At 34.4% G+C, this 72,089-nt stretch overlaps 1 pseudogene; it reads left to right on the top strand.

Moving 5' to 3' along the window:
• Positions 1–42,814: 42,814 nt before the first annotated feature.
• LOC116423575 lies at positions 42,815–43,606 on the top strand (annotated as a pseudogene).
• Positions 43,607–72,089: the final 28,483 nt, after the last annotated feature.

The following is a 72,089-nucleotide window of genomic DNA, read 5'->3' as shown; positions in this document are numbered from 1 at the left end:
CAATGGAAAAGATAATAATTATAGGATTCTTCTGAGTAGAAATCAAGTGAGATTATATGTATAAAATGATTTTCATATATATATAATTCATAAATTTATAAATTTCTCTTCTGATTTTTATACAAATGAAGAAACTGATAATTGCTGTAACAATGTAGCAAGAAACATAACCATAAGGCCTGGATTTGTCAGAGAAATATTTCTTTGATCTGGTCTTTGGAGAATGAATGGCATTTGGCTAGGTCACGAAAAGATTAAAAAAAACACTTTTAGATCAAAAGAATAACAACACAGAATAAGAAAACTTGGTATGATCATAGAACAACAATGGAATAGTTTAATTAGAATATATATTATGTATACAAATATTCACATATGTATTTATACATATATATGTATATGTGTGTGTACGTATGTGTATAAATACCTACAAACCTCTGAGCTGTCATCTCACTGGTATAAGGGAAGCTGTTCCTTACATCAGTCCCCATTTTATAGATGAGAAAACTGAGGCTCGAATAGATTGACTGACTTTGCAAGATTAGACACAGTTATTAAGTGAGAGGACTAGATTTTCAACATGGGTATCACTTGATTTAAAGTCCAGTCTTTAAAAAAATTTCAGTATTCACTCATGAGAAATGTTTTCTCCAAGGGAAGACAATTTGAAATTACTATAAATAATTGGTTCAGGATTTCACTCGCCACAAAAGACATAAGCATCCAGAAGGAAATAAATTCATGAGGTTTAGAATGGTTACGCTACAATTTCATTCCATCTATTAACCAAAATGTCTGCTGTAAAGGACTTCATTATGGGAAAACCACTGCACACCCCTTTGATCTTTTTCTCACTAATGAATGCTTATGGAATTCCAATTGAGAGCAAAAAGTAGGCATCACAGGAGACTGGCTGCCAACTTGATTTAAAGATATTTTCAATGTCCTCCTGTCTGCTGTACACCTCCCAAATTCATTTGCATGGATTTCAGAAGGACTTCTTTTGGTAATTGAAATAGTACTCAGTAAGGACTATGCCATGACCAAAATAAAATAAAATGAAATAAAAAATGGAAGGATTGCACTGGGAAGAATAACATTAGAAAGGCATAAAATGTAGGCTTTACTAATACAATGACCTAATATGTTCCTGTTTCAGGTCTTCCTATTATTTAAACAGCTGAACTGGCAGCTTTAAGACCCTTTAAAACTTAATAGTGGAATTTCAGTGAGACTTTTAAGTCCATATGTGTTTTAATGGATATTTTAATTACCACATTATGTACTTGTTCCTATATATTTCTAGTGCTATAAGTTTATAACTTTCTACATAATTACAATTCCTTATGTTTAATTTTTGTGCAATTAGGATATCACAGTATCTCAGTTCTCCTATTTTTCAGGATGTCTGCTATGTTTTTAATGGTACACCCTACAATATTTTCATAGCTTTCTGAGCTCACATTAAGAGTCTCATGAAACTATGCTCCATCTCGCCAAATCAATTTTAATAAAACGGTCATTTCCCTGTTCTCCCCTCTTCCTCCTCCTAGACTCCTTATAAAATTATCTTGAAGGAAAAAACTTCCAGTTTAGGGATCACTTACACTTACTATTGGGCTGATCAAATAATATTTATTCAGAATGTACTACATGCAATGCTAGATATATAATTAACTTTAATAGTAACTGACATTTATATAATGCTTCAAGGTTTACAAAGTACTTTACAGACATTATCTCATTTGATCCTCATGTCATACCCACCTCACAGTGGGTACCAGAGGTATTGTTACCCCTAATTTATGGATGTGGAGACTTAAATTCAGAAAGATAAATGGCATGACCATGGTCACATAGCTAGTTAGTATTACAAGTGGAACATGAACCCATCTCTTGCTCAAGTCCAGAATTCGATCCAATTTAATCACACTGCCTGTCAGTCTATGTGAATGTGGGAATACTTATGTCTCTGTGTTGGATAACAAAATAGTTAAGTTATCTTAACAGTTGATTCAGAAAAGAACACATGAGCATTCTACTAAAGATGTATCAAAAATCTGCTAGGGGGAAAACATGTATACAAAGGGACTTGATTATGACACATGTGAACAAAGTTAAAACAGGCATTAGAATTCATCCTTATTTTCACTGAGAAAGAACAAATTGGTCTGATTTGGGAGCCAGAGATAATCATATGTTAGAAAATCTAAAGTAATGACAATATCTCAAATAGAATATTGACAAATAAGTAACATTCTCTTTAAGATCTTGTGAGAGACTTAAAGATGTAAATTATATCATGTGCCATTAAAAAAAAGTTTTTCTCCCTCCTAAATGGAATCCTTTTGGGAAATATAAACCTCTTAAAAAACAAACTTCTCACAGAAACAAAACCCAATCTTCTCATACAATTATTTGGTGCCTGGTATTGTAGAGTCATGCATCATATCAACATAAATTCTTAATTTAAAATGGGTATCACTCAGAGAGAAGTGGATAGGAATGTGGTAGGTTTGAGCATTTTGTCCAATAATAAACATCTTTTCATTCTTCCAACAATTTATACCTCCAATGTATTTTTTTGGTCCTATTACTGGTCTCCTGGATGTTTATGGAGCAAGACACTCCATTTCTTGGTTCCTGAGCATTTTCTCTGGATATTTCCCATACTTGGAATGTTCTTCCACTTCACGTCTGCCTTGTGGCTACCCTGGCTTCCTTCAAGTTCTAACTGAAGTACCACCTTCTATAGGAAGCTTTTGCTAATAATCCTTTTAGTTGTGATGCCCTTCCTCTTTTAATTAGTTTGAATTTATCCTGCAGTGATCTTATTTGTCCATGGTTGTACACATTTTGTCTCCCTCATTAGATCATGGGTTTCTTGAGGAGAGCAACTGTCTTTTGTCTTTCTTTGTAAATTAGTACAATTCCTGGTACTTTGGTAGTGCTAAATAAATAGATGTTGATTAAGTGACTGATTAAAACTATGAAGAAGAAAATATGTTCTTAAAGGAATATATGATAGAAAAAGAAAAAATAATCTGAATAACAACTGCTTTTCTTCTCCTTCTTGCAGGACCCAGTAAAAGCAAGGAAATCTGGTTCACCAACTTGTCTCATCTATTATATTCCTTTTAAGGTAAGATACATTTTCAAATCTTGGTTGCTGTATTTTTCTAATATCCCAAACACACTGAGAACCTTACTTACATCTCCAGAAAACTGAAGTGATTATATAATACCCAGATGTAGCAGTCTTCATTCTTATTTGGAAAAAGGAAAGTTAATGCCACATTATCTTCAGATACATTCTGCAAGAATCTCCAAAGTGCTGCCAGGACTTTTACTCTTTCCAAGTGCTTTTTTCCCTTTGATTTACTTTGCATAAAGATAACTTTTTCTCTTTCACTTTTGTGCTTGTGGTGTGGTCAGGGAACAATTATATTTATAATTTTATTTCCCCAAAGCTGTTCTATTATCTGTTAGAAAGAATAGTTTATTCCTTATTGTAGTCACTTCATACTTAAAAAATTGTAACAAGAACTTGAGTTTGTTTAAATGAAAAGAAGCATCATGCTATCAAAGAATAAAATTGTTCTTTTCTATCTTTATCTTAAAATATAAATCTTGAGTTCAAATCCTGTTTTTAATACTTACTGCTTTTGTGATCTCAGGCAAGTTTATTCTCCTTTCTGTGTTGTCTTCCTGATTGCTGTTTATTCACTACCAGCCTGACCTTGGCATTTCAGATATGAGGCTGGAGATCCAGAATGTGACTACTCTCTCTCTCTCTCCCCCCTTCTCTCTCTCTCTCTCTCTCTCTCTCTCTCTCTCTCTCTTTCTCTCTCTCTCTCTCTTTTCTCTCTTTGTCTCTCTCTCTCTGTCTTTATTTGTCTCTTTCTCTCTAAGTATCCGTTTCTCTCTGTGTCTCTCTGTGTGTTTCTCTATGTCTCTGTCTCTGTCTTTCTCTCTGTGTCTCTGTCTGTCGGTCTCTCCATGGATATAAATTGACAAGATAAATGGGAGTTGTGGTCATGGAGGTAAAGCAAAATCTCTCAAAATGTTCTTTAGTGAACCTGATTTTATTCAATTTCATAAATTTTTATTAATTATATAGTATACCTAGGGCATTATGACATATATGCATGTTATATATGTGTGCACATACACATATATAATTTATACACATGTGCATATATAACATGTATACATGACATACTTATAGCATTCTAATACCATTTATAAAGTACCTTGGTATTTGCAAAGTGCTTTAAACTATTATCTCATTTGATACTCACAACAGCCCTGGAGATGGATACTGTTATTATACTAAGACATGTAGGAGTTAAATGACTTGCTCAAGGTCACATGGCTAGAAAGTGCCTGGTGAATGAATTTTAACTCAGGTTTCTCTGACCATAGGTGCAGAGCTCTAAATATTGTTCCACTTAGCTGCCTCAGGACAATTTGAAGAAAGTTAGAACATGAACTAGGTATAGAGTGAGAATTGGGGAAAAAATCAGGAAAGACTTGCTATAAGACAGAGGTTCTTAATGTAAACTTGTTTAATTTTTAAATAATTTGATAATATATTTCATCATAAAAGGTTTCTGTGGTAATCCTGTATTTTTTAGGAATTAGGAATTAAAAGAAAATTCTGAGAAGAAGGCTTCTTCTCCCCTGCCAAATGAGGCCACCACATAACTGAAGAGTAAAATATCTGGTTCGGGGGAGTGGGGCACCTCATCTGAGATTTGAAGGGAGCCAAGGATTTTTAGTTCAGTTAGAGCAACCAGTCATACATACAAAAACAAGAGCATTATTACTATGAATGTAATAGCAAAAAGGGTGCATTTATGTGTTATAAGTAGACATAAAGTATTACTTTCACAATGATACTGTTGGGTATATAGGTGAGTAAAATATGAGATAAAAATGGGTTTTCTTTTTTACCTTCCCTCCTTTTTTCTTCATGCCATCTATCCTGTTCCAATAACCAACTGACATGAATCCAGTGAAAGTAATTTTAAATTGGCTTTAAAATAGCTTTGTTGACTGTGACTTTCAGAAAGGTGGGGTTAGTGATGGATTGAGGAAGGTGGGACTTGGCTATATTGTTCTCAGATGCTGCTTAGAGATGTCTCTGGTAGACAGAGTACAGTCAACCTTAATCATTCACCAAGTACTCTTTCTCTTTTCTCATTGGGTAGGTCCAAATTGATGCCCCTTCTCCTTTTTAATCTGCACTGGCTGAAGAACAAATAAAGCAGCTCTTTGGCATATAGCCATTTTCTTCCCATTGGGAGAGTACATTCGGATCATAGAATAATCCCTAAACTACAAGAACTAGAGAAGATACTCAGCCACTTAGAGTACCTAATCACATTACTTTCCTTCTCTTTCATCTTGTCCAAATAAGTTGGGGAAACAGACTAAATGCAGCAGGGAGAATGTATTTTCCAGAACAACAACAACAACAAAAAGTATGAGTTCAGTGGATATAAAAATTAGCATCTTCTAGGAAAATTAACATGTGGATGCTTTTTTTTTTTAACTTGAGCTCAGAAATTCTGTGACACAATAACCTCATGGCAGGCTATTAGAATGTCTCTTGTGCACTGACAAAGGAAATAAGGTGTGTTAAAAATTAAAATGTAAAATTATGCAATGAATATTTAAACAATGAGGCTGGCAGGTTGGATGCTTCTTTTTAAATGTCTCCTTCTGCAGGGGCTGCCGAAGCCTCTATGTCAGCCCAGGCTTGAATGGAGCATAAAAACTCCAATGCATTCAATCAAGTGAGGTGTCACATTTATAGCAAACATATTAAGTATCATAAATGGTGCTTTCATATTCTATTGATTTTCACTGTGCTGGGTGAATACATGGGTTAGTTCATATATACAGAGGTCCTCTACAGTTTAGAAAAAAATGACATTTTTATTTAAAGAATAAATCTCCTAATGTCCAAGGGTCTATTGGTGCTGCTCAATTACACGGTATCAGCAGTATTTGGAAATTATGACTGGGAGGTGATGGGCTGTGTTTCAGTCTTCTCAGTGCTCAAATCAATACATAATTTTGTAACTCACTTTAGCAGGTACAAGTATCTAGATTCATTGAATGGTAGGCTTAGAGTTAGGAAGGACCATAAAGGTCATCTAACTAAGGCCTCCCATTTTATAGATAAGGAAACTGAAACTTATATATATTAAGTAACTTGAATAAGATGATATAGATAATAGGAAGGCAGAAATTCTGGTCTTTTGGCTCCAAATCCAATACTGTTTTCATTGCATCAGGATCAATTAACCATTAAATATTTACTAAGCATTTACTACATGTGAGGATCATAGTACTTGGGTCACAAAAAGAGTTCTGGTTTCACACAGAAAAAGCAAAAATGATATTTGTTTTCCAAAACCTTATATTTAAATTGGGAAAATAGCATGTGTAAAACAATATGAACACATGCATGTGAGATAAAATAGATGGAAGGAAGTCTCAGAGTTGGAGGCAGTATCTCCTGTGGTAACCAAAAAAGTCCTCTTTGAGGAATTATTGATTGAGCCGAGTTAGAAATTTCTAAGAATCAAGGATAAGAAGGCAGAACATTCTAGACATAGGTTTCAACCAGAAAAAAGGCACAAAAAGGGAGGTGGAGTATTATGTGTAAGAAACAGTCATGGTGGGAGATCATAGACATCCCCCATTGTCTGACCTCTTGTCAAAAAAAAAAAAGGAATTTTTTAAAACAAAAGTTAGATGTTTCAGGTAAAGGATTAAATATTTAATCTCCAACTTCCTTTATTCCCCCCCCCCCCTTTTTTTTAAGGACATAGAAGTTGACATAATCTGGATGATCTCACACAGAGAAGTATTTTTATTGTCTTATTCTGGAATCTCTTTCTTATTGTTGACTCTTAGATTACCAGCTTCTTTCAAAGTACAGTCCAAATTCTGCATTCCTATTCTTCCCTGAATTCCCCAATTACTAATACTTTGTATTTGTCACATCCACACAAACTTGTGTATCTCTATTTGTGCATATAAGTATTATACATATATACATAAACTTATATGTGTGCATATAAATATACATTATTTATATCTGATGCTCATCAATTGAGTGAGCTTGAGCAATTTATTACCTCCCTTTATCTCAATTTCCCCAATGTAAAATGAGAAGAATTCTGAAATCCTTCTGAGCTCTAGAGCTGTGATTCCATGGTCTTGTGATCTTAGAGCCCATGATTCCGTTATCTCATAGGAACATGTTGTTTTCCCAATGGAATGTAAACTCTCTAAGATCAGAAGGTTTTTTTTTTTTTTTGCCTTTTCTTTCTATCTTCAGGATCTAATATAGGGCCTAGAAAATAGGAGCCTCTCCAGTTCCAATGGTCTTTTTTTTGGAGAGAGCCATCTGTACCCCGAGAGAGGATTGTAGGGACTGAGTGTGAATCATAATGTAGTATTTTCACTTTTTTTTTGTTATTTATTTGCTTTTTGTTTTATTTCTCATTTCCCCCTTTTTGATCTGATTTTTCTTATACAGTATGATAATTTTACACATGGAATTTACACAATGGAATTGTGTATAGAAGAACTGCCCATGTTACATATGTTGGATTATTTGCCACCTAGGTAATGGGGATGGGGAGAAGGGAGGGAGAAAACAATTTGGAACACAAGATTTTGCAAGGCTGAATGTTGAAATCTATGCATATGTTTTGACAATAAAAAGTTTTAATAAAAAAGAAAAAAAGGAAATAGGAAGCCTTTATTAAATACTTGTTAATTGATCAGTTTCTCAATTACTTGACACATCTTACCTCATACTTTATATCTGTTACCATATCAATAATAATAACTAATATTCTTCTCTAAAATGTAATATTCTCTTGTTTGGGTTTTCTTGGGGTTTCTGGAGGCAGCCTTCGTTTCAGTTCAAAGTAATCACCCCAAATGCAGCCAGGTGTTAAAGTCCAAATCCTTTATTGTCTCTTTCCTGGGAGAGCCTTTCAGTATGGCCTTGGTTCCCAGAGCTTGAGCTCCCACCTGCTACTCTGGCTTTTGAATCTCCCTGACTGAATCCTGGCTGAGGCTCCAAGAGCTTTTAGTGGGCTTGTGTCTAAATCTAAAGGTTTGTGCTTCAGTTTCCAGCTAGCACAAAGGTGGAAGATGGAATGAATCTGTCTCCTGCTCTGAGACCTTCTAGTGGGCTTGTCCTTTAGTGGGCTTGTCCTTATATATGCTCTCTTAAATGTGTGAATCTTGTGGAATTAAAGTAAGTACTAAGTACATGTAAATTAGAGAATCATTATCTCCTCACTTCCACTGATTTAGCTTCTTGTAAGATTCCTAACAAATAACTAGCATTAATGTAGGGCATTAAGATCTACAAAGTGCTTTACACTTAGAAATGTTACCTCTTTTGAGCCTCCCAACACATTCCTAAGTTTCTTATTCTTTGATCAAGTAACATTGACCTGTTTGTTCTTCATCAAAGAACATTCTATTGTCCTCTATTTTCACTAACTTTTCCCCACATTTAGAATACTTTCTCTCTTCATCCTCATTTCTTAGTTTCCTTAGCTTCTTTGATAGCCCAGATGAAATTTCCTTTTACAGGAGGTCTTTTCTACTTTCTTTTAATTTCCAGTACCTTCTCTCCACTATTTCCAATTTATTTTGTTTTTAGTTTGTTTGTACATAGCTGTTTGCATGTTGCTTCTCCCATTAGAATAAACTCCTCAAGACCAGGGTTTAGTCTTTTGTTTTTATTTTTATTCCAAGATATTAGCACTATGTGTCCAGCACATGCTAAGTACTTAAAAAATGTATGTTGAATCGCAATAAATCTGCAAAGTTAATGCTGTTATTATCCCCATATTACAGGTAAAGAAACTGAGGTCATGAGAAATTAAATGCCTTGCTCCTGGTTATTTGACTGGTAAGGATATGAGACAGGATTCAAAATTCCCTTCTTCTTGACTCTAAATCCCGCTTTTCTATCCTGACACCTAATTCCTATAGCTAAAGCACTCTGAAACCTTTGCTGTAATAATGTTGGAAGGGCATACTTTCTGTTCCCCCAAATACATAATTTTCTTGTATTATTTGAGGTTATTTTCTTTGTTCTAAAATATATCTGATTTGGTGAAGAAGGACACCTCCCTCCAAAAAAGATTCTGAACATTTTGGGTAGAAAAAAAGAAAACAAAAGGATTAAAAGACTAAAGAAGAGGCTAAAATGTGTAAGCCTTTGATAATGCCTTCAAATGGTATTCCTTCCTCCCCTTCTTCCTCTAGCTTGGGAAGCCTTGATAGTGCAAAGGCCTGTTATCTGTTCTTTCTTATTCTCTTCCTCAGAATTTTGACCCACCAGGTGCTCCAAACATTCCCTGACCGCCCTGATAAGGACAGATGCATTAGTAGCTTTAATGTTGTTTTTGCTGGGCTAAGGGTTGGGGAGAAGGAGGCCCGGGGCACGCTGCACATGTCATACATTCATTCCATCAAGAGAAAACTTTCTTTCTGACCTACCAAACAAATGAATCAGAAGAAACATCAAGGATCAAGATCAAACCCTGATACACTAAGTGCATGTGTTTCCTTTTCCTCTCTCTGGTAAGAGAGAGGAAATCTTTCCTTCTACTGATGTTTCATAGCCCATTCCTTCCCTTAATTAAAGAAGAAGGAGAATTTATAGCAAAAGAAGTAGTCTCTGGAGCCCCACCTTCTATTTTCTGATTCCCCTTCTCCAAAATGAGCTTTGTTTCTGATTTTGATTTTTTTAATTGAGCAGTTTAAATTTATTTAGGTCTCATCCAAAACAAGGGCTATTAAAAAAATTCAAACTTCAAATAATATAAAACACACACATACACAATCACCTGCTAACTAGCTCCAAATTTTGTAAAGACAATAACAATAAAATATCTGAAAAGTGCATTATTTTTGTGAAGATCTATTTAGGAAAAAAAGTATTTTTTTTGGTTGTTCTTTGACATGGAAATCTATTTCCATTCTCTCCCCTTACTGATACAAGAGAGACAATACAGACAATTGTAAAATGGGGATAATAACAGCATTTACTTTGCAGATTTATTGTGATGCAATGTATATATTTATTAAGCACTTGGTATGTGCTAGGCACAGAGTGCTAATATCTTAGAATATAAACAAAAACAAAAGGCATCATTACAGAGTTAATCTAAATTGGTTTACATAGTCCCATTAAGGCTCAAAGCTAAGGGTTTGATATTGTATGGGTCAGTTAGCTTTCCATTGTTCTATCTGTAGACTACTACATTTATTTGTTTTCTCAATCAGATCTGTGATTTAATGATAGAAGGAAAGTTTAGTTAGTCTCTACTCAAGCTGCTCAGTAGCTGCTCAGTAATTCAAAGTCTTAAAGAATGCCTCAAGCACTAAGAGATTAAGGTTTTGTTCATAGCCATACTTCAATAGGTATAAGAAACAGTGAATCTGTTCTGACTGCCTGGTCAGTTCTCTAGCCATTAGACCACACTGCCTCAGTTGCTTATGCAAACACATTATTGGGCACCTTGAAATTCAGTTCAATGTGTTAGCATTGAAAGGTATCAAGAAGCATCTATTTTTTAATACCCTAACTCTGGAATGAGTCCAAGGGATGAATCAATTAAGCTTCTTGGTTTAGTTATAAACTTCCTAGTTTAGGCTATTTTTTTTTTTTTTTTTTTTTTTTTTTTAGGATGTGAGGAAGTATCCTAAACAAGGATCTGGACAAGTCAAAAAAACTTTTCAGTATGATTTCAATTCAGTTAAATTCATTGAATTCAACAGTCTATTGTATTCAAACAAACAAAATGCCTAGAATATCAATAATTAACATTTATATAATTATGTTTAAGGAACTACACAAAGTACTTTACAAATATTATCTCATTTTATTCTCACAATAACCCTAGGGTATTGATTCTATTATTTCTATTTTACATTTGACCAAAATGAGACAAATGGAAATGATTTGCCCAAGATTCTGTGGCTACTAAATATTTGAGGCTACATTTGAACTCAACAGGTTTCAGATTCTAGATCCAGAATGCTATCAACTGCCCCTCACCTATTATGTATTGCAGTGGGGATGAAATTTTCATGTGTAAGTCAAATAAAAGATGTGGTCCTTTTATAAAAGTGCCACTTTCCTATCTATAAAATGATAGGGTTAGATTTAACAAGTTTTAAACTCCCTTCAATTAGGAGTTTCTTGAGAGAAAGGATTCTTTTCCATTTTTGTTGGTTTTTTATCAACAGTGTCTGGCACATAGACTAAGCTTGGTGAGTATTTGCTGAATTGTGGAATTGGATTCTATGACTAATATATCGTATTCAAAGATTGGTCAACACATAGGATTGTGGCATCCCTTTCCTACAACTTGAACTTGGTCTAGAAAAAGAACCTCTTCTCTTATGGCTCTGTAGTGCTCTCTCTTCTAATATAATTATTCTCTGTGAACAGGTTTCTCAGGGAGCTTCTGGAGGCAGCCTTAGTTTCAGTTCAATTCAATAACCACCTCAAATGCAGCCAACTGTTAAAGTCCAGTCCTTTATTGTCTCTTCCAAAATAGCCCAGTTAGCTTTTCTTGGTTCCAAGAGTTATTGCTAGTCCTTTGCCTCTGCCAGCTTCAGCCTCCAGATCTCTCTTAATCCTGTCTCTCAATCTCCCCAACTGACTCCTGGCTCTTTCAATCTCTCAAAAGTCTCTAGTGCATGTCCTTTTATATGCTCTTTTAGAGGTGTGAACTCAAAGGTTGACTCCTCCTCTGACAGAATGGGATTGTGGGGGCTGTGACTTGTGAATCTCCTCCACTGAACTTGTGAATCTCATACTGAATCCTGACTTGTGAATCTCGAATGCTGATATGTGAACTCTTAAAGGTGTGAAAGGTGTGAACTCTGAACTAGAGAACTGCTAAGCACAATGCTAAAATTAGACAATAGACTTAGCACTTTGTAAGAATCCTAACACTGGCTCCACCCAATTAGTTGTGTAACAATATGCTAATTGTTGGCTTGAGTCTGGTTCTTACTTTATCTAACTCAGGATTCAGTCTTAATTGTTCTAACAAAAGAAATTTTGTGGTAGGATTTACTTCTCTACTAAAGAAACCTCAAAGGGGTGTGGCAGATGTTGAGTCATTATTTAGTTGCATCTGATTCTTTGTGATCCTCTTTTGGGTTTTTTATGGCAGAAATATACCAGAAGTTTGCTATTTCTTTCTCCAGCTTATTTTACAGATAATGAACTGAGTCAAACAGGGTTAAGTGTCTTGCCCAGGATCACACAACCAGTAAGTGTTTGAGGCTGGACTTGAATTCAGGAAGGAAGGAATTCTTGACTTCAAGCCTGGCACTTTATCCCACTGTGCCCCCTATCTGCCCCTTAACAGTTTGTATTCATGACCAAATTATCATTGTTCTCATCTATATTTTTATGAACTAATTTTAGTGTTGATATATTCAGAGTCTTGGAGTTGTGTGAACATAGTTCTTGACTTAAAATTAGATAGAATTGAATCCTACTTCAAATACTTATTATTAGCTCTGAACTCTGGGCAAGTCAATAGATCACTTTTAACCTCAGTTTTATCATCTGTAAAAAGGCAACAAAATGGTGCATCCCTCAGAGTTAAGAGCATTAAGTGAGATAATATATAAAATGCTTTGCAAATTGTAGACTATGTAACTGTTAGCTATTTTCCTACTTCCCAAAGTATTTAGCTCTAGAAACAACCTTGTTGTTTGTTCTTTGTTTTTAACAAAGGTGATATCTTGATTTAGAGTCAAGTCTAACCCCAGACCCATTGAATTTTACAGATAATGAAAGAATAGCTTGGTTTCTCATCTATAAAATGGGGGTAATAATACTTCTGATTATATTCACCTTCTTTACCCTTTTCATAATTAAACAGAATTCAATCATATAATTCTTTAATCTTAGTTTTTCAACATCAGAACCTTATGCTCATTTTTGTCATGGTTTTACTAAGGTAACTCTTCTGGCTGGGATGTGTTAGCACTCTTTCTTGACATAATAGCAACTGACTACTGCCTGGGGTCTGTGAAGAAAGAAACAAAAGGCTTTTCTCCTGCCCACCCTCCCTATCCCATCTGGATCTACTCTCTGAACCCCCACCCAATCTGTCTCAGAGTCCCCTCAGAATATCACAAATCATGAGCAGGAAATATGTGTAAGGTTTGCTCATGGTCTCCAGGTCTTTTGCTCACGAATTACTCTAACTTACTTTTGTGATACCCTTCTCACTGAAATACACATTTTTACTTCAGATTTTTTATTCCATTGATCATCACAGCCTTTGATCTTCATTTTAATTAGATTTCAAGATTAAATGACATACATTTAATCAGAGAAGATTATAGATTTAAGATAGGAAGGAACCTGAGAAGCTAATTAGTAGAAATCCCTCATTTCACTGATGAGGACAATGAAACTCAAAGAAGGGAGTCATTTGTCAAAAACCATAGAGGCAGTGTAGAAGGATTTGAATCCATCTCCTTGAACTCTAATCCATTCTCATCTCCATGCTTGCTTCTATCACTTACTTAATGGAATTCTCCCTGCTCTTTTTCTCCTCTCCACTCCTTGGACTCCTAAGACATAATCCTCTTATATTGATTGATCAGATATATAGATATTTCCTAAAATGTTTTTTCATTCTTTATGAATATTTGAGAATGATAAGTAATCTACCAATTCAAATGTTATAGAGAAGTGAATCAGATTGATAAAGAGCCTTTGGTTTAAACCATGTGAGAGTGGAATGAAGGAACTGGTGATTGTTAGCCTGGAAAATAGAAGGCTTAGGGAGACATGGTATATATCTTTGAGTATTTCATATGATCATGGATGTAGTTATGGAAAAAGGACTCAGAAGCCTTCTACTACATTTCTCATTTTACAAATGGGGAAACAGAGGCCAGCGAGACACCCAAGATCACAGAGATAGTCAGCTTCTAAGAGGAGATTTGAATCCAGGCTTTTTGACTTCAGAGACTACATTCTTTCTTCAGAATAACATTTTGAAGGGCTGTAGTAATAGGGATTGTATTTCTTTTGCTTGGACTCAAAGGGCAGAGCTAGGACCAGTGAATTGCTAGCAGTGGCAAAAAAGGCAAATTTCAAGTATTTAAAAAAAATAAAAACAACAATTATAACACATCTCAATCTGGAATGGGGCACCTCAGGAGATAGCAGGTTCCATTTCATTGGGCATTGTTTAAGATTGGATGTCAGTTAGGAGGTGTGGGGTCATTGCTATATCCCAGAGTCAGAAAGATTTGAGTTCAAATCTTCAGGTGCTTACTATCTATGTGATGCTGGGTGAGTCATATAAACCTGTTTGCCTTGGGCTTGATAATTTCTAAGGTTTCTTTCATCCCTCAAATGTATTCTCTTTGTGATATGGAAAAGATCCATGTTGAGGTAGAGTTGGTTTTAGATGGCCTGAAAATTCCTTTTCAGCTCTGAGATTCTCTGACTGTAGAGATTTATTTTTTACTATCCTTTTAATAGGGTGGCTAGATGGCACAAGGAATAGGATGCCAGATCTGGAGTCAGGAAGATTCAAATTTATGGTTGTAAATCTAGCCTTGGACACAGTAGCTGTGTGACCCTGGGCAAGTCACTTAACCTTGTTTTCCTCAGTTTCCTCATCTGTAAAATGAGCTGGAGATGGAGATACTCTAGTATCTTTGCTGAGATAACCCCAAAATGGTGTCATGAAGATTTGGTTATGATTGAACTACAGTATTGAGATAGGATGAGGACCATAAATTAGGTTTCACAGATGCCTTGTGTGTGTGTGTATTTGTGATGCTCTATTCAGGTTTATTTTTCTGTATTTACTGATACAAAGATTACCCTATTTACAGTATATATACTGCAATTCTTGCAATTTCCATTGATCTTTTTTTTACACCTTCACCTTTACCTGCATAATTTATATGAAGAATAATTGGAATATCACTTGTACACTGAGGGTGAATGCCATTTACCTAAGGATGTGTAGTCAAATTGGTAGGATGAATTATAGGTCTAGGGTCCAGGGGCTTTCATGTGGAGGTTTTGATAAATCACTTAACCCCTAATGGCAATTGGTGAATTGAATTTATTGATTAAGGTATTTAAGTGCATACTGAGGGCAAACATTATGAAATGACTAATGTCCTGTCTCTTTTTAAAACCTTTCAAACAGTGTTAAGGGATTAAATAAAATTTTCAATATGGGAACTTTAAAGGTGGATTTAACATATGTGTTAGGTAGATTCTATCAAGAGATTGAAAAATATTATGCTAAAACCAGTCAATCACACAAATTTAAATTACATATTGTTCTGGGTGCTGGGAGGAGAAAGTGAGGCTTGCTACTTTGCATAGTTCTGCCTCAGTGAAATCCAATTCATGCCAAAGTCAAGACATCATCCTCATGATGTCTTTGGTCAAATCAAAAACAAAGGACAAATAAGCATTGTAATAGCAAGGTGCTGAGGATATGTACAAAGACAAAAATCTCTTTATCCCAGGGAACTTATATTCTATACTGGTTTTCAATGTATTTGCAGACTAATTAAATACAAAATATATAAGGACAGAACAGTTCAGTTATATGGCTCAGTAGATTGAGACGTGGGCCTGAAGTCAGTAATACTTGAGTTTAAATCTGGCCTCGAACACTTATTAGCTGCGTGACCTTCGGTAATCTATTTAGAGAAAGAACTGGCAAAGCACTCAAGTATCTTTGCCAAGAAAACCTCATGGACACATGGCCCATGGGGTCATCAAGAGTCAGATATGACTAAACAACAACAAAAACATAAGGACAGGAAATGGACTTGTGAGTCCCTTGAAACCCTAAAGATTAGAAAGATGTGAAATTTCTTCTACGAGTACTATTTTCCATTTTCTCTGCAACTTAATCAGTTATTTAAAAGATGCCTAAAGCACTGAGAAGTTAAGGGTCATGTTTTCCAGGCTCATACAGACAGTACATGTCAGAGGAGGGATCTAGATCTCAGCTATCTTGATTCTGAAGTCAGCTCTTTATCAGGTACATCAGACTCTGCATAAATAGAGGAGGTTATATCACATTAATTGCACCACAATGTTGCACTGAGGGAAAGTATTATAGAAGCTCTCCAATGCAGGGCTTCTTAAACCTTTTTCACTAATGACACCTTTTTACCTGAGAAATTTTTACATGACCCGGGGAAAGAGATATATAAAATAGGTATATAAATCAAACACTTATTGATCATAAATCATAATTCCATGACTCTACATTCAGTTTTGTGACCCCATATTGGGTCATAACCCACAGTTTAAGAAGCTTTGATGAGAAAATTGAAGCCTAAAGAGTTTAAGAGACTGGACCCAACTCACATAGATCCTGGCAAAGCCAGAATTCAAACCCATCTCTTCTGATTCCCAGTCAAGTACTCTTTCATGGGAATCTTTCTCATTCATCATTATAGATAAGCAAATTGAGGCTTTGAGATATGATATAATGTACCCAAGGTCAAATGGGTAATCATTAGCAAAATCATGATCGTACTTCAAGTTGTACAACTTTTGGTGTTCTTTCCATTGTAAGATATTGCTTATTGTAGACCCTAAATCCTTACAGGCACTCTCCTCTCACTGCACCCAAAAAGCTTTTCTTAATTCCTTCCCTTGGCTACCAGGTTGCCCCATAATTCATGAGGACAAAGCCCACCTTAGGCATTTAAAAAAAAATCTTTTGCTCTCCTGTTTCTTTTCAGTCCTGGAACTCTTTCTGCTAATGGAACAAATTACCATTCTGATGCTGATGACTTAGTGCACGAGTCCTGAGAAGTTATTGTAGGCAATACAAGTTGTCCTTGACCAAGTTTAGATATTTATCAAGTGACAGAAGGGCTCCAGGAATGAGCTGTCAACTAAGTCTTAGTGACCTTCTTGCAGTTGGTTTTTTTTTTAATTTTATTAAATTTTATTTTTTCTCAATAGCATTTTATTTTTTTCAAATACATGTAAAGATAGTTTCCAAAAAAAAAAAAAACTATCTTTTTTGTAAGACTTTGTGTTCCAAATTTTTCTCCTTCTCTCACTTTCCTCCTCCCCCAAGACAGCAAGCAATTTGAAATAGATTAAATATGTGCAATTCTTTTAAACATATTTTTGAATTTGCCATGTTGTATAAGAAAAAACAAATCAAAAGGGGAAAAACATGAGAAAGAAAAAACAAGCAAGCAAACAAACAAACAAAAACAAAAACAAAAAGTGAAAATACATTGATTTGAACTACATTCAGTCTCCATAGTTTTCTCTTTGGATGCAGACGACATTTTTCTATCCTAGGTCTACTGGAATCGTCTTGAATTAATACATTGCTAAGAAGAGCCAGGTCCATCACAGTGACTCATCATTTGTACTTTTGCTGATACCATATACCATGTTCTCCTAGTTCTGTTTACTTCACTCAACATAGATGTTGCTGATCTTAAAAACATAGACTCAGTTGGATTTCAATTATTTTTTTCTCTAACTCATGAGTTGATGTAATTTATGTGATTATTTCAACATGGGACTTAGAAGTGGTGTGAGAGAAGGGGGAAAATTAGTATCATGAGGACCTGGAGTTTTAATTCTTGATGCATGCTTACTGTGTGATAAGTTATTTAACTTCTTACTGACCCTAGGAAATTATCTAAGACTGGATTACAGAGTGGTGATGCTGATCAGTATTAATATTGGGGATTTCTTCACTAGTGAGTTGGTTATACCAATGAAATCAAAGCTCTAATTAGTGAAAAAGGAAAACAAAAAACAAAAGTTAAAAAACCCTCCAATTTTAAAAAAGAAACTTTTGAAAGATGAAAAATGTGAAGGATACAAAAGCATATGAAGACATGTCTATATATAAAGGAAATTTTTAAAGGAGTGATTGAAAAGAGGCCATAGGGTCCTATTATTTTGAAAATTATACCACAAAGGGGAAGGTATTGGCTTTGTAAAAGTAAAAATTGTATGCAGGAGCAACCTAGTTAGGTCCTCCAGAATTTTTCCTATCTTTTTAATGAGATGTTAATCCCTAGACAGTATGAACTCAGATTATTTGAACATTTCTTGGCTTTGTATTTTCTTTCCTCTTTTACCCTGCATTAAGGATGATGGATTCACAGCCAGTTCATATACCTCAACTACACTCTTGGACTTGGCCTTTGAAAAGAAAAGCAAAAACAGATGGGAAGAACCAGAGCTGAGATGAACAGAATGACACATGCAGACTTCAGTTCCTTGGAAGGAAACTTGTATAGACCTGATGTCAGGGGGAAAAAAGTACTAACAATTAAATCTGTCCCTAAGTAGAATGGTCTGCCTCTACAGATGGTGGGCTCCCACTCCTTGGCGGTATTTATATAAAAACTAGATGACTATTTCTTGATTATATCATAGTGGGATTCCTTTTCTGGAAGATTTCATTAAATTGTTGTGGATTTGATCATTCTTTCTCTCTGAATATGCATACATGCATGTATTTACACATAAGCTTATGTGTATGTTGGTACAGGGATTAAAATCAAACAACCTCTATCATTTAATTTCATTGTCCTTTAATTTTCTTTTAAATTTTTCTTTTTGCATAGAGTAGTTACTTCCCCTTCCTTCCTAGAACTCTCCTTTGTAATAAAGAGGAGCAAAACAAACCAATTCATTAAGTTAACGCCCCTCCTCCTGCCCCCATGACTCCCTGACTTTTTAAATAAAGGAAGGATGTTTCATCACATCATTTATCCTTAGAACATGTCTAACATCCAATATTTTCAATGCAAAATAATAGCTGTCTGGGGGACCACTCAGAGGGCACTTGCGTATTCATTCTGTCCTTTGTCAGGATAGGACTAGGAACTACTCGACTATACGCCCAAAATGCCATGTGTCTGGTCTGCTTCCTGGAGGTTGTCCTGAAGCAACTTCTGTAAGAAATGCAAGCAAAGCCAAGAGTTATGAGATCCTTCAGATATAGACTTGTATCTAATACTCCCCCAGCTTCTGTTTTCAGTTGCTACTAATCTCTAATAGATTGAGGGGGTGACTGCGGGTTAAATATAACTATCTCTATAAAGAGTTCACCTGAAGAATTGAAAATACTGCCGGTACGCTATTCTCCTGTGTCCTTGGCTATTGGGCACTAATTTCAGTAAAACTTCATATCCAGTGAAAACATCCCAAGGGAAATCACTTCTGGTCATTGGAAAAGTGCCCCTGGCTAGCCAGGGATCACCTGTATAGAAAGGCACTCCATCAAGGCTCTCCCAGAAGTGACCCCTATTTGATAGAATTGAACAGATGTTTCTTTGATGTGTTCTGAATAGGCAGGGGAAAACAAGAAGAGAGTATTATTTACTGTATCCTTTCTCCCCCATACATATAGATGCATCTCCAGGCACAAACTTAATGTCATTTGCTTCAGAAATCTTGGAAGGTACTAACATTACATTTTTTTATCAAGAGTAAATATTTGTAGTAAATATGACATGGAATAAAAAGTTTCACTACAAAATTGCTAACAATGTTTTCATTCAGAAATTAAAAAATGAAAAATTAAATAAGACATGCAACATTGGGAAGCAGAGGAGATCCTGAGGATTTTTCTCTCTGACCCTTAAAATCCTTAGTAGAACTTAAAAGTTCAATGCAAGCATCATCTTCTACTTCAGAGCTTTGAAATATACAGCCTATAGGCTGCAGGGCTCCTGAGTAGGCCCCTGAATAGGAAGTGTAATTGGGAAATATTGAACAAAATAAGTAAAAAATATAAGAAAATGTAGATAATTTTAATATGTGGTTTTCTAGGTCAAATTGCAGCCTGTGGCAATCCTTATAAACAGTTTTCTTGCTCTGTATTTATTTTATTCTGATCACATTGTTCTATATAACCCAGCTCCTGAGAACTTTCCCAGCTACTAACCCAAATTATTTATTTAAATATTGTTACATTATTATTATTAAATAAATATTAATTAAATTACATTTTAAATATTAAAAGATTTACCTTATGTGAATGCCCATGCACATATATGAATATGTATATATATATATATTACATTTATATATATAACACACATACACATAGATATATATGTATACACATATAGATATATGCATACATATATGCATTTTCTAAGTTACATTTCTTCCTCAGAATTCCAGGCAAGTTACATTTTTCTCTAGAGTTCCAGGGTATCCTAAGGAGATTGGAAAGGCTTTCTTTTTTTTTAATTTTTTTTTATATTTATTTTTTATTTTATTTTTTTTGGTTTTTATTTAATAGCTTTTTATTTACAGGATATATGCATGGGTAACTTTACAGCATTAACAATTGCCAAACCTCTTGTTCCAATTTTTTACCTCTTACCCCCCACCCCCTCCCCTAGATGGCAGGATGACCAGTAGATGTTAAATATATTAAAATATAAATTAGATACACAATAAATATACATGACTAAAACGTTATTTTGCTGTACAAAAAGAATCAGACTCTGAAATATTGTACAATTAGCTTGTGAAGGAAATCAAAAATGCAGGTGGGCATAAATATAAGGGATTAGAATTCAATGTAATGGTTTTAGTCATCTCCCAGAGTTCTTTTTCTGGACATAGCTGGTTCAGTTCATTACTGCTCCATTAGAAATGATTTGGTTGATCTCGTTGCTGAGGATGGCCAGGTCCATCAGAACTGGTCATCATATAGTATTGTTGTTGAAGTATATAATGATCTCCTGGTCCTGCTCATTTCACTCAGCATCAGTTCGTGTAAGTCTCTCCAGGCCTTTCTGAAATCATCCTGTTGGTCATTTCTTAACAGAACAGTAATATTCCATAATATTCATATACCACAATTTATTCAGCCATTCTCCAACTGATGGGCATCCATTCAGTTTCCAGTTTTTAGCCACTACAAAAAGGGCTGCCACAAACATTCGTGCACATACAGGTCCCTTTCCCTTCTTTATGATCTCTTTGGGATATAAGCCCAATAGTAATACTGCTGGATCAAAGGGTATGCACAGTTTGATAACTTTTTGAGCATAGTTCCAAACTACTCTCCAAAATGGTTGGATTCGTTCACAACTCCACCAACAATGCATCAGTGTCCCAGTTTTCCTGCATCCCCTCCAACAATCATCATTATTTTTTCCTGTCATCTTAGCCAATCTGCTTTCTTTTCCCCTTCCTGTCACTGGCTAAAACCTGAATAGGTTGTATTCCCTTCATTTGTTAGGGGCTTACTGCCCTAGTTCCATTCAACCACTTAACATTGAATAACTTTCATAAGGAATATTTATACAAATTAAAAATATATATATATATATATAAATAAAAATTTTTTAAAAATTAAAGGGACTATATATTAAAAACAAAATACAAACATTTTCTTCCATGTCCAATACCTTAGGAGCCATCCCTATGCCCCCTAGTCTCTCAGGGGAGCCGGATCATCTCAGCCCAATTTCTTATATAGTATGACTCCTACTAAGTTCAGGTTCACAGGGAGCATTACTATTGGATGAGTCCCAGCCTAATATTAGCATCTTGAAGATTACTATTGAATGATACTCTTTCCTTCTTAAGGGAAGCTGTACTGAAAGAACATTGAAGTCTTTTAATATTTAAATGTTTAAATATTATTTAGCATTTATTAAGCTCTTACTATGTTGCATGCATTATGTCATTCACTTAACAAATATCATCTCATTTGACTCTAACATCAACCCTGTGAGGAAGGTGTTATTATTATTCTCTTTTTACACTTGAGGAAAACTGAGGCAGACAGAGATTGAGTGACTCCAATAGAATCTATCCCCTGTGCCAAGATGATGAGGAAGGTGCCATATGAATAATCTGCTGGCTGGAAATCCAAATTCTGGAATAATGGGATATTGAGGAGACCTGTGGATTTTTCAAACTGACAAGGTCATAGAATTGTCTCTCTTCATTAGTCAGCATTCCTTCCCAAAAGAGATGTGGCAAAGAGAAGTTGATAGAATTTTTTCAATAGCCCCTCGTCATTGATGTCTCTACTTCTCCCTGTTATTAACTGATTGAAAGCCCAAATAAAATATCTCTCTGCATTCCATTTCCCACCAAGACAGTTTCTTACACATCATCAAGAATATCTCAAAAGCACATTTTCCAGCTTTTCTTTGTAGAAAAGTGTCATGTCAGATGCTCTTGCCAACCAGAGCCTTGCTACGCATACACACATATGTAATACATAAGGCTAAGGGAATTAGCCTGGAGTCAAAAAGAAGCATTCAACTCCCCTTTCTGCACCATACTGGCCATAACAAGTCTGGGTAAGTCACCTAACCTCTTAGTTCCCTAGGCAAAACTCTTAAGATTTTAAATTGTAGAGAATGTGCCAACCTGCATTGGCAGAGGGAATTTCCTCATCTGGGAATTCCTTATATCAGTGAAATCACAAGTCCAGTTGCTATCCCAAGCCATATCCCCATTGTTTATAAATAAGCCTATAAAACATACACAAATATATAAATATGTTGAAACATGCAAATATGGCTCTAAATATATGCCCATGCATATATGGCTATTCAAACATATATGGAAAGTTCTTAGGAGGAGGGACTATTTCATTTTTTGCCTCTATATCCCCAGTACTTAGCACCTTATATGATAAGTAATAGGTACATAATAAATACTTATTGGTTGGTTGATTATTTGATACTTTGTGGAAAGGCATGGTTACTATGATTTTTAAAGGATTTTAAAATTATTACAAGTCACACTCAAGACAACTGTAGTTCTCAGATTTTTGCTGACATTCTAAATCTCTACTCTTCTCCCCCCTCAAACTATTTGCACACCTAGTTAGAGGAGGAATTGGAATTGTTTTGGATAATAAGACAGGATGAAACATTCCCAGAAACAGTACCATCTATTCAGGATGCACATAACATATTCAAATCATTTTCCATATTGCTGTGATTGAATTCATCAAATGGATAAGAAATGGTGGGTGCCAAAATGTTCAGAGAAAATGCTTTCTCTTTCTGTTAATGGAAATTAGGTCTGTGGTTTTTAGGACGTGTGGGGAAGAAATAGAAATGTTTTTACTGAAGTAATACTTCCCAATCATTATACTGGAACACCAAAGGGTACTTAGAAGGGACTTGGATTGAATGAATGAGTTTGGTGGCCCTTGTCAACCCTGTAGAGGATGGTAGGGAAGCCAGTGATACCATATAGGACTATATATATATATATATATATATATATATATATATATATATATAGCATGCAGGTAACAGGTAACAAATGTGACAAAACTACAAAATGAGGTCAGAGTTCTGTGTTGCTGGAATATTTGGCAGGATTGCAAAAATCCCTGTGGTTTACTTTCTTAGGTATTCAATGAGGATTCGGACTCAAATAATTCTTTATTTAAAAAGTATATTTATGTGTTACATTTATATGAATATATGTATGTCTATATATGGGTTTATATACACATTTATACATATGTATGTACACACACATATATGCACACATACACACACACATACATATATATATATATATATATATATATATGCATGTATGCCTTTTTCTAATATAATTTCCATTTGAAAGAGTGGCACTTCTGATCTACAAAGCATAGAGGGAAGAGCAAATGTCCACATAGCTCTCTGACCACATCATTCTTCCCACGCAGAAATCTTTAGTGGCTTTATTTTGCTTCTATGATGAATTGCCAGCTCATCCTGCTGGCATTCACAGTCCTCTGCAGTTTGACTCCCACTTACCTTTCCAGAATTAGCTCACTATACTTTTCTTGACACCCTTTATGTTCTGGCTCCTTGCTCTCATTTAAACCAATCTCCCATCTCCCATCACCATGCCTTTACATAGGTTGCCTGCCATACCTGTAATGCCCACCTTGCTTATCTGGCTTCTGAGAATCCTGAGTTTCCTTTAGATATCAGTGTATATGGCACCTCCAATATGAAGCTTTTCTTGATCTGTCCTCTATCTCTTTGTTTGTAATTTTTCCTTGAATCACTTCTCTATGTACAGATTTTAGCAGGCAACTAGCTGACACATGATGGATAGGGTTGAAATCAGAAAGACTGGGACTTCCAATCATACCTCTGACATTCAATTATGAGATTCTGGATAAGTCACTTAATCTCTATCAGTCTCAGTCTCCTCATCTGTGAAATGGGAATAATAGTTTCTATTTTATAGGGTAATTAGGAGAATCAAATCAAATACTATACAAAAATACTTTGCAAACCTTGAAGAACTGTGTAAATACTTCTTGTAATGATGATGTTATTATTTTCATTGCTCTTGTTATACTCCCCAGTAAAATGGAAATTCCCTGATATCTTCAGAATTTCTTCTTTGTGCATAAGATTGTGCTATTTGCGTCAGTGACAGAACACTGCAGACTATTTTTAGATCAGAGCTATGGCTTTTTTTGGTATAGGGAAATTCTGGTGGGGAACTGCTTCTGCCAGAGCAAATTGGCTCCTGTTCTATAATAGACAGTCTGGAGGAATTTCTTGGGGGTGCTGAGATGTTCAGTGACTTGCCCAAATCATTATATATATAATTGTCTGTTTGGAGGAATTTCTTTGGGGTGTTGAGATGTTCAGTGCTTTGCCCATATATTGATTCTTGTCCTTCATTCTTAAAGAGGACCAATGACATCATTATGTTGGGGTCAAGATACAGTGTGTCCAACTGTGGTTGATCAGACCAATATGAGCTCAAATTTTTTTTGTAGATCAGACACATATACTTCATATTAATGTTTGGAGTGGAGTGTCTCTAAATTTAAACATCTCCTGTTTCTTCTGAGTGACTGAAATACTGTTGGGCTCACAGAGTACAGCAAGCACCGTCTCCAATGTGTACATTCCATGATGGGTGATCTTGTGCCAGTGTCTCCTATGTTTCACAATCAATTCCAAAATTTTTCAGAGGGACCTTGGGAGTATTCCTGCTTCTTATCTTTGTGTGAGCATTTGCCTTTTGTGTGCTCTCTCTAATTTTTTTTTTTTAGATAAACATCTGGCATTTGAATAATGTGGCCAGCCTATTGGAGTTGTGCTCTCTTCAGTGGTTTGAATGCTTGGCAGTTTAGCTCAAGACAAGACTTCAGTGTCTAGTACCTTTTCCTGCCAGCATGTTGGACAGACTTCTTGTGTAGGGAAATTAGGTCTGTTCTGTCATTGAGGGGTTGAGATCTGAATCACCAATGGATCCACTTTCAATGATAAAATTACAAATACACAAGTAGATCTTGATAGTGGACTTCCTAAGGCCAGGATATGGTAGCAACTGGGACACAAATAGTATTCACTCAAGCACATGGAGATCCTAAGTATTCATCCACTTTCCAAGAGGATAGTTTATTGAACATGTTTCTGACCTCTAAGTTCTTGCTTGGGGTAAGGAGGGCAGGATTTTGATTTGTTTTTTAAAGGTAACATGGTAAGAAAAGTTGATTTTATATCTGTAAAAGATTTTCAGGGCATTGTCTGTGTTATAGTTGTCTCATGGAAATCTCAAATTCAAGTGTTTATAGATCAAATATTTTAGGGAGAGAAAAGGAATCCTCCACATTTTGCATTTATTGGAAAACCAAGAAGGTAGCCTAAATGCCTTCCCCAATGCAGGAGGAGAATTAAAACTCCTTGGGGAATCAAGAGATCTTGACATTGCTATGTCATGCTATTATAGTGAATTATTTGAACAATAGTAGTCTGATAGGAAGAGCATTGATTCTTCAGCAATCCCCTAAATCTGCATTTGCAGAATGCATGAATTATTGTGAACACCTGTGATTCATGAGTGGTTGGGAGGTTGTTGAGAAGCCTATAGAAAAGAGGAAGTCATGTGAATGACTATGGCTAAGAAGTACTCTGTGGTAGTCCCAAACTTATTTTCCTTCTAGAAATAAAGGAAAGCTCACTCTTCATCTTTCTTGAATTTTTGGTAGCATTTGACACTGTCAATCATGTTTTTCCCCCTTATATAGTCTCTCTGAGTTTTCATGCTGCTGCTCTCTCGTGGTTCCCTTCTTACCTGGATGCTCACTCCTTTCTGAATGAACCTTTGCTGCTTCTTTCTTCATTTCCTGAAATCTCACTGTGAATGTTTTTATTAAGGTTATCTTGAGATTTCTCTTTTTTTCACAAAATGCATTATTTCTATTGGTGATGTCATCATCTCCTAGGGATTCAATTATCGTCTCTGCAGGTGATTCCGAAATCTATATGTCCATCCCTAATCTCTTGTATCATCAATTTCCTTTTGGACATCTCAAGCTAGATGTTCCCATTGGCATTTCAAACTCAAGATTTATAAATCAGAATTCAATTAACTTTCTCCCTAAATCCTCCCCTCTTCCAAAAGTTTCTTATTACTATCAAGATCAATCTCCCATTGCATCCAGGGCCAACTCCAGTTGTTTTGGATCCACATCTTGCTACTGGACCCAAATGATTCTGGAGGAGAAATTAATTTTGCACAGCCCACACTTACTTAAATCTAACTCATTTGCATATCATGGCATCACCTCTTGATGTGATGGTTTTCCAAGAAAAAAGGACAAACAACAAGTATCAAGAAAATCATAACCCTTCCAGTCATTTAGGCGACTTGGGGTCATTCTTGACACCTTACTCTCATTTACTCTAAATCTTTCACTAAATCTTATTTCTATCTTCATGATATCTTTTTTTTATATGTTCTACTCTCTTTAATCCCAAATCACCACTTTATTTTAGGTCCTCATTATCTCTTGCCTGGATTATTGCCATAGTCTCTGGATTTCTTTCCTTACCTCAACTCTGTTTATTCAAATTAATTCTCCTCTTCACTACTAATGTCATTTTTTCCTCAAAGTCTGATTTGCCCATGTGACTCTTATTTACCCACATTCTGTTAAATAGATTCTGATGTCTGTCTTAATTCTAGGACAAGATTTAGAGTTTTTATGGTATTTCAAACTGACCCAAATGGAATGAGCAGCCTCAAGTAGGGAAGAGAATAAAGAAGGGAGTATAATATTTATTATGTGCCATACCTTTGATAAATACTATCACATTTGATCCTCACAACAACTCTGCAACATTACTACTACTATTGTTTCCACTTTACAGTTGAAAAAATTGAGGCAAACAAAGATTAAATGATTTGTTCAGTATTATACAGCTAATAGATGTCTGATTAATTAATTTGGCATCTTTCTTTTTGCCATGTTATATTTTGCATTCATATATAAATAATGAGAAATGTGTTAAGACCCAAAATTGAGTCAAAAGAACAGTACTAAAGTGGATGATTTAATAATATTAACCTTAGTAACATCTTGAAAAAATGCACAATAATGTTCGATTTCTAAGTTCAAGCATTAAATTTAGAGCATCTGTCAATTGGAAGCAGTATTAATTTCAAATTCTTCTCTTCTCCTTAAATTTCTTCTGGGGTGAAATTAATCCTTGTATTCTTCATAATGTAATCTAGGTCTTTTAACATTAACCAAATTACTCAAAATGGAAGCTAACACATTCAAAGGACTTTCTGTTTCTGAGTTGTTGGTTAAAAAAGCAGACTATTCATAAATGTCAATAATAATTATTTTGAATTGATGTCTTCTGCGTTTATTTTATTTGTTTCAGAATATGTGCTTCTTCCATTCCCAACTAATAAGTCATATAACAAAAATTTAAAAAACGAAAAAGAAAAATATTTATCATTTATGCTTGCCAAAGTATTACAATGTTCCAAATTCATAGTCTGCACCTTCTGCACAGAAGAGAAAGAGGTCAATTTTCTCAATTCTTCTCTGGGGTTGGTCTTGATCACTGTAATTTCATATTATTCAGTTTCATTTTTATTGTTGTTTTCATTCACATTGTTGAATCCATTATATGTATTGTTTGTAGTTCTTACTTAAAGCTATATTAATTCACATCTTCCAGTGCTTCTCTGAACTGTTCATATTTTTTTATATCATGCATCCCCTCCTTTTACCAATTGATGAATGTCTATTTTGATTTTAGGTTTTAACTAAAATAAAAAGTGATAAAATGTTTAAGTTGGCATCTCTGTGTGTGTGTGTGTGTGTGTGTGTATGTGTATATATATATATATGTATGTATGTATATATACACATACATATACGTATATATATATATATATATATATGTATGTGTATATATACATACATATATATATATATATATATATATATATATATATATATATATACACCTTTTAGCTCTGAGACATCCTTATCTTATCTGACCTTGTCTGATGTACACTGATGAGATCAGACTCCAAGAGCACAGCGATATTTCCAATTCTTTGTGTTATGGGTATTCCTGGGGGGGGGGGGGTGGTGGTTCTGAATAGCTTTTGCCAGTATCAGTATCCCAAGCTTCCATTTTTGCTTTCTCTCAAGGTTATAATTTGAGAATCATTTTAGTCAGACAGACTCAAGTAACTTATAAAAAAGATATTTACTAAAATGATACAGTAAAGGTGTCTGTGGCTCAGGAACCACAGACTACAGGAGAAAGTGGGCTTAATTTCTCAGCAAATGTGTAAAGGGATGGTTCACTGTTCATGCTTGCTAGAAGACCTTCTGTCCTATTCTTGGGACTCTCACCACATTCTCACAAGATATGACATAGGTGCTTTATTTGGCTTCTTGGGGATCAATGATGAATTTATACTTCATTTTTCCTTAAATCTGAGAACATACTCTATCAACTGCTGAGCTAGCAGTGCCAGTAGGATACTGATGGGAAAATGGGAAATACTATATTTTCATGGCCATTTGAGTTTTTACAATCCACCTTCTAGTTAATGAAAAGTAATGAAACAAACTTAGATCAAGGCATAAGGTGTATCTCCTTCCAGTTCCCCTCCTTCATAACCCTGTGGTTTCTCTTCAGAGATTTTTACTGGAATGTCATACTTCCTCCAAACTTTTAATAAACTCCATACCTCCCGGGGCAGTGAAGTGGAGCCATGGTATATAGATCAGAGGTTTTGTAATAGAAGTCTGAGTTCAAATCCAATCTCTGACATTTACTTGCTGGGTAAATCACTCAACTTTTAGTTGCCTTAGTTTTTTTAATTGTTACATAGGGATATGATAGTATCTACCTTACAGGGTTGTTATAAGGATCAAATGAAATGGCAATTGTAAAGAGTTTGGTACAGAGCCTATATATTAAATGGTATGTATATGTTAGAAATCATTATTATTATAATCATCTAAGCTTGTTTGATAATTTATAAATAATTCCCATGTTATGACCCTGTTCCTTGGTCTGTCCTATTAGGAGTCTTGTGTAATATCGTCCTAATTTCACAGACTTTTAAGATATTAATCCAATCCAATGATGGAGATTATTTGGACATTTTAGCACTTAGTTTAAGGGAGAGTTAAGGTGACATGATTGATATCACCTAATTGGCTGTGAGATCAGTCTGTCATTGACAGTATTTGAAGATATATTCCCAACAATTGGCTCTCTGGGTCAAAGAATATAGTATTTAGCATAATTCTAATGTAACAATTCCCATCTCTGCCAGGAGCTTATTAAGGGACTTGAATTTCCCTAATTTCTCCAGCAACTGATATTTCCATTTTTCTCATCTTTGTCAATTTGATAAATATAAAATGAAACTGAAATTCATTTTAATTTAAGGTTTTCTTAGTATTAGTGATTTGGGAAAAAATTCTATATGGTCATTAATAGTTTATAATTCTTTTAAGTGCTCAATGTTTCTATTTTTTGAACACAAATCCTTTGGTGAATGAATGGTTGTTGGTCATATTTATTTTATAAATGAGACTTTTGTAAGAAATAGTTGATATGATTTTTTCAGTTAAAGTTTTCCCTTTTTATCCTATCTTTATTGATTTTATTCTTGCTAAACCATTTCAATTTCACATAATTGACATAATCTCTTTTATTTTTCATGATCCCTTATGGCTAAGAATTGTCCCCATAGCAATCAATAGTAAAAATATCTCATTCATTTTCCTCTGTTAAATAATAAGTCATATGACTTGTTATACTTAAGTATCCATTTGGAAATTATTATGGAACATAGTTTAAACCTATTTTTCCTCTGAATTACTTTCAAGTTTTCCTAGAATTTGTGAAATGAGACGTTCTTCTGAGTAGGTTATATTGTCAACTTTATCAAACACTAAATTATTGAGTTCCCCTGTTTTTGATTCTTCCTTATCTTTTCCATGACACAGATATACTTTTCATTTTTTTTAACCAATAAGAAATAGTTTCAATGATTACTACTTAGTAATTTACTCTTAGGTCTGAAAGTGACTTTCCTCTTTAAATCCTTTAGTTTCCCATTATTTCTCATGAGTTTCTAGACTCCTTTTCTCCTTTAAATGTCATTTATTGTTTTATTTGGCTCCATGAAATGAGAATTTGATTAATATACCATTAATTTTCAAGGTAATTTAGTAAGATTTAAAAAATTTGGTACTGTTATACTTCCATAAAGAACTGGTGGAGTCTAAATGCAAATGGAAGTATACTTTAAAAAAACTTATTTTTCTTCTTTTTTGTTTTAGTTTGTTTCCTTTCATGACATGCCTAATGTTGGAAATATCTTTTCTATGACTACATGTGTTGGTTGACTGGTTATTGTACTTCATTCTCGAGGACCAAAACAACATCACTATATTAAGGTCAAATTACAGTGGACCTCACACTGCCTTCCTCCTTTTTGCCTTTGTACTGACTTTTCTACATATCTGGAAAGCATTCCTCCCTTATCTTTACTTCTTAGAATCCCTTGTTTCCTTCCAAACTCTGTTCAAATGTTACTCTTTATAGGAAGACTATCTTGATGTCATGAGTTGATTGATTTTTGTGGTAATTCAGTCATTTCAGTCCTGTTTAGCTCTTTGGCACCCCATTTGGGATTTTAGGGGCAGAGATACTGGAGTGGTTTGCCATTTCTTTTTCCAATTTATTTTAGAGATAAGGAAACAGGCAAATAGGGTTTTGTGACAGTAGCGGTACACAGTTAGAAAGTGTCTGAGGCTAGCTTTAAATTCAGGTCTTCCTGACTCCAAGCCTGGTACTCTTTCCACTGGACTACTTAATTATATTCCAAATGTTTCATATACACATATCGTCACCTGTTGTCTTTTCCAATAAAAATGTTAAGCCCCTTAAAGATTAAGCTTATTTCATACTTTTTTTCGTATCCCTAGCACTGAGCACAGAATCTTGTATATAGTAAGTGTTTAATGCTTGGTGATTGGCTATTTCTTGTGTGTGTGTGTGTGTGTGTGAAACAATTGACTCCCAACAATTATAATTTTTATGGGATTAAAAATAATTTTCTTTTATTTTCTAATAACCCACTCCCTGTCCACCTTCCAAATAGTCATTCTTTACATTACAAAAAGTAATTCAGAAAGGGGAAACTGAACAACATATTAAACAGTTGTAGTATTAAGTTTAATGATCCAGACCCACAATCACTAGTGTTTGTAAAAGGAGGAAAGCATCCAGTGCTATCTTTTTTGGAGTCAAGTTTGGTCACTATAATTTAACAGCTTTTGATATCATTTTTAACTTCTTTCCATTTATATTGCTGGCTCTGTTTATTTCTATTTGTACTAGTTCATATATCTCCCCATGCTTTTATTTATTTCTCATATTTTTTACTTTTTAAAAATACAATAATATTCCATGACATTCATGTTACAGAAATTGTTTTAACACTCCCTAATTGATAGACATCTACATTGTTTCCAAATCATTCCAATCACAAAGAAAAGTATTTTACATATTTTGGTGAATATGGAATCCTAACTTTTTAATCATAGATCTTTAAGGGGTCCATACTTAAAAATGAGATCTCTAAAGTGAATAGGCAACATAGTAATTTTCTTAATATACTTTTAAGTTGCCTTTCAGTACAATTGGTTTAAATCATAGTTCAACCCAACACTGAATTAGTGAACCTGTCTTTTTTACACTGCCCATTCCCATTTTTGGTTTATTTTTTAAAACAATTTTCTGGTTATGAAGGTGAGATTTCAGAGTTGCTATGATTTATATTGCTCTTAATACTAGTAATTTGGAGAAAAATCTTTTATATAGTTGTTAAGTGTTTTCTTTCTGAGAGCTATTTGTTCATTTCTGTTGACTATCAGTTGAGGAAATGACTGTTGGTATAACATAACTGTCCTAGCTTTTTGTACATTTTGGATATTGTGTCTTTATTAGATATATTTGATACAAAATGTTCCTCCAATTCTCTTCCATTTTTATCTTACTCATTTAATTTAATGTATTTTCCCCCAATTTAATTCAATTAAATGATTCATTTCCTCTTCCTTGTTTAAATAAGAATTCTTCCCCTTGTAGTTGTAAAAAGTAAAATTAATCTGGTACCTCTTCTTTTTTGTGATTTTGAATATTGTAGTTATGTATAGATTTTTAGTTAATAATTGTGTGTGGTATAAAATATTAGTCTAACTAGAGGTGTCAAATTGGCAGTCCATAGACTACATACAGCTGCCAAAGATTCTCAATGAGGTTGATTCAGATGAACATATTTATCAAATATGTTTAACAAGATAAATAAAAAACATGATATAAAGTAATGTTAATTTTTGGTTTTCTAAGTCCATCTGTGACACATATGGATCTATTTCTAGTTCACTTTGACACAATCGATTTAAACATAATTTCTGCTAAACTATTTTCAAAATTTCCCAGTTCTTATCAAATAAATCATCTCATTCCTAAGTAAGTATGTTTTGAGGTTTATTAAGCACCACATTTTAAAGTTTATGTTTAATTAAAGTTTAATTATTTATGGTACTTTTTGCATCGAATCTGTTTGATCAACATACTTTATAATTTTTAGCAAGTAAGTACCAAATAATTACAATGGTTATTTTATTTTTATAATTTGAAACCATAATTTTTCATTCATTATGATTTTTACTTTTTTCATTAATTCCACTGAGATTCTAACTCATTTTTTTCCCTCCAAATGAGCATTGTTATCATTCTGTCTGGCTTTATAAATTATTTCCTTCAAAGTTTGATCAATTTAGGATAAGAGGCAGCTAGGTAGTAGTAAGTAAAGTGCTAGACTTGGAGTCAGGAAGATTTCAATTCAGATCTGGCCTCAAACACCTTCCAGTTTATGTGAACCACATAGTCTTTGTCTTCCTCAATTCCTTTATCTATAAAATGGGGATAATGTTGTTACCTACCTCCCAGGTTGTTGTGAGGCTCAAATGAGATAATAATTGTAAAACACTTAGCACAGTGCCTGACACAATAAATGAGATACACATACATATAAATTATTGTTAGGTATTTATTATTAAAAAGGTAATATAACTCATTATATTTCTATGTTCTTTGCATAACAACTCAATATCTCTCCAATTTTTAAAGTTGCTCCTTATTTTAATGAATCATTTTGTAATTTTGTCTCATGGATTGAGTTGGAGTTATTCTATAACTCCAGCATATTTTTTGTGACTGAGGTTTTTGGTTTGTAGATATTGGAAGAAACGAAAACTCCTTATCTTATTGGTCACATAAGGACACATGTAGCTTTAAATTGATGTTTCAGTCATGACCAGCAGACTCATTCCTGAATGATTTTTAGAGAGTTTCCCTACTAAATCAATCCAATCCTTTTCAGTAATGTTGTAAAACTCAGATACAGGGCCAGTAACCTATTATAAGAATCTCTGTAGGTCACATGTTGACTTAGAAACAAAATATTAATATTATCCATGTTTTTTTTTTGTATTTTCATTTATTTTATTAAATATTTTTCAATTACATTTTATTCTATTTTGCACTATATTCAAGAATGTTGTAGGTTGCAATGCAACTTTTCAGGACTAAAGAAGGTAAGTTGGCTAAAAAGCAACAATGATTGAGCTATTGATAGAGTAAAGCCTGAAAATAACCTGCCTATTCACGGAGATTCATTTAAGTCATGAGACTAGAAAAAGGCTCCTAGAATCTTGGGAGCACAACCTATGGAGAATTTATGATCATTCATTTGTTAAGTATATTGTAATGGGGACATTTGGTCATATATGGACTTGTCAAGTGGTCTATGAGAGTCTGTTATTACATAATGGTTAGGACAAAAATCACTTAAGATGAGAAGGTGTAGATGTTTTAAAATATGCATCAGAGTAAGGAAAATTCATAAGAATATAATTTCCTCTAAAGCAAAATATTATCTCATTTTTGCCTTTATAGATCCAGAATCTAACAGAATGCATTATATCTGTAGGTAGACTTCCAAATGCTCTTTGGATTGAATAAATTGAGGTATCACTGTATAAGTTTTATTTACTTTTCCTAGTAGTAATTTCCCCTCACCTAGTACTTTGATTGCCATTCAAAATCTTTAATTCCCCTGGGGAGCAGAGAGGAAGGCTATATTATTGAGGGAAATATTTTGTATAATTACAGAACATAATATCACATGTTGAAATATCACTGAAATAACAGGACCACCTTTACAGAAGCATGCCATTTAATGAACTTATGAATGTTTTATGGCATCTTAAATGTTAAATGTTCTTATTATTCAGGTTTAAGTGTATATACATTGAGACAATAACTCTTAAATAATTCAAGCTTTGTACTATGTAGGTTAAAATTTTCTGAACATGGGAAAATACCTCTTCTTCAGGAGTAATAAGTTTAAGCAGAAATGCAATTTTTAAAAATTATGATCAAAATATCATACAATTAGGAGGTAGATTAGAGGTATTTTAATCCAATCCTCTCTTTTTATAGATGAGAAAACTGAGGCCCAGAGACAAATTTACTTGACTGAAACAATGCGTTAAATTGGTGCAAATTGACTAATGGACTTAGTGAGGAATTGTTTTTTTAAGCACTCACTATAGTTCTTAGGCAGTAGGGGAGCTGTGAAGATGTATAAGACATAAAGATAAAAAGTCATAGTAATGACAAGGAGTATTTCTTTAGAAGAGTACTATATCAAAAAGGAGGCAACAAGATGGTACAGTGGTTAGACTTCTGAATCTTGAGTCAAGAAGGTCTAAGTTCAAATCCAGCCTTAGACACTTATTAATTATGTGATTTTGGGCAAGACACAACATCAGTCAACCAGCATTTATTAAATGCTTTCTGTGTATCAGGAAGATGTTTGTCTAAGTTTTCATAATTGTAAAATAACAATAAGAATAGAACGTACCTTTCAGAATTGTTGTGAGAAAAAAAATGATTAAAACACTTTACAAACTTTAAAATGCTATATGGATACTAGTGCTGTTTTGTTATTTACATAATGCATATAATTTAATTCAACAAAATAAAATTTATTTAAAAATTCATAAGTGCAAGGTAGTATGCTAAATCTTGGGCATACAAAATAAAATGAATAGTCTCTTCCCTATCTCTTACTAAGGAGAAAGAATATACACCTAGATTATTAAATATAAGACAATTTGAAGAGGCAGAAAACACTAACTGGGAAATTAGAGGTGAAATCTGAGCTTATCATTGAAGGAACTGAAGTATTTTTAGAGGCAAAAATGGGATGATAGAAAATGCATGACAATGGACAAAAGCACCAAGGCATGTTGCAGAATGAGGAATTTAAGAAAAAGCTTACTTACTTTACTTGCAATTCCCCTCCCTCCCAAAAAAAGGACATAGACTTTATATGAAATTTTCAGGCAAAGGTGGGGGTGTCAATATTTCTGGGAGATGTTATAGAGGGAATTCTTGTCCAGGTATGACTACCAGATGAACTAGATGGTTTCTGAGTCCAAACAATCAATCAATAAGGATTTATTTAATGTCTACTATGTGTTAGGCACAATGGCTGAATTGTAGTTGTGATTTTTTAACTATAGAAAAAAAAAGAAAAAATATTGAAAAAGGAAAACTGGAACAAAAGGTTGGCTTTTCACATCTTTAATTCATACGTTATAATCAAACTTCCTCAATAAACTGGGAAAACATTTTTATATTCAAAGGTTCTGATAAAGGCCTCATTTCTAAAATATATAATTGACTCAAATTTATAAGAAATCAAGGCATTCTCCAATCAATAAATGGTCAAAGGATATGAACAGATAATTTTTAGATGAAGAAACTGAAACTATTTCTAGTCATATGAAAAGGTGCTCCATATCATTATTGATTAGAGAAATGCAAATTAAGACAACTCTGAGATACCACTACATTCAGATTGGCTGATGATATGAAAAGATAATGATGAATGTTGGAGGGGATGTGGAAAAACTGGGATACTGATACATTGTTGGTGGAATTGTAAACAAATCCAACCATTTTGGAGAGTAACTTGGAACTATGCTCAAAAAGTTATCAAACTGTGCATACTCTTTGATCCAACAGTGTTACTTATATCCCAAAGAGATCTTAAAGAAGGGAAAGGGATCCATATGTGCAAAAATGTTTGTGGCAGCCCTTTTAGTAGTGATTAGAAACTGAAAACTGAATGGATGCCCCTCAATTGGAGAATGGCTGAATAAATTATGGTATATGAATGTTATGGGATATTATTTTTCTGTAAGAAATGACCAGCATGATGATTTCAGAGAGGCTTGGAGAGATTACATGAACTGATGCTAAGTTAAGTGAGCAGAACTAGGAGATCATTATACACAGCAGCAACAAGATTATAAGATGATCAGCCCTGACATATGTGGCTCTCTTCAATAATGAAATGATTCACACCAGTTCCAATTTTTCAGTAATAAAGAGAATCAGCTACACCCAGAGAGAGAACCATGGGAAATAAGCATGGACCAAAAATAGCATTTTCACTCTTTCTGTTATTGTTTGTTTGCATTTTTGTTTTCCTTCTCAGGTTTTTTTTTTCTTTCTAGATCCGATTTTTCTTGTGCAACAAGATTACTGCATAAATATGTATACATATATTGGATTAATATATACTTTAACATATTTAACATGTATTGGATTACCCTAACATCTAGGGGAGGGTGTAGGGGGAAGGAGGAGAAAAGTTGGAACAGAAGATTTTGCAAGAGTCAGTGTTGAAAAATTATCCATGCATATGTTTTGTAAATAAAAAAATAAATAAAATTAAGCTTCCTAAAAAGATAACAATTAATGAAAGAACTTTATTCAATGATCATCTGATCACAATCATCGGGGACTGTTAGAAAAGAAAATATATTTCCTTCCTCTTCCATCAGTGGAAAGAATAATATTGAAAAATTTTAAGTTTAGATTATAAAGTTGCTTGAAGTAGGGACTATCTTTTGCCTTTTTATATCCCCAGTGATTAGCACATAGTAGGTCCTTTATAAATGTTTATTAATTAATCGATCACCAATATGGTGATCACTATGGTAGAAGAGATTCAGCATAGAGTTTGAGTTGAAGGATAATTTGAGAATGATGAGGTCATGAAGATGATCCTGGGACATAAAATCATAGTCATTATATAAAGACCTGGAACAAGACAGGGTTGCATGAATCCACCCATAGCTTTTTTTTCCCCCCTGAGGGAATTGAGGTTAAGTGACTTGCCCAGGGTCACACAGCTGGAAGTATTAAATGTCTGAGGTCAGACTTGAACTCAGGTCCTTCTGACTTCAAGGCTGGTGCTCTATCCACTGTGCCATCTAGCAGCCCCACTCTCAGGCATTCTAAAGAGTTTTATCTCACCATCTGAAATGAAGAAAACAAGTAGATAGTGTCCACTGCCTATATTGTGACGCGAAGTTCTATGGACAACATATGTAGCTTCCCTATAAGTAGCATACATATCTGGAATAAATAAAGCAAATGGGCAACAATTTGGGCTGAGAATTCAACAAGTGGAGGAAAATGGTGCGTGTTGTATTTAGGAAATCACAAAACTTTAATGACCCCAATTTTTTTTCTCAGAAACTAAGGTCTGTTTTATCATGGCCGGCTTTGAAGAATTGGAAATGATTATATAGAGGACAACTGAGAGAAATGTGGTGGGTTTGAAAATGCTGTCTCATATAACAAATGAGGAACTTTGATGGATAGAAATTAAATCTGTCATTTTTGGCACATGGCAAGTGCCAGATTTCTTGTTGGTTAATTTATTAGAGAAAAACATGATAGAAAAATAAGATACCTGAGTTATACAGCAAGGATAAGGAGTGATAAATGGATATAACCTGAGTGCTTCACTGTTTTCTTATGATGCCAGAAGAAAGAAAGAAAGACCTAGGTGGGTTGCATATCTATCCTGTGGCAAATTTATGAAATGAATTTAAAGTCATACAGAACGAACTGTCATAGACATAGAAAGACTGTCAGATGCACTTATTAGAACACCATTTGAGTATTTGAATATTTACTAGACCTTGGAGATACAAAGACAATTATGAAATAATTCTTACTCTCAAGAAGAGGGCAACAATTCTATCTAAGAAGATAGCATTTTATATATTTATTTTTATTTGTAATATTTAAAATACACATAATGCATATATATACACATATACATGTATAATATAATTTGATATATATGTATATATACATGGTGCATGAAAAATAGTCATAAAGTAAATATGAGTTTATTTCACAAAAAAGGAATATGAATAGAAAAGGAAGTCAAGAAAGACCTCTAACAAGAAGTCCATGAGTTGAACTCTGAAACAGCTAGAAATTAAAAGACCAAAGTAAGAAAGGAGCTTTTATGTGAACTAATGGTGAAAATAAGCCATTTAAATTTGAGCAGTGTAGAGACATTGTTAGACTTATACTTTAGGAATATTACTTTGTCAGTTGTGTAGAGGAATGGTTAGAGAGGGAAGAGATTGGAGATAGAGACTAAAGAAGGGAATTAAAATAATCTAAGCAAAAGAGCATAGTTTATGGTAAGTAGAGTGAAAAGAGGGATAGCATCCTGGACTCTGAGATCCTGGAATTCTGCCATTCATTCACCACAATACAAACACAGCACTAACATTTTTTATTGTGACTATAGTCTGATTGTTGTTGATTTAAATAAACTTCAAATGAGTGAATAAATATCTCATTGGTTTTTCTTTGTTTGTCAATCAAATCCAATTACAGTAAATCATTTTCTTTATGGGAAATTGAAAATTAAAAAAAAGATACCTGAAACCAACTTTGGGATTTTCTGCCTACTTAACATTTTAGGTAACTTAAAACATCATATCAAATATATGACATTTTGCCCAGTTTCAGTAGTCAATAAGATATTGCTAGCGTAGTCAATAATTTGACTTGTGTTCTAAAAAAATGTCATTTTGGTCATTCAATAATCACTGAATTTCTTTAAAAAATAAAATTAATAATTTTCCTACCTTCAATCACTTCTCTTCTATTGCAGTATCACAAGTTATTTCAATCATTATGCTGAAAATTTTGAATTTAATTATGATGGGGAATGGAGAGTATGACAGCTGTGTTCATATTAACATCTTAATAAATATTTCAACAAATGAAAACAAAGGAAGTCAAACCAATTTGCTACAAGAAATCATCATTACCAAACTATGAAAACTGATGAAGTGAGATATTTAAAATATTTTAAAATATACTTGAGAATTTTAGAAAAAAGAAAGCAGTTGACAAAAGGAAGAAATTGAGAACATTGGAAAGGCACAAAAACAACTTCTTGAATGCAAAATATAACTGTCTGTTGAAAATTCATCCTGATGCCATTGTTGTTTGTCCTTCATTCTCGAAGAGGACCATGACATCAAGGAGGTGATACCATAACATGCAAATGAATTGGATTTAAGTGAGGGAGGGCTGGACAAGGTCACCTGCCTCACTTTTCCCTTCAGAGTCACTGGATCCAGTGGCCAGATATAGATTAAGATGACTGAAGATGACCCTGAATGAAATGGCATTTTTAATTTAGGGTCTTCAACAGGTTTTAGTTGGACTGAGGCAGACTCATGCAATGATCAAAGTTAGAAAGCACAAGATTTAGTATTTGAAACTTGAATTTGTTTCTTGGCTCTGCCATTTAGTGTTTGAATAAACATTGGTTAGCTGCTTAAACTTTCTAGTCCTCCATTTCCTTATCTGTAAAATGAGGGGCAGGTCTATCTGACCTTTAAGGTATGTTACAGCTGTAAACTTATGACAATGATTCATTTATAATTAAAAAAAAAACATTTAATGAAGTTAATAATCTTTAAATATTAGAGAGTATTGAAAGACTCAATAATTTCTTGTCATGTATTAATGTATAGTTGTACTTCAGAATATAATCTTTCAGATTACTTTTATTTATATCTTTTCTTTCCTTCCCCAAACCTCATTTTTCTCACAAATTCAAGTGTCATTTTCTCTGTAAATCTTTGCCAGAGCTTCTTATTTCTTTAATTTTCTTTTTTCTTTCATTATTTACCCAATACTAATTTTACCTTTGTATGTTTTAGAACTACTCTGGGCTTTGAATGTCTTACTTTGGGCTCATCTTGCTCCATTTCAGGCCTCTAACCACACTTCCTAGATATCTTTTGCTATGAGACCAAGAATATTCCTTTTCCTAATCTTCTTCCTTTCCTTCTTCCCCTATTAGTATGTAAGCTTCTTGAAGTCAGGAACTGTCTTCTTAATTTTTAAAATTGTTTATCTCCTATAGTTAGCATAGTGCCTGACACTGTACTACTCTCCTCCCTCTCTCCTTCCCCCATCTCTCTCTCTGTCTCTCTCACACACATAACCATATTAAAAATCATAATGTAAGTTCCTACCTATATTAGAAAATAAACTCCTTGATCATTGTATATTGCAACAACAAGATTATATGATGATCAATTCTGATGGAGTAGCTCTTTTCACCAATTAGATGATTCAGGCCAGTTCCAATGGTCTTGTGATGAAGAAAGCCATCTGCACCCAGAAAGAGGACTTTGGGAACTGAGTCTGGATCATAAGATAGCATTTTGAATCTTTTTTGTTATTGTTTGCTTGCATTCTATTTTATTTCTCATTTTTCCTTTTTGATTTGATTTTTCTTGTGTAGAAAGATAATTGTATAAATATGTATGCATATATTAGATTTAATATGTATTTTATCATGTTTAACATAGATTGGATTACTTGCCATCTAGGGAGGGAGTTGGGAGGAAAAAGGTAAAATTGGAACAAAAGGTTTTGAAAGGGTCAGTGTTGAAAAATTATCCATGCATATGTTTTGAAAATAAAAAAGCTTTAATAAAAAAAGAAAATAAGAAAATAAACTCCTTAAGACTAGTTTAACTTGTTTGTTTGTTTTGTATCCCTCATATTTACCATAATGACTTGTATAAACTCAAAACTTAAAGAAGATACAGTAAATATTGTGAAAATTGAATTTAATTTTACTGAGATTCTTTGAAGTAGAGGCATGGTTTTAAGCACATTCTTAATGATAATGTCGAACAACAGATAGATTTCACTGTTCATATTTCTCCTCTAATATCAGAATAAAATTGTTAAATACACTATGGTGTTGAGGGAGGAATCTTGTATCCCAAGTGAGAAGACCTAATTCATTCATTTACTAGCTGTATGATTTAGGCAAATCACTTAACTTCTCAACCTTGGTTTCCTTATCCAAACTCTTGAGAATCAAATGAGATGATCTATGAAAAGTAAATTATAAAACACTTCATTTATCTCAACTATTTTAATCATTGGAATGTGACATAATTTATTTTCCTTTAATCCTGATAGTAAAGAGAATCTGGAATGAAGTATATGAAGAAGTATTATCTAATGTAGAGTAACTTTGGAGGTCACCATATGTACGGAGATACCTGGTGAGATTTATCAGCTCTTATAGGGAAAGAATTACTAATTTGATTTAGGATATTTAATTAATTGAAAATTGAATGTTCATGAAGTTTGGTTGACAGGAATGGTAAAGATATGTATATGGGAATGAAAGCTCTAGTATAGAGTCTTAAGAAATTTGATTTTGTTTTTAGATTATTGTCTCAGAGTGGATCCGCATTTTAGGTATTACTATTATTGTAGCATCTCCTCCTAGCTTACATACACTATCCAGCTTGAACTGAAGATTGTTTCCTTGAAGGTATAACTCTTCTAGGTTCATGTATTCTATGATTCTACATACTTAGAACTATAACTCTTGAGCCCTCAATAATGAATTTACCCTCAAAAGTCAGCCTACAGTATTTACCAAAAGGGTAGGAGAGGAGCAGTGATAAAACATTTGTCCAACCCAATCTCGCACAAATATACAGAATATCCATGGGAAGAATGATTACATCTCTAGAGTTCATTAGTAAAGTGGAATATTCTCAGTTAATATATGTGTCCAAAACAACTTATACATCCAATGATGCAGGGGTCCAAAATCTTTTTATTTCTCATGATGTCCTTATGCTTTTTTACTTCTGAGCATGTCTGACATTATGTGCAGGACTTTCTACTAATAGATTTAGCCCACTTGGACATTTATGTCATTTTTGTTGCATGTGTCTCTCTGCTGGAATTCTTGTCTTTGTTTTTTGCTGGACCACTTTAGCTTTGACCACCTCCATGTTCTAGTTCAGCTGAAATCTTTAACTGAGGGCTACTACTAACTATCTCCTTTTAGAAAGAGCAAGGATGATTCTCATTCTTTTCCCAAGCTCAGTGCTAGGATACCTGACTATAGCTGCATCCCTTAAGAAAGATGGTGAAGATCAAAGTTAATAGATTTGACTGTGTTGTATGCTTGGAGAGCAGGGCTTTGTTCTCCACAGGCAGAATAAACATTATGGCCATGCATGATCCCTTCATTAACCACAACTATGTGATTTATATGTTTAAATATGATTCTACCCGTGGCAAGTTCAAGGGTATTGTCAAGTCTGAGAATTCAAAGTAGGTGATCAATGGAAAATACCAGTGCTATCTTCCAGGAATATGAGTCCATTAATAGGGAGATGTTGGAACCAAGTACATAGTAGAGTTCACTGGTATCTTTACAACCATGGAAAAGGCCAATGCTCACTCAAAGAATGGAAGTAAGTATGTTATAATCTTTAATCCTTCTGCTGATTCCATTATGTTCATGATGAAAGTGAATCATGAGAAATACGAACATTTCTTTAAGGTAATACCTTCTGTACTAATGTTTGACCATTCTCTCTAAGGTTGTTCATGACAGCTTTGGCTTTATGGAAGGACTCATGACTACAGTACATGTCATTACTGATACCCAGATGCCTCTCCTGGCAAACTGTGGTGTGATAGATGTGGCAATATCTAAAACACTATATTTATTTCCAGTAATGCTACTATGGCTGTGGGCAAAGTCATCCTTGAGCTGAATGGAAAGCTCACATATATAGCTTTCCATGTTTTCAAAATATTGTGGATCTTATTTGCTGCCTAGAAACACCTGGCAAATATTATCAAGAAAATGGTAAAGCAAACAGCAGGATCCTTAAAGAGTATTTTGGGCTACATAGTGAGAGTCTGAGTTAGTCTAAGCAGTGTCTTCCCCTTTTGTGTCTTTGTCCTATTTGGCTTCTACTTTTCATAGAGTTTTAAGGGACTTTATAGATCATTTCATCTCATCTCTCATTCTCCCAATGAGGAAACTAAAGGCTGGAGGAAAATAACGGATAGAAAAAAGTGCCTTGAATTTCTTTATTCTTGACTATTCATGCAGTCAATAATCATTCAATAAATATTCATGCAAATTGGTGTCCAACTTTCATTCCTTCATTTCTCCTTTCCTTCATTCTTCCATCCTTTCCTCCTCTTTCCTATTTTTTTCCTTCATTCCTTTGTTCTTTCTTCCTTCCTTCATTTATTCCTCCTTTCCTTCCTTCCTTTCTTTTTTTCTCCTCAAAACCTTCTTCAAAAGACAGTCAGAGGACTTGGGTTTAAATTTAGCCTTTGTCACTCACTAATTCTGGAACTTTGGGCAAATCACTTAACTTTTCTTAATCTTAGTTAAAATTTGTGAAATGGGTATTTATCTATAGACTATTATAAGGCTAAAATAAGATACGGTGTATAATGTGCTTTGTGAACTTAGAAGGTCTATTTTTGAATCACTTGTAGATTTTTTTATACCTTTTACAATAACATCACAGATTTGTGATGACAAATGTTTAACAGCTGATTATCTGAAAAAACAAAGAAATAACAATAAAAACATAGTACAGTTTAAAGTTTAATCTCCATTATTAGCATGTCCCCCATTGCTTTCTTAAGTCTAGACAATGCACAAAATAATAAATCAAGCCCTAATTTATAACAACTGGTGTAAATACTTACAAGAACAATTTAACAATAGATTTCCACAAACTGATTTAATCCAGGCTCTAACATACAATTATATGATCAAAAAGACCATATGCACTTATTCTATACATTTTACTATGCATATGCTAAGAGATATGCCTTTTCCCTTAAAAAGAGTCAAAGTCAGGCCTTAGAGTGCTTATACTTCATTTGTTTCTTGCTATAATTTCTCTTTACCAAGACTCTTTATTCAGGCAGCAAATCAGATTTCCTGTAAAGATTAACAACCATCCTTACCTTGGAATTATTGAGAGGAAAAGACTTTGTGAACTTCAAAGCAATATACCAAGGTGAGTTAGCATTATAACTATCCATTTCCTTTTTTAAAAATAGACTTTTGATTTAATTGGTGTGTGGAGCTCTTAATGAGTAACTTCATCTACAAATAGACACTATCACCTTCTTTGTAATTCAGCCTCATTGTATTGCCTGGAGGCATTTGGAGGTTAAATGACTTCCTGAGAGTCACACAGACAAACTATATCTGAAACAGAAGAGATTTTTCTCTTTCCTAGGCCAGTTCTTTATCTACTATCCATACCATACTACCTCTCCTCATCTGCATTTTATATTTCTGAACCACCTGCCACTGAAATAATTTTGTTTAGTATATTTTCAATCCATAGAACTTTTGCTCTAACATACGTCTTTTTTTTTTCCTTTTCTCTAATTTCTTTCCTATGCTTCTGCATGAAATTTGACTCTTAGATATCCTATAAAATCTAGATAGCTACCAGGGGTCTAATACAAAAGTCTGTCCCATGGCACAGTTCCCATTGATCTCAATCATTCTTTAACCTTGACCTGAGAAGAGCATGGTGGAGTCCCAGTGCAGGAAAAATGTGGGCAAACAGAGCATCTGTTTGGCTGTCATTGATTGCTCCAATGGGCACTGGAGCATAGGAGCCTGTTTAATTCTGGAAGGGGAGGGTGACCAAGAATGAGGATACTCAGATATCCATAAATGACACCTTCTAGCCAGGATCCCACCCTATACCTCTGTAGGCCCTCCTTTTGCACTTCCTCTGAGTTGTTATTCATTCCACCAGAGCCTGCCTGACAATGGCTCCCGATTTGGGAGGAGGATGCACATCTGGCCAGATGGAAACATATAAAGGGAGATGGGAAATGACTTGCATATGAGGTCTTTCTCTCTTAGGATCCATAATGACAACAACCATCTCTTCTGGAAGTACAACTACCTCATATTAAATTTCATTTTTTATTCCCCAAAGCTTTTTGATATTTTCCATATCCATTCATTAAACCTGCTTTTCTCGAGTATTTTAATACTGGTCTAAGTAGAACACAAATCTACTACAACTCCCACAAAAATTTTTGTAAAATATGGGCTAAAAAGTAACTCCTTCTATATTTTTATCACGTTGCTATTATAGATAATTTCTGAACAAATAAAATCACTTGAGAAGGAAATGCTTTCCAATGTATTTCCAATCAGACTCCTCAATATTTCAGGGACAGGCTTTTAACTATGTGAGTGTCTCATTCACAATTACAAATCACAAAACCATTCTATAACTTGGAAGATGGTTTATAAAAAATGCTGTGGCCCAAACCTTCATTACCCTTCAAGGAACGTAGAAAGGGGTCTTGACAAACTTAGCCAGGCTGGTCTTTGAATGAAAAAAACCCAAATTTCTCACTCTGCCTTGAAATTTTTTTTTACAATGGCTGCTGCACATTGTTTGAGAAAGCATTCAGGATCTTAGGATCACTTTCATGCCATAAAGAAGCACAGAAGGAGAATTTTGCAGAGGAAACTGGATAAGTGATGGCAACAATAATGTGTCTTTCTAGCAACACAAGACTGATTCAGAATGGCTACTCTTGACTGGATGAAACGCTATTAATATGGTTTTTTAAATTTTCATTATTTCATTGCCATTATAATGTTGATTTTTACATCCTACCTCTTTGGTTGCATTTTTAATTATCTAAAATAATGGCTATTATTCCAGTGAATTGTTCAAAAAAGCTTAAAGAGCACATGTCAGCAACTATTAGAGCTATTATAGGAGCTGTTAGTGTGAGCAACTCAGAAAGAAGAAGCTGACAGTTAGAGGGTAAGCATAACTTCCCCAGAACAATATGGCTAACAAGTTTGGGGCTTGGCATTTGAACCCAGAGCTTCTGCTTCTTAGTCTGGAATCACTGGTCTTTCCCTGTTATAACAAGAGACATCTTTTCTGTTATAATTGCTTGACAATTAGTAATTGAGGAGGAAATTAAAATAATCTCTCCACAGTAGTACAGTTTTATGCAAGTTAAATGGATAAGAAATACATAAATATTATAGTAAATAGTGGTAATGACTTTGGCCTCTGGTTACGGATCCCTCTGTTCCTTTGTATATAGGAATAAATTGGGTAGGTGCCCAACAGGGTATGTGTGTATGTGTGTGTGTATATGTATATGTATGTATTTATGTGTATGTATCATGGTGAGGCTGGGAGTATAGATCAGCCCTTCTCTGCCTACAACACCAGATCTACGATAAATATGGACCTTTCCTTCAGAAAGACCTGAAGTTCTCCTGTCAACATTGGAAAGGATACAGATTGTGAGCTATTTTGATATTGTACAATTTTTTGCATTCACTTGCTATTTCTTATGGAAGAAATCTGGCAGAGACAAACTTGAAATATGCTCAAGATGTTTCCTAATAAATCAATCACATTGGAACAAATTTACATTTTCAAAACAAACTGACTGTATACAAATATATATGCATACATACATACACACATATATACTCACAATTCACATACACATACACACACACATATATACATGTGTATAAATAGATACATGTACATGAAGAGTATGTTAGATTGGCTGTACTTTGAGAGTCTTATAAATATTCAAACACATATACACACCAATTTATATTTATGCTGTGTTGGATACTATCAAGAAAATAAAGAATGTAGGAGTAGGAATGATCATTCACAGGAAAGATTGAAAGCAACAGGCAACACAGGAGTTGTTGGGAGTATTCCTGAATTTTTCAAGACATCATCTGTAAAGGGAGAGGAAGCAAATTGGGGATTTGGATACAAAGTAACTCTCCCAGCAGGAGTAATAGGAAGTCATTGAAAGGTCAGGCTTGACAGAGAGACTAGGATCAGTTTGCCTCATGAAAGAAACTGAATTCAAAGAAGAAGCTGCAAAATAAAAAATAAAAAGAGGGGGAATATCTTTAAAGAGGTAGGAAAACCTCCAAATTCTGGTGAACTTATCTGAAGAAAATGAAATGTGACTCTAAATGAGAAAATAAGATGGCTTACCCTTTCTTATTGTAATTGGGATTTTTTTTTTTTTGGCTCAGACTATAAGAATGTGGGTGTCCATTAATTAAAATTATAGTACTCTCACTTTTCTTCCCACTCACTCAGATTTAAAAGTTTTTTTTGTTTGTTTGTTTTTATTGTTGTTGTTGTTGTTTTGTTTTTAATGATGTCTTTATGCTTGTTTATCCACATCTATCTTAAAGCAGTCACCTTTAGTTTTAGGTTAGAAATCTGTTTGCACAGACTGGTCTGCTTTGTCCACCAGGAAGTTAATTCTCATTTGAGCTTTTAAGTATCCCTGTACTTTACAAAAGATTACTTTGGATTTAGGGATTACAGTGGTGGAGGTTTGTTGAAATGGAAAAGCTTCATATATAACCACCTACTTACATTTGCTCACAACAAATCTATCTGGCAGTGATCTTTCCTCAATCTACTGTACCAATCTCACCAATTTAAGGTTTACTTTTTTTTTCTTATTACTTCTTCCTTTTCAATTTACCTTGTAGATTTTATATAGTATGTTTTCTATTTGAACCTTCCCTCCAAGTGTCTAATCTTCTTAGCAAATTAAGTAAATATGGTTAGAACTTTGGTTTGTAAAAATAAGTTTTAAGTTAGTATTTATGAAGCAGAAACTTGATCTTATAGTTGGGGGTGTGTTTGAGAAGATGGAGGAAGAATGGAGAACAAAAGGAAAAGTAATATCCTGCAATATTAAAAGAGCAGTCAATCAGTCAATAAACATTTATTAAGTATCTAATTTATTCTAGGCTCTCTATTTAGTGCCAAAGATACAAAATGAAGCAAGACATAGTTTCTGCTTTGATGACAAATTTGTAGTTTGAAAGGACCTTAAAGACAATGCAGTTCAATTCCCCAATGTTAAATGGTTGTTTTGTTTTTTTTTTATCTGTCATTTATACCATGTAAATTCTAGCATCCTTAAATTATATACTTGTCTTTTGGATAATAGATTGGTGTGCAAATATAAAAGTTCACATTTCCTTTACCTGAACTGTTCCATGCAAATCTGGATTTGAATCCCACCTTTAACATTTATTAGCTTTGTATTCAGGGGCAAATTTCTGAACTTTTCAGGCTCTGTTTCCATTCTCACATTTCTGTATCCCGAGTCTGGCTTCTCAACTCCAAACCCCCATCGCCATTATCTTTTGGATATCTCTATCAGATTTTCTTAGGAGCACTTTAAACCTTGAATTCCAGTTGTTAGTAGTATACTTGAAGGTTGCTTGATTGGGCTTTCAACCCTGGTTCATTTAATTACCACTTCTATGAACCTGGGCAAATCACAACCTCCCTGATATTCAAAATTTCTCATTTGTAAAATTATATGATTGGACTAGATAATGTTCTTGATTTAAAGTTTTGGTTTTTATATTCCTAAACTCTGTCTTCCTCCAAAATCCCATACTTCTGGTGAAGGATTCATTTTCTTTTTGGTCATTATTATTTGAAATTTCAATTATTCTTATATTTTTTTCTCTCTCATCTAGTAGTTGGTCAGTTATTTAGTTTTGCTTATTCTCCCTCCATAGTACCTTTTACATCCATCTCTGATCACAGGACCAATTCTTTATGGTATGAGAACTTTATTATCTGGAGGAATTTTAGATTTCAACATTTCCAATCCCTTCATGTTACAGGTGAAAAAAAACCAAGGCCAAGGTTATTAAATAATTTATCATCACTAAATACTGAGTAAGTAGGACTTGAACCCAGATTTTCTTAGCTCCAAATCCAAAGTCCTACCCACTATATCAAACTACCTCTCTTTATTTCTCTTTTGGACTGCAACAGCCTCCTGATTACTGCTTTTCACTCTATTTCTCCTCTCTATAAATAGCCTCCATGCAGTTACCATATTGATATTGCTAAGGCAAAGGCTCCCTTTCTCAATAACTTTCTCTATTTGCTAATATACAAACTCTTCAGCCAGGAATGAAGAGTCTTTCCCAATTCAGTTCCCAATTACCTTTTTGGACATATTTTCCATTACTTCTCTATATACATGCTACATTCCAATCAAAATGGACTATTTTCCAGTCCCTCAAGTCCACATTCCATCTCCTTCCAATGTACCTTTCCACAACTTGTTCATCTTGCTTGTAATTAATTCTTATTCCATTTCCCATGATCCTTAGTTTTGTTCAACTCATATTCAACTTTATCCTAGTATGTCTATAATAATTCATTCAGTCATTCTTCAGTAGTTAGACACTTAGCTTCTACTACCCTGCCTATATGTCATTTTGATCCTAATGATATATTTTAATAAAGAAAGGATAGATAGAAATAATTTGAAAAGTTCCAGTCAAATTCTTCATCCAATAAAAAGCCTTTTTTGATTATCCCATTTGATACTGAGTTCTATTCTCTCAAACTCACATAAAAGAAAATCTTGGGGGGGGGGGCAGAGCCAAGATGGTGGAGACAACACATGTTTCTCTCTGATCTTTTCTACAACCCTCACACTAATTACAAAATCCAGCCTCTGAATTAGCTCTGGGTTGGCAGAACCCACAAATACTGGGAGTACAACAAATTATTAGCAAAAGATAATCACCAGAAAAGGTCTGTTTCAATTGGAAACAGGAGGGAGGCAGTCAGCACAAGCAGCTGAGTACAAACCCCAACACAGACAATGCAGAGTCCTGGAGTGGTGCAGACTCCACTGGTGGTGTGGACTCCACAGGGTGGTGCAGATTCCACAGGTGGTGCAGAGACTCCGAGTGGCAAAGAATCTAGGGGGAGGAATCTACAGGAATCTACAACCATCAGTTGGCTACTCTGCCCTGGTTGCAAGCCAGTAGATGAGCAGAGAAGTTATAAAACATCCAACACAAACACAAAAGATCAAGAGTAAACCCAAAATGCCAGAATCTCACAGGACTTGGCCATGCCCACCCAGCACCGGGAATGAATCAGCACTGACCCGACCCAGTGCATCCTCAGCCACTTGGAAAACCTTTCAGAGGTTTTCTTAAAGGAAGACCTTAACTTTTTTAAAAAAATGAGTGAAAAAGTAAAGAGGATTCTGATGATAGACAGTTTCTATGGTGAAAGAGAAGGATAAACTTGAAATTCTAAAAATAAGAAGAGATATTAATAAAATTTAAAGTAAAAAAACTATTGAATTAATAAATAAAACTAAGAGTTGGTTTTATGAAAAAAAAAAACAACAAAATAGATAAGCCTTTAGTTAATTTAATTAGAAAAAGGAAAGAGGAAAATCAAATTATTAGTCCGAAAAATGAAAAGGGAGAACTATCCACTAATGAAGAGGAAACTAGAGCAATTATCAATTTTATGCCAATAAATTTGACAACCTAAATGAAATAGAGGAATACCTACAAAAAATAGATTGTCCAGATTAACAGAAGAAGAAATAAATTACTTAAATAGTCCCATTTTAGAAAAAGCAATAGAACAAGTTATTAATCAACTCCCTAAGAAAAAATCCCCAGGACCAAATGGATTTACATGTGAATTCTACCAAACATTCAAAGAGCAATTATCTCCAATACTATATAAACTATTTGAAAAAATAAGGAATGAAGGACTCCTACCAAATTCCTTTTATGACACAGACATGGTGCTGATACTTAAACTAGGTAGGACAAAAATAGAGAAATAGATCTCCCTAATGAATATTGATGCAAAAATCTTAAAATATTAGCAAAGAGATTACAGATAATCATCCTCAGGATAATACACCATGGCCAAGTAGAATTTATTCCAGGAATGCAAGGCTGGTTCAATACTAGGATAACTATTAGCATAATTTACTATATCAATAACCAAATTAACAAAAACCATATGATTGTCTCAATGGATGCAGAAAAAATAATTTGATAAAATCCAAGACCCATTCCTATTAAAAACACTAGAGAATATAAGAATAAAGGGACTTTTCCTTAAAATAGTAGCATCTATTCAAAACCATCAGTTAGCGTAATATGTAATGGGGATAAACTGGAACCATTCCCATTAATGAAACAAGGTTGCCCACCATCACCATTGCTATTCACTATTGTATTAGAAATGCTAGCCTTAACATTAAGAGAAGAAAAAGAGATTAAAGAATTAGAGTAGGTAATGAGGAAACCAAATTACCACTCTTTGCAGATGATATAATGGTATACTTAGACAGCCCCAGAGAAGCAACTAAAAAGCTATTGGAAATAATCCATAACTTTAGCAAAGTTTCAGGATACAAAATAAATTCACATAAATCATTAGCATTTTTATATATCACTAGCAAAATCCAACAGCAAGAGCTACAAAGAGAAATTCTGGTTTAAAATAACTGTTGAAAATATAAAATATTTGGGAATTTATCTGCCAAGGGAAAGTCAGGAACTATATAAGCAAAACTACAAAACATTTTCCACATAAATAAAGCCAGATCTAAACAACTGGAAAAATATCAGGTGCTCAGGGATAGGTCCAGTGAATCTAACAAAAAAGACAATACTTCTTAAACTAATCTATTTGTTTAGTGCTATATCAATCAAACTTCCAAGAAACTATTTTACTGAACTAGAACCAACAACAACAATATTCATCTGGAAGAACAAAAGGGCAAGAATTTCAGAGGAATTAATGAAGAGAAAAGCAAATGAAGGTAGCCTAGCTGTACCAGATCTAAAACTATATTATAAAGCAGGGGTCATCAAAACCATTTGATACTGGCTAAGAAATAGACTAATCTATCAGTAGAATAGGTTAAGTTCACAAGACAAAATAGTTAATAACTATAGCAATCTAGTATTTGACAAACCCAAAGACCCCAGCTTTTGGGATAAGAATTCACTATTTGACAAAAACTGCTGGGAAAATTGGAAACTAGTATAGCAGAAAGTAGACATAGACCCATACCTAACACCATATACCAAGATAAAGTCGAAATGGGTTCATGATCTAGATATAAAGAATGAGATTATAAACAAATTAGAAGAACATAGGATAGTTTACCTCTCAGATCTGTGGAGGAGGAAAGAATTTGTGACCAAAGAAGAACTAGAGATCATTACTGATCACAAAATAAAAAATTTCGACTATACCAAACTGAAAAGTTTTTGTACAAACAAAACTAATGCAGACAAGATTAGAAGGGAAGCAACAAACTGGGAAAACATTTTTATATTCAAAGGTTCTGATAAAGGCCTCATTTTAAAAATATATAAAAAATTGACTCAACTTTATAAGAATTCAAGTCTTTCTCCAATTGATAAATGATCAAAGGATATGAACAGACAATTTTCAGATGAAAAAATTGAAACTATTTCTAGTCATATGAAAAGGTGCTCCAATCACTATTGTTCAGAGAAGTGCAAATTAAGACAACTGTGAGATACCACTACACACCTGTCAGATTGGCTAAGATGACAAGAAAAGATAATGACGAATGTTGGAGGGGATGTGGGAAAACTGGGACACTGAAACATTGTTGGTGAAACATTGAACAGATCTAATCATTCTGCAGAGCAGTTTGGAACTGTGCTCAAACTGTGCATACCCTTTGATCCAGCAGTGTTTCTAAGGGATTATATCCCAAAAAGATCTTAAAGGAGGAAAAGGGATGTGCAAAAAATGTTTGTGGCAGCCCTCTTTGTACTGGCAAGAAACTGCAAACTGAGTGCATGCCCATCAATTGGAGAATGACTGAATAAATTATGGTATATTAATGCCATGGAATACTATTGTTCTGTAAGAAACGATCAGAAAAATGATTTCAGAGAGGCTTGGAGGGACCTACATGAACTCTTGCTAAGTGAAATGAGCAAAACCAGGAGATAATTATACATGCCAACAACAAGACTAGATGACAATCAATTCTGATGGAAGTGGCTCTCTTCAATATTGAGATGATTCAAATCACTTCCACTTGTGTAGTGATGAAGAGAGCCATCTATACCCAGAGAGAGAACTATGGGAACACAGTCTGGAACACAACATAGGATTCTTATTCTCGCTGTTGTTATTTGCTCACTGTTTTTCTTTTTCTTCCTTTTTGATCTGATTCTTCTTGTGCAACAAAGATAACTGTATAAATATGTATACATATATTGGATCTAACATGTATTTCAACATTTAACATGTATTGGGCTGCCTGCCAGATAGGGGAGGGAGTGGGGGCAAGGAGGGCAAAATATGGAACAAAAGGTTATGCAAGGGTCAATATTGGAAAAATTACCCATGCATATGCTTTGGAAATAAAAAGCTTTAATAATTAAAAAAAATACAGAAAATCTTGCTTTCACTCCTATTCTGCATTTGACATATTTTATTTTTTTTATAATTGTTAGTTATGTCATATATATTGTATTCCCTTTCTAAATTCCATGAGGTGAAACACATGTGTCTTATGTGATTTTCTAAGTACTAATTATAAAAACTTCTGTGAAGAAGGAAGCACAGCATGATAGAAAGAGTTTCTTTTATAATCATAAAATCCTAGTTTGAGTGACAGCTTTAATATATACTATCTGTATAATATTGTATTTCATGATTTAAAGGTACTATGAGATAAGTGCTTTGTAAATATTAACATGCCCCAAAATGAGTTGTTTATATTATTATTGTAGTCAATTCATAAATTAGACGCAGCATGACTTAATGTATAGAGTATGAGATTCGGTGTTCTAGAGACCTGAGTTCAAATCCTTATACTGACTAGCTCTGTGACTCTAGAGAAATTGGTTTTCTTCCAAAGTGTCAGGCAACCTTCTAAGACTTTTTTCAACTAAACTATAGATAAACTAAAGTCTGCATTGGTGGAAGGAGTTTCCACAATAATGAAATCATAGATGCTTGATCTATTGACAAATGTTTATTGAATTTATGAATTAATAGATAAATTATAAAAATTCCCTGTTAAAACCATTATACAATGGCAGATGGAGTGGAATGAAATGGGTGAGTGGCTCTATGCAACTGAGATGGCTGAAATTCAAGGAATAAAGGAAGGAATTCTGTGCCAAAATGAACAGTAAAAACAGGGTATACTTGGAGCATAACTTGTTGAACACCATTGTAACTTCATGAACTCAACAGAAAGATGTAAATTTCATCAATTCTTTCTATCATAAAGGTTTCATTCATCTTCAATGGTTCATTATCTTCAATATCTCCAATGGTTAACATCTTCAATGTTAAATTCATTACACAGTGCTCTTGGTACTTTTCATCTACACTGGGCCCATTTCCTATGTGCACAATGTTCCTTCTTCCACTTCTATGCTTGGATTGATTCTTGTCCTTGCCTTTCTTGGAAATCTAAGCTTTTGTTAGATGCAAGTACTATATGACACATTCCCTTACCCCTTTCTGTCCCTCCTTGATATTTGTTATTACTGCCTCCAAAATTGCTTTGCATATTATTTGCATTTGTTTATCTGTGTACTTATTGGATTCCTCAATAATCTCCTTGAATACAAAGACTTTTGTTTTTATATCCCCAGTATTTAGCACAGTACATTTTACACAGAAAGAGCTTAACAAATATTTCTTTAATTCAATTGAATTGAATCGAATCGAATTGGATACCGATAAGCATTCATGAGTAGAAAGCACCCCTGCCTCCTTTTATTATTTTTTTTTAAAGATGCTATGAATCTTCAAGTCATATAAATGACATGACAGGGAAAGTAATGAATGCCTAGGATGCAATTAAAAAAAAATCAACACTAGAATATAAACAGCAATGGGGCTATTAAAAGAATACAAATAATTCTAAATTTTCTTCATTACCACAAAGACACTGAAGATCATTAAAAGAATTCTTGCATATGTTCCAGTCTAGGAGCTTTTCAGCTTTACAAAGTAGATAAGGACACTCCTCTTGAGATCATGAGGACCTGAATCCAAGTTCCTCTTCAAACACTAGCTTACTCTATCTTTCTGAGCCTCTGTTTCCTCATCTCTGAAAGGAGATGGTTTCTAAAATATCTTCCAGCTTTAAATCTATGATTCCATGTTTCTTCAGCAAATCATCCCAAGTTGCTCTTGACTTGTGACTCCCTTCTCCCATAGAAGGTCTAACTCCTGTGCCAACTCTTTGAATCTCCTCAAACACACTCCAAGCATAGTCAAAGAAATAAATATTTTGGTATTAAGAGAATATTAACTCTTTTCAGCACTAGCTCCCTCAAGAGTTGCTGCTGCTGAATTTTATTTCAGTCCATGTTTGTTAAGGTCTATGAGCTTCCTGAATCAGTGACTGCCTTCACTTCATTCACTTGCATGTCGGTGCAAAAATAATACATTTGTATCTACTTCGTGGAAGTGAGCCACATGGTAAAATCACTAGAAAAGACTTGAAATAAGAGAAACATTTTTATTATTATATTTATTCACAATAGTTTTCCACTTAAGAGGTCTTTGCTAAGCTTCTGACATCAGCTTGCTGAAGGATGTTAAATCATTCTTACAAAAAAATACGTTACCATAACTACTTACCTCTGAAAATCTTCTAGGATGGTGATGAGGAAAAATAAATTAATAAAGAGATTATTGTTAATTGAACTTTAGTGAAGTGACCTGAAAGGAACTTTATTTTTCTTATATCAGTGTTAGACATATGTTATAACCTATGTTCAGTGAAACAAAGTACTAGGCAAATATTTGAATGGCTTCATAAAACACACACACACACACACACACACACACACACAACATTGTGTCCTTCAACTCTTTTGTTAACTTAATATTTCAATCAGCAGACATTTATTTAGTACCTGTTATATATAAAACATTGTGCTTAGTTACTTCTGGAGGAGAGTCAAAATTAAATTAAACATATTCCCTATTCTCAAATAACTGACAGAATTCAACTTTGATCTCAGATATTTACTGTGACACCCTTATCAAGTCACTTCACTTCTACCTGCCTCAGTTTTTTCCAGTATAACATAAGAATAATAACAACACTTACCTTATGGTGTTGCAAATATCAAATGAAATCATACCTGTAAAGCATTTAGTACAGTGTCTGGTACAAAGTAAGTAATTAATAAATGCTTTCCCTTTTTTTCTATCCCCTACCACACATGTAGACAATATATATATATATATATATATATATATATATATATATATATATTTTTTTTTTTAAGAGGAATGAAAACTGCAATTAAATTTGCAGAGAAAGAAATCACTTCCATCTATGAGGAGATCACTCAAGGAAATTTCATAGGAAAGATAGCATTTAGAAGATCACTCAAGAAATATAGAATGAGTCAAGATCAGGAAGAAGCTTTTTTTTTTGTCCTTTACCAGAGATATTAATCTGTATATTCCACTATATCAACATTGTAACCAGGATTATTCTGGTTAATGAAAACTATGTCACATTATTTGTATGAACATTTTACTTCCATAGAGACATTTCCATAATGAGAAAATGTAGCTAGAATGTCTAATAGCTTCCTGGCTTGATATGTAGGGGCTTCAAATTTTTAACTGATAGAGAAAATTGGGTATGTGAACACAAGAAGATTTATCAATTTAACAAAGTCAAAGGATGAGACTTTTGTTTTAACTTAAAGAATCTCTGTGAAAGGTAAGAGTTTCTCCATTGATAACATTGAAATAAATAGATTGTGATAAATACCATTAATTAAGTGTCACAAGTATCCTTGAGTTGGGCCATTATTTGATTCACTGTAAGCTAATTCAATATAATTAATTGAGTTATGACTGTTGTAGATCTGAGCTATACCTTTGGACTCAGATAGATTACAATAGGAACAGATACTGTAATGCTGGAGAAACTGAGGTAAAATAGAGATTAGAGAGTTTTAATATTGTATCATTGAAGAGCTTAATTGATTAACTGGACAGGACACTCGTCTCAAAGTAGCCAGTGGTGAATGTGAGAGTCTGAGGTCTTTTTATAGGACTTTAGTAAGAAGAGAAACAAAGGCAGGAGCAAAGAGCAAGAAATTTCAGGGATGGACCATAAAATCAATTCTAGCAGGATGTGGGGAAAAACCAAATTCTTACTAATTAGGAGGCCAGAGTCAGGATGTCTGAACAAACAGAAGTAAAGATGTCAATTTGGCCCCCGGGATAGTCTTATCTTTTGGAATGTACCCTAATGGACAGGGGAAAAAAAGGTAGAGGTTACAAACTAACTCAAGGCAATGGAGATATAATTCAGGGAAACTAATTCAGGGAAACTGAGGTAGAACAATTCAAGGAGACTATGGCATAACAATACATCTGGCAGAGAGATCTGAGATGGAAAAGAAAGATGATCACAGACAGAAACCAGAACTTCAGGGAGTTATACACAGAGAGAATTGGGTCATTTGGGCATGACATCTGGACAAATGCACAAGAAACCTCAATCTCAAAAATGGAGAAGTGGTGGAGAAAAGCTTCTTGGCCTGAGATAGCAAGCAAGGGAGGGTGTGTGTGTGTGTGTGTGTGTGTGTGTGTGACAGACAGACAGACAGACAGACAAACAGAGAGACAGAGGCAGAGACAGAGAGAGACAGAGAGAGTTGCAGAAGAACTTCCAGAGAGAGCCACAAAGGAAATATACCAGGGCATCAGGGAAGTAATAAGAATGGTTAGGTTTTCCTGACTCTGTCTGCCATTGCTTCTTTATGACAACAGTATAATAATAAAATGACGTTTTTCATTTTCCAAATACCCTTGGCACTCACAGAATGTAACACTAGCCAGATTCAACTTCCCTTTGGCTCATTTAAACTTAAAATATAAGTTAGCATTTGTGACCTAGACATTTTTTCAGTTAAGAAATTTTCTCATGGAAAAAAAAATCTTTTATAGATTTTGAACATAATTGTTGCTTATGGAGAAATTGATCTCTAACTTTAGCTTTGAAACAACATATACATACAGGATGCCCCAAAGCTCAAGAAACACATACAGGTATTTATTTAGGAAAATAAATGCAAGGGGATGAGGAGGCTTGGAAAGTAAATGAGAAGAAACTGGTCCAAGTATAAGACAGTAAACCAGATGAATGGAATGATGGAAATAACAAATGGGAAGCTGCTTCCAAGGGGATCGCATTATGCTTACATTGATCTGTAAGCTCAGCTTGTGGAAACTGACATAAAATAGCAAGATTTTGGGAGCCCTGCATGATTCCCCTTGAGATGACCTGTTTCTCCTACTTTGAATTAAAGAGAAGGGGGAAATGAATTTAAATTTCTCCTCAATTTTGGCCTAGAGCTCTCTACTGTACAATTTTTCTTCTACACAAAAATCAGCTGAACTTAATTCCCCAGGCAGCTGGCATGAACACAGGCTCTCCACAGGACACCTGAATTACAAAATTAGCACATTCAGGAGCCTAAATCACATTCCATTACATTGAGCCCTGAGGTCCAGCATTACCAAGAGCAAGGAAAGCAGGGCAAGAAGTTCCTTCTCAATTAACCCCCTCACCTTGCTGGCAAACTTAAGTCACCCTCTCAGCAGCCTGGGGAATATTTGGAATCTCTAACCTCAGCTCCCTGAATCATGTTGCTAACCCGCTCATACCTTGTAAATGAGACTGTTGCCTGGATTGTGCCATCTTATAAAAAAAAATCAATCTAACGTATATTCTGAGTTGTCAGCTATAGAACTGACTTCTTAGGGGGGTGTGTAGAAGCTGTGGAAAAAGTACTAGGCTTCCTTTCATTTATTTGTACTGTTGGGAAAATAATAATAGCTCACATTTATGTATTGTTTTGAAGTTTACCAAGGGCTTTCCTCAAAAAAAAATGTGAGGTGGTAGGTAATAACAGCATCATGATTCTCACTTTACATAAGATGAAATTTAAATTCATGGAGGTTAAGTGATTTGCCTACGATGGCACAGCTGCATTACAATGAGGAAAGGTGGTCAGTTGCGGTGTGGGCAGCTATTTCTATTAGCCCAGATGAAGGCACCAATTTTATTTTACTCTGGACTTGCCCCTAGTTAGCATATAAAATCTGGAAGAGAGTTTTGTTTTATCCCTCCCTCCCTTCCTTTCTTCTTTCCTCCCTCCTTACCTCTTTCCCTTCCTTCCCTCATCCCTTCCTTCCTTCCTTCCTTCCCTCTTTCCTTTCCTTCTTCCCTTCCCTCTTTCCCTTCCTTCCTTCCTCCCTTTCTCCCTCTTTTCCTCCCTCCTTCCCTCCCTCCTTCCCTCCCTTCCTTCCTTCCTTCCTCCTCCCCCCTCTTCCTCCTTTCCTCCCTTTCTCCCTTCCTCCCTTTCTCCCTTCCTCCCTTTCTCCCTTTCTCTCTTTCTTTCTTTCTGTCTTCCTTCCTTCCTTCCTTTCTTTCTGTCTTTCTTTTTCTTTCTTTCCATTGCTTCTCTTTCCTTGATCCCTCCCTCTTTTCTCTCCTTTCCTCTCTTTTCCTCTCTATTATAAGTTTGCTCAAGAGGCAGAGTGGTATAGCATATGGAAAACCAGACTCTGGCATATACTGTACGATCCTGGGAAAATTACTTCACCTCTCAATGCCTTCAGGCAACTCTCTAACACAATTTTGATCTTTTTTTGTGTTTTATGGACTCTTTTTGGGCAGTCTGGTGAAGTCTATAGACCTCTTTTCAGAATAATGCCTTTAAATAGATAAAATAAAATACATATAATTGCAAAGGAAATCAAAGGTTAGTGAAAATAAAGATGTATTTTTCCCCAACCAGGTTCATGGAACCCTTGAAATCTATCTATCCACAGACCTCCAAAGGAGTCCATTGACCTCAGGTTAAGAACTTCTGTTCTAACATAATAAATTTCAGAGAGTTCACTTCTATATTGATGAGTTTCCTTAGGGGAATTGACTATAGAAAAATGAATACACACGTTCCTTTAAATGAGAAAAAGAAATAAACTAACCCATTATGTAACAGCAGTTAGTTGACCTAAAATGAGCAAAGAAAACAAGGAGAGATCTTTTTTTTTTTTTGGCAGTACTATAGTGTTATGGGAATTTGATGTTTCTGGGTGAATCTCCCTTTGGTCAATATCTATGTTCCTTTGTTTTATGTCCATCTTTTGGGATGGTTTGTTTTCTAGGACATGAGGTTCAGTTACTCAAGATCTGAGGTAAAGGGAATAGTAAGAGCATTTGTTGTCCAGAAAGCCATGTCATGAAGTAAGGGATTGCTGAGTTGTTCTGTCTTTCCATGGGCAGGCCTGTGCCTTTATGCTATAGCTCTTTTCTGATCAGAGATTAAAGGACCTGAAAATAGTATGGAGCAGAATCAATACTCAACCTTAAACTTACCAAAATCATAAATTCAGAGCTACAAGGGACCAGTCAATGATACAAGAAACCTGAAGATGACAAAGATAAGAATCAGGGAAGTTTAGTGACTTTGGAACAAGGTCACTCATATCGTAATTTGCTAAGCCAATTCTTAGAAACACAGAATTTCAGAGTTGGAACCAGAGATAGATTTCATTGTTCATTTAGTCCAGTCCATACCCCAATGACAATGTTGTGCAATACAAATGACAGTGGCTATTCAGCATTTGCTGAAGACATTTAATGAAGAAGAACTGAATATCTCTCAGTCTGCCCATTTCCTTTGGATTAACTTGAATTGTGAGGAAATTTCCTTTATTTCAATCCTCCATTAATGGCTAAACTCATTCCAATAATGACAGGTGGTAAACTTTTCCATTCTTGTCCATCCTGTATAACTGTGCTCTTCTCCTTGTGGGTATACTTTCAAAAGTGGAGATTTCCTTTAAATATTTTGGTAGATTTGCATAATCCTAACCTTTTTTCTAACTTCAAAATGATCATAAACATCAAGAATTTGTGTCTCCTAAACAGCTTAAGCTCAACATGTTCAAATTGATCATAAACTTATCATTGTTCTCTATGGTCTCTCCTTTTCTTAACATTAGTACCATTAAAGACATCATCATCCTTTCATAACACAGGCTCTCAATTTAGTTGGCATCCCTAAAATCCTTATTCTTTCTTACATCCCTTTCCTTGTATCCATTTGTTGTCTGGTCCTTTTTTACCCTTCTCTATTCTGGCACTTTATCCACCCTGGTGCAGGCTCTCATCATCCCATGCAGAGGGCTACAGATAGTGGAGAACCCTGGGCAAGGTATAAGATCCATTAGTCCAGAAAAAGGAACCTTGCTGGTGTGTCTGGTTTGGTTTTCCATCCCCCAGAGATGTCTCAACCTTCCTGAGAAGTCAAGGGGTGAGACAACCTGTGTTGTAATTAAAGCAGAATTATATTAAAATAGCAAGGAAACATCTGCACCCAAAAGCAAGTTGCCTATGTGGTCCCACATGCACACTGTGCTGTTGTTATATAAGTGTATTAGGGTATATAAGTCTGAGAAAATTTTGAATAAATGGTCTCCTGTTTGACCATCTTTGTGAGTTCTGCCCCTTCATTCCTCACCCATGATCAGGATTCTGCCTGGTACCAAAATCCTACCTGGTGAGTAGGTCCAGACAATCTCATAACTTGATTATAGCAATAATATACTATTTGTCCTCCTTGCCTCAATATCCCAATCCATCCTCTTCTTAACTTTCCAAATAAACTTCCTAAAGCTCAACTGTGGCCATATCACTATCTTATCCTCATTCTGTAAACTACAGTAGCTTCCTGTTACCTCGATATGAAATCTTCTGGTTAGTTTTTAAAATGTTCTATAATCAATTTTTTCCCCTTCTCTTCACATAGCTGAACTCTCCCCTTAGCCTAAGATATTCTATAAACTAGTGATATTGGTATACTTGCTGTTCTTTTCTCAAGATATTCCATCTCCTCACTTTGGGAATTTGTGCTGGCTATTCTGCATACCTAGAATTTTTTCCTTTTACCTTCTCAATTCCTGATTTTCCTGTCATCCTTCAGGTCTCAGGTAAAGTCCCACTTTCTGCAAAAATATTTTTTAAGTCCTTTTAAAATTTATTTCCTTCCCTCTAAGACTATACTCAGTTTATCCTATTTATACATATTTGTTTGAGTGTTAGTTCCCCCATTAGACTGATAGTTCCTTGAGAGGAAGAACTGTCTTCTGTATTTCTTTGTATCTTTGTAGATGTTGTTCAGTCATTTCATCATATCTGACTCTTCACGACTCCATTTGGAGTTTTCTTGGTTAGAATATCAGAGTATCTTGCCATTTCCTTATCCAGCTCATTTTACAGATAAGGAGTTGAGTTACATATAATTCTGATCACCCAGCTGCTAAGTATTCATGAAGAGGGGTCTTCCTGACTTCAGGGCTCATATTCTATCCACTGGGCCACTTAGCTGTCTGATACATGATAGGTGTTTAGTAAATGTTAGTTGACTGACTGACCCTATAATGATTCCTTCCATATTCCTCAGACCTTCCTACAACTTTCTAAGCCTATAATGAAATGAGGTGACAATAAATCATAATTTGGTAATAGTGATACTTATTATTAATAAATAATAATAAAGAACAATACTTTGGTAAAGTCAATGCTCTTAGTATGACCTAACCAGAACAGAATTTAATGGAAAAATCACTTTCTATTATTGGACACTAGACCTCTCTTGGTGCAGCTTCATATCAGCCTTACATTTACAAATCCTGCTTCCATGTTTCACCTTTGTTTGTAATTTTCTAAAGCTTTGAACAAATCCTGAACTGCCCAAGAATGTGAAGAGGCCCTGCAGGGAAGCAGAGCTGCTGATCCTTCTTGATTTAAACTTAGGGCAATCTTCAGCATGATTTGTTGGCTGAGGCCTAGAATAGCACAGTGGGTGATATTCATGCTCAGATAATCCATTGACAAAATACACATATAATATGTCATCATTGTCTATATTGCATTTGGGTAATCTGTATCACTAGGGACACAATTGAAATGCAGAAATATGACTAGTTCTCATGTCTTTCAAATCAAACAGTTTAGAAATAGAATATCCTAGTTAGCTTTGAGTCAGTATAGTTAAAACAACTCCATTTTTTATTACAGGAGGATTTCCCTGGACTTCTTGTGAATAGGAAAAGCAAAATGTCTCCATGCAAAGGAGGGGACGAAATATTTGGAAATGAAGAGTTGACTCCAGACTCTTAGTCTGTCCCACATGCCTGAATATCCCTCCTTCCTTTTATCAATCTCCTGGCATTCCTGGTTTACTTCAAACTTTAGCTAGAAGAGATTTCTCTCACCTTCTATAAGAAATGTTTCCTGATCCCTCTTAATCCTGGTTTCTCCCCTCTGATATTATTTCCAATTTATCTTGCATCTATTGCATTTTTTTGGTAAATAGCTATTTGCCTATTGTTTCATTAGATTTTATACATCTTTAGGACAGGGACTAGTTTTGACACCCTATGTATATATATCTTCTTTAGAGTTTCTGGCACATAGTAGGTGCTTAATAAATGTTTGTTGACTAGATTTAATTTGATTAATGCTTTTCTGAAAGGAGCTCTAAAATACACTTTTTCTGTAAGTCAGACCCTTGAATGGGACCAGGTGAAAATTTCTCAAAAAGTCTATGAGATGGAATGGGTCAGACCTTAGGTCTGCAGACCTATCACATGATTCCCAGGGGTCTGTAGGGCAGGAAAGTTCAGACCTTCAGGTAGTGACAGAAAGTGACATGACCCATAGGAAGCACACAATGTTGCTGACCATTGATCATTAATGATTACTTCCTTTTTAGTCCATCCAAGGAAAAGACTTGGGTCTCTTGCTATTTAACTAGATTCACTGTTTTATGGCTTGCTAGACCAGGCACATTCTGAGAGATGGGAACTGAGAGGCACGAATCAAATAAATGATTTCTCTTTGTATTTGAAGATGTCTCTGATTACTTAATTTGGGTAAGGGGGACTAGCACCTCTGCCATATACCCTGAATAGTTTAAGTTTCTTTATTTTTTTTTCTTTTAGTCAAAATCTTGGGTTTAACTGGGTTTGGAAGAGAGGGGCATAAGGAATTCCCAATATGGAAACTCCATCCATTAATGCTGATCTATAAGTCATTTGTAACTTATGGATTTAGAAGACTTAATTAAACCACTACTTCTTTGGATCTATGATGTCTGAGGATGTGTACATTCCTCTAATAATATAGATAAAAACCCATTTGTGTCTGCCTATCTTGTATAATTTTCTTCCATATTCATTTGATGGGGTAAAAAATGGAGACATGTCTCAAGTTATCCTGAAAAGACAAGTTTACCAGAGGAGGGGTGGGGCTCTTTGATTTTTTGCTTTTCTTTTTTTGGTGAGGCAGTTGGGGTTAAGTTATTTGCTCAGAGTCACACAGCTAGTAAGTCTCAAGTATTTGAGACTGGATTTTAACTCATGTCCTTCCTGACTTCAGAGCTCGGCCATCTAGTTGCCACACCCCTTTTTAAAACTTATACTTATTTTATTTAAAAAATAGAATAAGGAGGATTCTGGGAAGATGTCAGAACAGTTTTTCAAATTTCAAACTCTCCCATTTTCCACCATAAATAGAACAAATTTGCATCTCAGGGTGACCATAGGTTGATGAAAAGTCAAGAAAACTTGGAGTAGAATGGGGTGCTTCTGATACAACCTGAGAAGATCTGAAGAAGTACCTGGGACTGGGGATTAACCCCTGTAAAGTGCAAACACTTCTGGGCTAGCTCTACAGAAACATCAAGTGGAGATCCCTCAGGTTAGCTGTTTTGTGGCTGGACTCTCAGCAGAGAGATTTTCACAATCAGGACTGTTTGTCGAGTTTGAATATGAGTCCCAGAACATTGAGGAAATCTTGGCTAATTGGGAACAACCAGGCCCATCTGTGCTGCTGGGACATGGCCCTGGGCAAAAAGGAACCAGCATTGGGTGAGTGCAGAGGCCGGTGGGGGAGGGGGGTGGAACATTGCTGGCTGTGGGCACTATCTAGAAGGGGGAGTTCTTGGTTTGGCATTCCTGGTTTTAGTGGTGATTTGAAGGGGAGCTTGAGGCATCATTTCCCCTATCTCATGATTGGAGATACTTACACTAATACCTCTTATTTTAAAAAAATGAATTAGAAAAGAAAAAAGAATCCCCCCATTGAAACATATTATGGAAACAGGGAAGATTAGGGTTTATCTTTAGAGAAGGATGTCTTTAGTAAAAACAAAACCAAAACCAAAAATATAACCAAACAACCAAACAAAAAAAACTTCTACACCAAAGAATAGTGTGAAATGATTTCCTGTCCAGAGGGAATTTATAGATGAACTCAAAAAAGAATTTAAAAATCAAATGAGAGACACTGAGGAAAAACTAAAAAAAAAAAAAAAAATCCAAGAAAAACAAGAAATTTATGGGAAAAAAGTTAACCAAATAGAAAAGGACGCACAGAGGCTCAAATATGAAAATAATTCTTTGAAAATTAGAAGTAGAAATTGAAACTAAGAAAACTATTGAATTAATAAACAAAAGTAAGAGTTGGTTTTATGGAAAAATCAACAATTTGATTAGAAAAAGGAAAGGAAAAAAAATAAATTGTTAATATCAAAAATGAAAAGAAAGAACTCTTCACCAAAGCAATAATTAGGAGTTATTCTGCTAAATTATATGTCAATAAATCTCATAATCTAAGTGAAATGGAGGAATGTTTACAAAAGTATACATTGCTCAGATTAATAGAAGAGGAAATAAATTACTTAAATAGTCCCATTTTAGGAAAAGAAATAGAACAAGGTATTAATCAGCTTCTCCAGGGCTAGATGGATTTACATGTGAATTCTATCAAACATTTAAAGAGTGATTAATTCTAATACAATACAAACTATTTGAAAAAATAGGGAAAGAGGGAATTCTACCAAGTTTCTTTTATGACACAGATATGGTGCTGATACCAAAACTAGATAAGGTCAAAACAAAAGAAAGAAAATTATAGACCAATTTCCCTACTGACTATTGATGCAAAAATCTTAAATAAAATATTAGCAAAGCGATTATAGAAAGTCATCCCTAGGATAATACACCATGACCAAGTAGGATTTATACCAGAAATATAGGGCTGATTTAATAGTAAAACTATTAGCATAATTAACTATATCAATAACCAAACTAACAAAAATCTTATGATTATTTCAATAGATGCAGAGAAGGTATTTGATAAAATCCAACATCCATTCCTATTAAAAACATTAGAGAATATAGGAATAAGTGGAGTTTTGCTTAAAATGATCAATGGTATCTATTTAAAACCGTCAGCAAGCATTATATGTAATGAGAATAAAGTAGAACCATTCCCAATAAGATCAGTGGTGAAACAATGTTACTCACTATCACCATTCCTATTCAGTATTATATTAGAAATGTTACCTTTGGTAATAAGAGAAGAAAAGGTAATGAAAGGGATTAGAGTAGGTAATGAGGAAACCAAATTATCACTCCTTGCAGATAATGTGATGGTATACTTAGAGAATCCTAGAAAATCAATTAAAAAAACTACTAGAAACATTAGCTAAGTTGCTAGATACAAAATAAATACCAATAAAGTCCAGCAGCAAGAGAAATTCTATTTACAATAACTGTAGATAATATAAAATATCTGGGAGTTTACCTGCCAAGACAAAGTTAGGAACTATATGAACACACCTACGAAACACTTTCCATGCAAATAAAGTCACATTTAATCAATTGGAAAAATATTAAGTTCTCATGGATAGGCCAAGCAAATATAATAAAAATGACAAAACAACCAAATGAATTTACTAATTTAATGCCATACCAATCAAACTCCCAAGAAATTATTTTACAGATCTAGAAAAAATAACAAAGTTCATCTGGAAGAACAAAAGGTCAAGGAATCTTAAGGGAATCAATGGAAAAATGCAAATGAAGGTGGCCTAGCTGTACCAGATCTAAAGCTATATTATAAAGCAGCAGGCATCACAACGATTTGATCAGTGGAATAGACTAGTTGATCAGTGGAATAGAACAGGTTTACGGGACAAAATAGTCAATGATTATAGTAATGTAGTGTTTGACAAAAACAAATCCCAGCTTTTGGGATAAGAACTCACTATTTGACAAAAACGACTGGGAAAACTGGAAATGGGTGTGGCAGAAACTAAGCACTGACCCACATCTAACTATATAGCAAGAAAAGGTCAAAATGGATTCATGATTTAGACATAAAGAGTGGTATTGTAAGTAAATTAGAAGAAAATAGGATAGTTTGCCTTTCACATCTATGGAGAAGGAAGGAATTTGTGGCCAAAGAAGAACTGGAGTTCATTGTTGAACATAAACTAGATAATTTTCATTATATTAAGCTAAAAAGTTTTTGTACAAACAAAGCCAATGCAGACAAAGTTATAAGGGAAGGAATAAACTGGAAAAAAATTTTTTTACATTCAAATGTTCTGATAAAGAACACTTTATTTCTGAATTTCTGAAATATATAGAGAATTGACTAAAATTTATAAGGATTCAAGCCATTCTCCAATTGATAAATGGTCAAAGGAAACAGAAAATTTCCAGATGAAGAAATTTTAACCATTTCTAGCCATATGAAAAGGTGCTCTAAATCACTATTGATGAGAGAAATGCAAATTAAGACAACTGAGGTATCACTACATACCTCTCAGATTATCTAAAATGACAGGAAAAGATAATGACCAATGTTGGAAGGGATATAGGAAAACTGGGATACTAATACATTGTTGGTAGAGTTGTGAACTGATCCAACCATTCTGGAGTGCAATTCAGAACTATGCTCAAAGGGCTATCAAACTGTGCACACCCTTTGATTCAGCAATATTTCTACGGGGATTATATCCCAAAGAGATCTTAAAGGAGGGAAATGGACCCACATGTGCAAAAATGTTTGTGGCAGCCCTTATTGTAGTTGCAAGAAACTAGAAACTGAGTGGATGCTCATCAGTTGAAGAATGGCTGAATAAGTTACGGTATATGAATGTTATGGAATATTATTGTTCTATAAGAAACAATCAGCCAGCAGAATGATTTCAGAGAGGCCTGGAGAAGCTTACATGAGCTGATTGCTGAGTGAAATAAGTAGAACCAGGAAATCATTGTACATGTCAACAATAGGATTATATAATGATCAATTCTAATATACCTGGCTCTTTTCAACAACGAGATGGTATAGGCCAGTTCCAATGATCTTGTGATGAAGAGAACCATTTACACCCAGAGAAAGGACTGTGGGAACTTAGAGTGGATCATAATAGCATTTTATCTCTTTTTTGTTGTTGTTGTTGTTTGCTTGCATTTTGTTTTCTTTCTCATTTTTTCTCATCTGTTTTCTTTCTCATTTTCAGAAAAAAGCTGATTTTTCTTGTGCATCAAGATAATTGTATAAATATGTATACATATATTAAATTTATTGGATTGCTTGCCATCTAGGGGAGGGGGTGGGAGGAAGAGGGGGGGGATTCAGATCACAAGATTTTGCAAGGGTCAATGTTGAAAAATTTTCCATGCATATGTTTTGAAACAAAAAGCTTTAATTAAAAAAAAGAAAAAAAGAAAATTAAAACTAGGCAAGGGAAGCCAGTGAAGCTATGATAGATCAAGAAATATATATATATATATATATATATATATATATATATATATATATATATATATATAAAATAAAGAATGAGAAAACAGAACACAATGTGAAACATCTTATAAGAAAAATGACAGCTCTGGAGAACAGGTCAAGAAGAGAAAATATAATAATAATTGCACTGCCAGAAAGTTGTGATCAAAAAGAGTACCTTGGAATTAATGAAAAAAAAAAATCAAATGATGGTGGCTTAGCTGTACCAGATCTAAAACTATATTATAGAGCAGCAGTTACCAAAACTATTTGGTATTGGCTAAGGAATAGATTAGTTGATCAGTGGAATAGGATTAGGTTCAAGGGATAAACAGTCAACAAATATAGCAACCTTAGTCTTTGACTAAACCCAAAGATCCCAGCTTTTGGGATAAGAACTTACTGTTTGATAAAATTGCTGGAAAATTGAAACTAATATGGCAGAAACTAGGTATTGATCCATACTTAACCCAGACACCAAGATAAGGTCAAAATGGGTTCATGACCTAGGCATAAAGAATGATATTATTAATAAATTAGAGGAACATAGGATAGTTTACCTCTCAGACCTGTGGAAGGGGAAGGTTTTTATGACCAAAGCAGAACTAGAGATCGTTACTGATCACAAAATAGAAAATTTCGATTATACCAAACTGAAAAGTTTTTGTACAAACAAAACTAATTCAGACAAGATTAGAAGGGAAGCAATAAACTGGGAAAATATTTTTACAGTCAAAGGTTATGATAAAGGCCTCATTTCCAAAATATATAGAGAATTAACTCTAATTTATAAAAATCAAGCCATTCTCTAATTGAAAATGGTCAAAGGATATGAACAGACAATTCTCAGATGAAGAAATTGAAGCTATTTCTAGTCATATGAAAAGATGCTCCAAGTCATTATTAATCAGAGAAATGCAAATTAAGACAACTCTAAGATACCACTACACACCTGTCAGATTGGCTAAGATGACAGGAAAAATAATGATGATTGTTGAGGGGATGGGAAAACTGGGACATTGATTCATTGTTGTGGAGTTGTGACATCCAGCCATTTTGAGAGTAGTTTGAACTATGTCAAAAAGTTATCAACTGTGCATACCCTTTGATCCAGCAGTGTTACTACTGGGATTATATCCCAAAGAGATTATAAAAAGGAAAGGGACCTGTATGTGCACGAATGTTTGTGGCAGCCCTTTTGTAGTGGCTAGAAACTGAAACTGAATGGATGTCCATCAGTTGGAGAATGGCTGAATAAATTGTGGTATATGAAAATTATGGAATATTACTGTTCTGTAAGAAATGACCAACAGGATGATTTCAGCAAGGCCTGGAGACACTTACACGACTGATGCTGAGTGAAATGAGCAGGACCAGGGAGATCATTATATACTTCAACAACAATACTAGATGATGACCAGTTCTGATGGATCAGCCATCCTCAGCAACGAGATCAACCAAATCATTTCTAATGGAGCAGTAATGAACTGAACTAGCTATACCCAGAAAAGAACTCTGGGAGATGACTAAAACCATTACATTGAATCTCAATCCCTATATTTATGCACACTGCATTTTTGATTTCCTTCACAAGCTAATTGTATAATAATTCAGAGTCTGATTCTTTTGTACAGCAAAATAATGTTTTGGTCATGTATACTTATTGTGTATCTAAGTTATATTTTAATATATCTAACATCTACTGGTCATCCTGCCATTTAGGGAGGGGTGGGGGTAAGAGGTGAAAATTGGAACAAGAGGTTTGGCAATTGTTAATGCTGTAAAGTTACCCATGTATATATCCTGTAAATAAAAGGCTATTAAATAAAAAAAAAAAAAAAAAGAGTACTTTGACACAATAATGCAGGAAATTATCCAAGAAAATTTTCCTGGAGTGATAAAATAGGAGGGGAAAGTAGAAATAGGAAAAATCCACTGATCATCACTTCAAAAAGATCCTTTGTGAAAAACACACAGAAATATTATAGCCTAATTTTGAAACTCCCAAATCAAAGAGAAAACTTTGCAAGAAACAGGAAAAAAAAAAAACAATTCGAATATACTGAAGCTACAATTAGACTTATCAGCAGCTACAATAAAACACTGCAGGTCCTGGAATCATATCTACTGACAATCATAAGAATTAAACCTGTGACCAAAAATATCATTCAGCAAAACTATTTTTAATTTTGAATGAGACAAATGGGCATTTAATGAACTTCTAGATTTTCAGGACTTTCTATCAACCTGAATTTAACAAAAAATTAACATATACAAGTCAATATGAAAAGTCAAATTTAAGGTACTTAATATGGATAAATTTTTGTTATTTTTTACATGGGAAAATGTATATTATATTTTAAAGATTCATTTAAAAAATAGGGTATTCCAAAGAAAGATTGGCAGATTCAAGGTAAAAAAAATAATAATGCTATATAAATAGGATTCAGAAGACTAATCAATACAGAAGGGGAGGAAGGCCTATAGTTCTGAAAACCTATTCACATTGGGAATGGGTTCAACGTATAACACTACATATATACCATGAAAGGCATAGCACCCTCCCAAATCCATAAGAAATAAGGGGGGAGAAATGGTCTGAGGAGCAAGCAAGTAAAGAGTGAGGGAAGAAGACAAGGAAGGGATCCTTGAGTGGGGGAAAGTTAAGCAATAGTTAGGCAAGCTATGGAGCAAATTTTAATTAAAGAAGCATCAGGCAGAGGAAAGGTATGTGTGTATGTAGGAGGTGTGTTGGTGTGAGTGTGTGTATATATGTATATATTTACATATGTATACATATATAT

The sequence above is a fragment of the Sarcophilus harrisii genome, chromosome 4 (assembly GCF_902635505.1).
Source record: "Sarcophilus harrisii chromosome 4, mSarHar1.11, whole genome shotgun sequence".
NCBI classification, from domain to species: Eukaryota; Metazoa; Chordata; class Mammalia; order Dasyuromorphia; family Dasyuridae; genus Sarcophilus; species Sarcophilus harrisii.
This window is presented reverse-complemented; position numbering and strand designations above follow the sequence as displayed.